This window comes from Haematobia irritans, chromosome 5 (genome assembly GCF_050003625.1).
Source record: "Haematobia irritans isolate KBUSLIRL chromosome 5, ASM5000362v1, whole genome shotgun sequence".
In the NCBI taxonomy this organism is placed as follows: Eukaryota; Metazoa; Arthropoda; class Insecta; order Diptera; family Muscidae; genus Haematobia; species Haematobia irritans.
This window is the reverse complement of record NC_134401.1, coordinates 18,886,226-18,951,285: the sequence shown is the minus strand read 5'-3', so window position 1 is coordinate 18,951,285 and position 65,060 is coordinate 18,886,226. Positions and strand designations below refer to the sequence as shown.

The 65,060-nt window shown below is 31.2% G+C and overlaps 7 protein-coding genes and 2 long non-coding RNA genes across 9 annotated transcripts; 6 read left to right on the top strand and 3 right to left on the bottom strand.

Moving 5' to 3' along the window:
• Positions 1 to 4,904: 4,904 nt before the first annotated feature.
• LOC142239547 (larval cuticle protein 2-like) lies at positions 4,905 to 5,363 on the bottom strand. Its single transcript, XM_075311332.1, has 2 exons — positions 5,352 to 5,363; positions 4,905 to 5,276 (listed from the first exon to the last, which is right to left on the bottom strand). Exons 1-2 carry the CDS (start codon positions 5,361 to 5,363, stop codon positions 4,905 to 4,907), a joined length of 384 nt encoding a protein of 127 aa, XP_075167447.1.
• A 3,650-nt stretch (positions 5,364 to 9,013) lies between these two features.
• Positions 9,014 to 9,513, top strand: LOC142239546 (larval cuticle protein 4-like). Its single transcript, XM_075311331.1, has 2 exons — positions 9,014 to 9,025; positions 9,093 to 9,513. Exons 1-2 carry the CDS (start codon positions 9,014 to 9,016, stop codon positions 9,453 to 9,455), a joined length of 375 nt encoding a protein of 124 aa, XP_075167446.1. The 3' UTR covers positions 9,456 to 9,513.
• Positions 9,514 to 18,096: 8,583 nt separating this feature from the next.
• Positions 18,097 to 18,623, bottom strand: LOC142241073 (larval cuticle protein 4-like). Its single transcript, XM_075312809.1, has 2 exons — positions 18,569 to 18,623; positions 18,097 to 18,508 (listed from the first exon to the last, which is right to left on the bottom strand). Exons 1-2 carry the CDS (start codon positions 18,578 to 18,580, stop codon positions 18,161 to 18,163), a joined length of 360 nt encoding a protein of 119 aa, XP_075168924.1. The 5' UTR covers positions 18,581 to 18,623; the 3' UTR covers positions 18,097 to 18,160.
• Positions 18,624 to 35,210: 16,587 nt separating this feature from the next.
• Positions 35,211 to 35,794, top strand: LOC142239544 (larval cuticle protein 4-like). The gene is made up of 2 exons (XM_075311329.1): positions 35,211 to 35,222; positions 35,284 to 35,794. Exons 1-2 carry the CDS (start codon positions 35,211 to 35,213, stop codon positions 35,692 to 35,694), a joined length of 423 nt encoding a protein of 140 aa, XP_075167444.1. The 3' UTR covers positions 35,695 to 35,794.
• Positions 35,795 to 40,688: 4,894 nt separating this feature from the next.
• On the bottom strand, positions 40,689 to 41,329 carry LOC142239543 (larval cuticle protein 1-like). The gene is made up of 2 exons (XM_075311328.1): positions 41,257 to 41,329; positions 40,689 to 41,189 (listed from the first exon to the last, which is right to left on the bottom strand). The coding sequence occupies exons 1-2, from the start codon at positions 41,266 to 41,268 to the stop codon at positions 40,689 to 40,691; spliced, it is 513 nt and encodes a 170-aa protein (XP_075167443.1). The 5' UTR covers positions 41,269 to 41,329.
• Positions 41,330 to 43,598: 2,269 nt separating this feature from the next.
• On the top strand, positions 43,599 to 44,524 carry LOC142238398 (uncharacterized). The gene is made up of 4 exons (XR_012722716.1): positions 43,599 to 43,651; positions 43,799 to 43,843; positions 44,015 to 44,079; positions 44,474 to 44,524. It is a non-coding gene; the product is annotated as an uncharacterized LOC142238398 (long non-coding RNA).
• A 143-nt stretch (positions 44,525 to 44,667) lies between these two features.
• LOC142238501 (uncharacterized) lies at positions 44,668 to 45,059 on the top strand. Its single transcript, XR_012722742.1, has 2 exons — positions 44,668 to 44,747; positions 44,843 to 45,059. It is a non-coding gene; the product is annotated as an uncharacterized LOC142238501 (long non-coding RNA).
• A 9,205-nt stretch (positions 45,060 to 54,264) lies between these two features.
• On the top strand, positions 54,265 to 54,834 carry LOC142239542 (larval cuticle protein 4-like). The gene is made up of 2 exons (XM_075311327.1): positions 54,265 to 54,276; positions 54,349 to 54,834. The coding sequence occupies exons 1-2, from the start codon at positions 54,265 to 54,267 to the stop codon at positions 54,832 to 54,834; spliced, it is 498 nt and encodes a 165-aa protein (XP_075167442.1).
• A 5,110-nt stretch (positions 54,835 to 59,944) lies between these two features.
• LOC142239540 (larval cuticle protein 2-like) lies at positions 59,945 to 60,659 on the top strand. Its single transcript, XM_075311326.1, has 2 exons — positions 59,945 to 59,956; positions 60,022 to 60,659. Exons 1-2 carry the CDS (start codon positions 59,945 to 59,947, stop codon positions 60,469 to 60,471), a joined length of 462 nt encoding a protein of 153 aa, XP_075167441.1. The 3' UTR covers positions 60,472 to 60,659.
• The last annotated feature ends 4,401 nt before the right edge of the window (positions 60,660 to 65,060 follow it).

The following is a 65,060-nucleotide window of genomic DNA, read 5'->3' as shown; positions in this document are numbered from 1 at the left end:
AAAATTTTCTGAAAATTTCATTTCTATACAATATTTTCTCAAAATGTAATTTCTATAGGAAATTTTCTCAAAATTTCATTTGTACAGGAAATTTTCTCAAAATTTCATTTGTATAGGAAATTTTCTCAAAATTTCATTGTTATAGGAAATTTTGTGAAAATTTCATTTCTATAGGAAATTTTCACAAATATTTATTTGTCTAAGAAATTATCTGAAAATTTCATTTCAATAGAAAATTTTTGAAAATTTCATTTCTATTGACAATTTTCTTAAGATTTAATTACTATAAGAAATTTTGCCAAAATTTAATTTCTGTAGAAAATTGTGTCAAAATTTCATTTATGTAGAACATTTTTTGAAGCTTTCATTTCTATAAGAAATTTTCTAAAAATTTAGTTTTTGTAGGAAATTTTTCAAATTTTCATTTCTATAGGATTTTTTTTTGTATAAAAATTTTCTGAAAATTTCATTTCTTTAGGAAATATTTGAAATGTTTATTTCTATAGGAAATTATATCAAAATTTAAATTCGATAGGACATTTTCTCAAAATTTCATTCTTATAGGAATTTTTATGAAAATTTCTTATATACAGGAAATGTTTGCAAAATTTAATTTTAATAGGCATTTTACTGAAAATTTCATTTGTATAGGAAATTTTCTCAAAATTTAATTTTTATAGGAAATTTTCTCAAAATTTCAATTCTATGGGAAATTTTTCGAAAATTTCGTTTCTATAGGAAATTTTCCGAAAATTTTATGTTGATAGGAAATTTTCTGAAAATTTCAATGTTATAGGAAATTTTCTGAAAATTTAAAATCTATATGAAATTTTCTGAAAACTTCATTTCTATAGGAAATTTTCAAAAATTTTTATTTGTCTAAAAGATTATCTGAAAATTTCATTTCTATAGAAAATTTTCTAAAAATTTCATTTCTATAGGAAATTTTCTGAAAATTTCATTTCTATATAATATTTTCTCAAAATGTAATTTCAACAGGAAATTTTCTCAAAATTTCATTGTTATAGGAAATTTTGTGAAAATTTCATTTCTATAGGAAATTTTCACAAATTTTTATTTGTCTAAAAATTATCTGTTATAGGAAATTTTCTCAAAATTTCATTATTATAGGAAATTTTCTCAAAATTTCATTGTTATAGGAAATTTTCTGAAAACTTCATTTCTATAGGAAATTTTCACAAATTTTTATTTGTCTAAGAAATTATCTGAAAATTTCATTTCTATAGAAAATTTTTGAAGATTTGATTTCAATGGGATATTTTCTGAAAATTTCATTTCTTTAGCAAATCTTAAATTTCATTTATATATGAGATTTTCAGAAAATTTCATTTCTACTGAAAATTTTCGTAAGATTTATTACTATAGGAAATTTTGCCAAAAATTTATTTCTGTAGAAAATTGTGCCAAAATTTCATCTATGTAGAAAATTTTTTTGAGATTTCATTTCTATAAGAAATTTTCAAAAAATTTAATTTTTGTAGGAAATTTTCTCAAAATTTCATTTCTATAGGAAATTTTGTCAAAATTTTATTTGTATAAAATTTTCTGAAAATTTCACTTCTATAGGAAATTTTTGAAAATTTCTATAGGAAATTGTAGTAAAATTTAATTTCGATAGGAAATTTTCAAAAATTTTCGGAAAATTTTATTTCTATAGGAATTTATATTAAAATTTAATTTCGATAGGAAATTTCCAAAAATTTTCAGAAACTTTCATTCGTATTGGAAATTTTCTCAAAATTTCATTCTTATAGAAAATGTTCTGAAAACTTCTTATATATAGAAAATGTTTGCAAAATGTCATTTTAATAGGCATTATAATGGAAATTTCATTTGTATAGGATTTTTCTCAAAATTAAATTTTTATAGAAATTTTCTCAAAATTTCAAATCTATGGGAATTTTTCCCAAAATTTTATGTTGATAGAAAAATTTCTGAAAAATTTCATTTATACATGAAATTTTCTGAAAAAATCATTTCTATATGTAATTTTTTGAAAATTTCATTACTATAGGAAGTTTCCTTAAATTTCATTTATATTTCACATTTTCTCAAAATTTCATTTCTATAGGAAATATTCTGAAAATTTCGTTTCTATAGGAAATTTTCTGAAAATTTCGTTTCTATAGGAAATTTTCTGAAAATTTCATTTCTATAGGAAATTCTCTGAAAATTTCATTTCTATAGGAAATTTTCTGGAAATTTCATTTCTTTAGCAAATCTTAAATTTCATTTATATAGGAAATTTTCAGAAAATTTCATTTCTACTGAAAATTTTCTTAAGATTTAATTACTATAGAAAATTTTGCCAAAAATTTATTTCTGTAGAAAATTGTGCCAAAATTTTATTTATGTTGAATTTTTTTTTTTGAGATTTCATTTCTATAAGAAATTTTCTAAAAATTTAATTTTTGTAGGAAATTTTCTCAAAATTTTATTTCTATAGGAAATTTTGTCAAAATTTTATTTGTATAAAAAATTTTCTGAAAATTTCGCTTCTGTAGGAAATTTTTTAAAATTTCATTTTTATAGGAAATTTTATTAAAATTTAATTTCGATAGGAAATTTTCAAAAATTTTCAGAAAATTTTATTTCTGTAGGAAATTATATTAAAATTTAATTTCGAAAATTTAATTTCAAAAATTTTCAGAAACTTTCATTTGTATTGGAAATTTTCTCAAAATTTCATTCGTATTGGAAATTTTCTCAAAATTTCATTCTTATAGGAAATTTTCTGAAAATTTCTTATATATAGAAAATGTCAGTTTAATAGACATTCTACTGAAAATTTCATTTGTATAGGATTTTTCTCAAAAAATTTTATAGGAAATTTTCTCAAAATTTCAAATCTATGGGAAAATTTCCGAAAATTTAATGTTGATAGGAAATTTTCTGAAAAATTTCATTTCTACATGAAATTTTCTGAAAAAAAACTCATTTCTGCATGAATTTTTCTGAAAATTTCATTTCCACATGAAATTTTCTGAAAATTTAATTTCTACATGAAATTTTCTGAAAACTTCATTCCTATAGGATATTTCTCAAAATTTTATTTGTATAAGAAATTTTCTGAAAATTTAATTTCTATAGGAAATTTTCTGAAAATTTCGTTTCTATAGGAAATTTTCCGAAAATTTCGTTTCTATAGGAAATTCTCTAAAAATTCCGTTTCTACAGAAAATTCTCTGGAAATTTCGTTTCTACAGAAAATTTTCTAAAAATGTAATCTCTATAGGAAATTTTCTCAAAATTTCATTTCTATAGCAAATTTTCTGAAAATTTCGTTTCTTTTGGAAATTTTCTCAAGATTTAATTACTATAGGAAATTTTCTGAAAATTTCTTTTCTATTGGAAATTTTCTGAAAATTTAATTTCTTTAGGAAATTTTCTCAAGATTTAATTTCTACTAGAAATTTTCTCAAAATTTCGTTTCTATAGGAAATTTTCTGAAAATTTCGTTTCTATAGGAAATTTTCTGAAAATTTCGTTTCTTTTGAAAATTTCTCAAGATTTAATTAATATAGGAAATTTTCTGAAAATTTCGTTTCTATTGGAAATTTTCTGAAAATTTCATTTCTATAGGAAATTTTCTCAAAATTTCATTTATATAGGAAATTTTCTGAAAATTTCATTTCTATTGGAAATTCTCTCAAGATTTATTTACTATAGGAAATTTTCTCAAAATTTCATTTCTATATGAAATTTTCTGAAGATTTCATTTCTATATGAAATTTTCTGAAAATGTCTGCTCTGTGGGAGTAGAAAAGTTTCGTTCAATTCCGTCTTAGGGGACCCCCGTTTTCGGGCTAACTTTTTCAAGTTATTAGAAATTTGTTCCATCGAGTTAATTTAAGTTCATATTTATTTATGTTTAAGCTGGGATACGGACATATCTTTAATCTCTAATCTTACAGGTACCATTTCCTCATCCATGTGGGGGGCATACGCTCGTAGGTCTTTGCATCATCATAATGAAATCGGTTTGTTTTTTGAAATATACACCGAAGAATTTCAGAGTTGATGATGTGCATTTAAAGTGTTTTGAGGGGAGGAAATCTTCTTTATACTTTTTTACAAATACAACTAAAACGATCTCTTAGAAAAGTACAAGAAGTATATATAAAAGATAGGATGTGAACAAAATATTTATTGTGGAAGGTGTCTACCTCAACCGTTGTCTCTGGGACAATGTTATTAAAACTGAAAACTGCTAAGTTAGACTGGCAGAAGCTTGAATACCCTCCTATTAATCGACTTCAGAAAATTTCAGGAAACTTAGTAATAGTGATATATCTTTTGGGGACGGGGTTCCAGGTTTTTAATGCACTTTTAAAAAATTTGTGAATATACTTTCTTCCTCCCTACTTTTGGGAAAATCATAATTCCCGGAAAAAAATCTTTTTCTATTGTTCAGCTTAGGAGATCTCTTTTTTCTCCATCTTCGAATATACTTTGTAATAATATTTTAATAATAAATTTGGAACTGTGTATGCGACGCCCCAATCCAGAAAGCCCAAACTAAAGCAGTTCCCTGGTGTTCCAACAGGAAAACCTACCATTAACTTCATACTGTTCATGTGTTTCGGGTCGGTTCTTGTCAACTATTCCATCATTCCTAATCCTACTCTAAATTATGACAATTTCACTCTTATATGTATTTATATGCTCTAGCTTAACTTCCAACTTTGTAAAATCAACATAGTTTCAATTTCATATCAGTTTCATTTCATATCAGGATAGTGATTTTAAGTGGCCTTTCTCTTATTGGCACATTTTATAATCACTCTAAATTTATTATCACAAAAATGTGTTCTTTTTCAAAATACTTTTTTATTTAGATAATTTTTTTGTTTGCATCAATACCTTCGGAATTTTTCAATCATTTAATGATGAGAGTTCTTTTCTTCCTTTGGGGGATGGGCACGAATGTAATCGATGGCCTTAGAGATATATACTGGTACTGGTGGTGGAGTAGGTAAGACAGCACCTTCGGGATGATAACCATGCTCATCGGCTATGTAATCCACTTTAACGTGTTCACCTTCAGGAGTTATATACTCATAGGATCCATGGATATTGCCATGTTCATCACCAGAAGAATGTTGTTGGATATGATTGGAAGTCTCTAAGGCAATATCGAAACCATCTTTACGGACATCCGATTTCCATTGTTTGACTTCTGCGTGGACATCATCAGCATTGCTGTTATGGCCAGCAGCAGCGGCATAAGCTACGATGGCAGCAGCTAAGAGAACCTAATAATGAAGATAGATTTTATTAATGTTTCCAATTTGTTTTTTAAAAGGAAGATATTTTTTTTTTATTCTTACAAATTTGAACATTTTCAGTATTGATCAGTAAACTGGGAAAGTCAGACTGTACCCGATCATCATTTTTACCCGAATTTATATTCCTAAAATTATTGTGTGGGTTTGATTTCAAAGAAATGGGACAAAATAAAATTATGTCTTTAACCTTTTTGGTAAAATATTCTTTCTTTGTTTTGTGTTATAAATTAATGTATTATTATCACTATTGTTCTATTTTTAAGTGCACAATTATTTTTTTTTTACAATTCAAATATTTAGCCGGTTTAATAGAATAATATTTTTGAGTTAAATGACTATGTGCAGATTCTAGGCAATTAAAAGCAAGTACCACTTAATAAACAATGATTGTTCTTTTTTTTCAACATTAAGGTATTTGTTTAAACAATAACATAATCTAATAAGACTGTGGTTACAGTAAAACTTTGATTTTTAATTTAATTTACATTTGGTTTGCGGGTGAGGATGGTAAAATGCTTTATGCAACCGTCACTGAATCCATTTGCCGTGTGCCGCACTCCATCACAGTTGGCGATACCGGCTAAACACCCTTCCTGCCAGACAGCGGGGTATACTCTCCCCCTCGGAACCGCTTTCACATTACTTATAGGTGAACCCCATCGTGGATCATATCCATCTCTTAGTCTGCGTGAGGATGGGAAAATGCTTTATGCACCCGACACTGAATCCATATGCCGTGTGCCGCACTCCATCACAGTTGGCGATACCGGCTAAACACCCTTTCTGCCTGACAGCGGGGTCTACTCTCCACTTCGGAACCGCTTTAGCATTACTTCTAGGTGGACCCCATCGTGGATCATATCCATCTCTTAGTCTGCGTCCAGACCATGGTTGCCACTCGAGCCAAAAATAATATACCAAATTTTTATGAAAATTTTACCAAAAAAACTTCCAAATAGAAAAAAATTTATTTCGCAGTGTTTGTTGAAATTTTTGGTTTTATTAGTTTCGTCAAATTTTTATTTCCATAAAAAGTTTTGTCAAAATTTTATTTCTATAGAATATTTTGACAATTTTTTTTTCTATCGCAAATTTTGTCAAAATTTTATTTCTATAGAAAACTTGGTAAACATTGTATTTCTATAGAAAACTTGGTAAAAATTTTATTTCTATAGAAAATTTTTTCAAAATTTTATTTTTTTACCTGTTGAGTTGTTAGGAGTTTCACAGTGTCTGGTACTCGGTTCTGCAAACATACCCCGAGGCGTATCTACTCCTGTCTCTTCTTCGTATGTCGACTTCGTCGGTGAACGGAGTACCTTAGAGCTTCGTCCAAAGATAGACTCTCTTCTCTCGTCTGCTACATTGGTTGTTGGAGTGTCCATGCGATATGGGTCCCATCCACGGATGCCATTCGAGCCAAAAATAATCTACCGAAACATCGAGAACATTTTACCAAACAAAAAATTTTATTTCTATAGAAAATTTTGTGAAAATTTTATTTCTATAGAAAATTTTGTAAATGTTTTTTTTTTTTTATAGAAAATTTTGTAAAAATTTTATTTCTATAGAAAATTTTGTTAAAATTTTATTTCTATAGAAAATTTTGTCAAAATTTTATTTCTATAGAAAATTTTGTCAAAATTTTATTTCCATAGCAAATTTTGTCACAATTTTATTTCCGTAGAAAATTTTGTCAAAATTTAATTTCTATAGAAAATTTTGTAACATTTTATTTCTATAGAAAATTTTGTCAAAATTTTATTTCCATAGAAAATTTTGTCAACATTTTATTTCTATAGAAAATTTTGTCAAAATTTTTATTTTTCTATAGAAAATTTTGTCAAAATTTTATTTCTATAGAAAATTTCGTTAAAATTTTATTTCTATAGAAAATTTTGTTAAAATTTTATTTCTATAGAAAATTTTGTTAAAATTTTATTTCTATAGAAAATTTTGTCAACATTTTAATTCTATAGAAAATTTTGTCAAAGTTTTATTTCCATTGAAAATTTTGTCAAAATTTTATTTCTATAGAAAATTTTGTCAAAATTTTATTTCTGTAGAAAATTTAGAAAATTTTATTTCTATAGAAAATTTTGTCAAAATTTTAATTCTATAGAAAATTTTGTCAAAATTTTATTTGTATAGAAAATGTTGTCGAAATTTTATTTCTATAGAAAATGTTGTCGAAATTTTATTTCTATAGACATTTATTTCTATAGAAAATTTTGTCAATTTTTTTTCTAGAGAAAATTTTGTCAAAATTTTATTTTATAGAAAATTTTGTCAAAATTTTATTTCTATAGAAAATTTTGTGAAAATTTTATTTCTATAGAAAATTTTGTCAATTTTTTTTTCTATAGAAAATTTTGTCAAAATTTTATTTCTATAGAAAATTTTGTTAAAATTTTATTTCCATAGAAAATTTTGTCATAATTTTATTTCCATAGAAAATTTTGACATAATTTTATTTCCATAGAAAATTTTGTCAAAAATTTATTTCTATAGAACATTTTGTCAAATTTTATCTCTACAGAAAATTTTGTAAAATTTTATCTCTATAGAAAATTTTGACAAAATTTTATTTCTATAGAAAATGTCAAAATTTTATTTCTATAGAAATTTTGTCAAAATTTTATTTCGATAGAAAAATTTGTCAAAATTTTATTTCTAGAGAAATTTTTGTCAAAATTTTATTTCTAGAGAAAATTTTGTCAAACTTTTGTTTCTATTGAAAATTTTGTCAAAATTTTATTTCCATAAAAAATTTTGTCTATATTTGTCTATATTTTATTTCTGTAGAAAATTTTGTCAAAATTTTATTTCTATAGAAAATTTTGGCAAAATTTTATTTCTATAGAAAATTTTGTCAACATTTTATTTCTATAGAAAATTTTGTCAAAATTTCATTTCTATAGAAAATGGTGTCAAAATTTTATTTCTAGAGAAAATTTTGTCTAAATTTTATTTCTAGAGAAAATTTTGTCAAAATTTTATTTTTATAGAAAATTTTTGTCAATTTTTGTAATTTCTATAGAAAGTTTTGTCAAAATTTTCTTTCTATAGAAAATTTTTTCAAAATTTTATTTCTATAGAAAATTTTGTCAAAATTTTATTTCTATAGAAAATTTTGTCAAAATTTTATTTCTACAGAAAATTTTGTCAAAATTTTATTTCTATAGAAAATTTTGTCAAAATTTTATTTCTAAAGAAAATTTGTCAAAAATTTTTATCTCAGCCAGGGTTTAACCGGGCGGGGACAGTTGTGACATTAGCCTGAAAGACCTGTCCCTAAAATTGCACTCCCAGGTATTCAGGTAACATAATGCCACAAATGTCGGCTCGGAATAGACCGTTCCCTAGTTCAAATCAAAGTTCATATTCGTGATTCCATGGGATGATGGAATTTTTTTTTTAACACAATACATTTAGAATTAAATTAAAACCTGATAATTTCAATTAATTTCAATCAGAGTGAGTGCAGATATACCAGATACCAGATGAAATGTGATTAAGATGGTCATTTTACGGTTATCTAATGTTTTTTGAAGTAATAAAATTTAAGAACGAAAAATATGGCATAATTTTATAAACAGGGAATTTGGATAACTTAAAATCAATTCTCTCAGCTACGGAGAATATAAATATGATTGCAAAGCTAAATCAATATTCTATTCTAGTCATCTAGCGATCCAAGCAAAATGTTCAAAATAGTAAGAAATGATATTTTGCATCTAGAAAATAAAAATTTACTTTGATTGTTTGCACTAAAATTTCCAGATACTTATTGCTACCTTAATTGCCCATGTTGCTGCTTCTGGCTCTTCGGCTGATGATGTCCATGCTGAAGTTAAACAATTGAAATCCCATGTTGATGAACATGGTTTCCAATTTGTTTTGGATACCAGTAACTCAATTCACGAAGATTCTGCTGGTGATGAGCAAGGCAATATTCACGGATCCTATGAATTTGTTTCGCCCGAAGGTGAACATGTTAAGGTTACCTATACAGCCGATAAAGATGGATTCCATCCAGATAGTGCCCTTTTACCAACTCCACCACCCATTCCAGATGCCATCTTGAAGTCGATTGAGTATAATAAGGCTCATCCCGAAAAGGAAGAGGTTAAAGGTCACAAATAAATTAGTATTTTAGGCTAATGGATTATTTTAATAAAACAACAATGACTAAAGGAAAGGATGTTATGCCTGTAATGAAGGGGCGATAGGAATGATATATGTTGGAGATATTGAAAAGTTGACAGTGTTACCATTGAAAATTTTTCAAAGGTGTTATTTGCAATGAAATGTACCTAAAGTGAAACGTGGTTTTCTCGTTGGTTGAGTTAAGCTCAGTCGTCTCCTTGGTCTCCGTAAAACTCACTAAATTTTTCCCTCTCGACTCAAATATTAATTAATTAGTTTGAAATTGTTTCGTAATGTACTTGGTGAGGATCTAATGGGAGCAGGCATTTGGGATGTCATGGTTTTGTAGATAATCGGGAAATTATATCTTCGATGACATGAAAAAGGAATTCTCTTCGTACATATTTGGTAGATGATTCGATTCGTCGGTTGCCTGATGATCGGTATTTGATGAAAATTCGGTTCATTGATGATCGGTAGTTTATGAGAAATTCGGTTCGTTGATGATCGGTTGGTGAATGTATATTAATGCTTTAGATGCATGATCGATGTAAACTAGTACGGTCCATTGGCTATTGAGCTGTTGAGAGTTGTTAAGAACTGCGGATGAGACCTTCGATTGTCGATAACTGCTGATGAGACCTTCGGTTGTCGAGAACTGCTGATGAGACCTTCGGTTTTCATATGTTTGCTACAGTAGATTGTTGCAGATGCGTCGTGGTATTAGGCTCGGTATCTGTAGTGATGCGATAGTCTTCCGGGGTGGGTGACAGCTTCGAGTTGATTATCGGTTAGGGTCGATTCTAGTATTAATGACAGTTCGTTGATGAGAATTGGGTTCGTTGATAATCGGTTGTGGACGAGAACGTCGGTTCGTAGATATTCCCTAATAGATGAGAATTCGGTTCGTTGATGAGAAATTCGGTTCGTTGATGATCGGTAATTGATGGAATTTCGATTCGTCAATGATCGGTAGTTGATGGATCATTAATGTTGTAGATGATTGATCGTTGCTGAGTAGTTGGGTTCGCTGACTATTGGAAAGTTGTGTATTTATTGGTTTGTAGTTCATCAGGAACTTGTTTATTCGTTGTTTTGTGGGTGATTGGGAATTACTGATGAGATCTTTGGCTGTAATACGGTTGCCGCAGTTCATTGTGGCAGATGCGGTGTGGTATCAGTTTCGGTATCGGCAGTGGTGCGTTAGTCGTCTGGGGTGGGTAACAGTTTCATGCAAACTGGCGGCCACCGTGGTCCAATTGTTAGCGATCAAACCCCAAATAGTTTTATCAGCTGTATATTATCCCCTCTCAGTGATAATGGTGACAATTCTGAGTAGTACAAAGCTACTTCAAGTGATGGTTCACGGCATTATGGAACGCCGCAGCGTTCATGGTTTCAAACCCAGTTGCGATCAAACACCCACAAGTTTATCAGCCGTGGATTATCCCCTCTCAGTAATACTGGTGAGAACGGCGTTTCACCGCAATGTGAAACGCCGTTCCCTTGGTCCCTTGTTTTGAGTTAAACATAGAATCGGGCAGCAGTTTGTGATAATAAAGAAGTTCACCACGGTGGTAAAACAATGGACTGAGCCTGAAATATTGGACTGACGTTGTACTTATCCTAACCTTACCTATAATGCACACAGCACTATTTGCTAGCCTACGAGCCCGAAGGTCTCATGGTTGAACTCTAGGCCCGAAGGTCTCAGAAGGGAAATATAGGCCCGAAGGTCTCAGTAGGGAACTGTAGGCCCAAAGGTCTCAATGGTTGAACTCTAGGCCCGAAGGTCTCAGTAGGGAACTGTAGGCCCGAAGATCTCAGTGGCTCAACTTTAAGCCAAATGTGGTATCACAATGGACTGAATAGTCTAAGTGAGCCTGATACATCGGGCTGCCACCTAACCTAACCTAACCTAAGGTCTCAATGGCTCAACTTTAAGCCCGAAGGTCTCAATAGTGGCAGTGTAGGTACGAAGGTTTCAATGGTTGAACTGTAGGTCCAAAGGTCACGGTGGGCATTTGTAAGCCTGAAGGCCTCAGTGGCGCGATTATTTGTCCAAAGGCCTCATTGGTGAACTGTAGGCCAGAAGGTTTCAGAGGTTCTCAGAAGGGAACTATAGGCCCGAAGGTCTCAGTAGGGAACTGTAGGCCCAAAGGTCTCCATGGTTGAACTGTAGGCCCGAAGGTCTCAGTAGGGAACTGTAGGCCCGAAGATCTCAGTGGCTCAACTTTAAGCCCAATGTTGTATCACAATGGACTGAATAGTCTAAGTGAGCCCGATACATCGGGCTGCCACCTAACCTAACCTAAGGTCTCAATAGTGGCAGTGTAGGCACGAAGGTTTCAATGGTTGAACTGTAGGTCCGAAGGTCTCGGTGGGCATTTGTAAGCCTGAAGGCCTCAGTGGCGTGACTATTGGTCCAAAGGTCTCAATGGTGAACTTTAAATCCGGTGGAACTGTAGGCCCGAAGGTCGCAGTGTAACTGTAAATCCGAAGGTCTTAGTGGTGCAACGGTAAGCTCGAAGGTCTCAATGGAGACTGTAGGCCCGAAGGTCGCAGTGTGGAACTGTAGTCCCGTAGATCTCAGTGGGGAATTGTAAATCCGAAGGTCTTAGTGGTGCAACAGTAAGCTCGAAGGTCTCAATGGAGACTGTAGGCCCGAAGGTTTCAGTGTGGAACTGTAGTCCCGTAGATCTCAGTGGGGAACTGTAAATCCGAAGGTCTTAGTGGTGCAACGGTAAGCTCGAAGGTCTCAATGGAGACTGCAGGTCCGAAGGTCTCAGTGGGGAACTGTAGTCCGTAGATCTCAGTGGGGAACTGTAAATTCGAAGGTCTTAGTGGTGCAACGGTAAGCTCGAAGGTCTCAATGGAGACTGTTGGCCCGAAGGTCGCAGTGTGGAACTGTAAATCCGAAGGTCTTAGTGGTGCAACGGTAAGCTCGAAGGTCCCAATGGAGAATGTAGGCCCGAAGGTCTCAGTGGGGAACTGTAGTCCCGTAGATCTCAGTGGGGAACTGCAAATCCGAAGGTCTTAGTGGAGCAACGGTAAGCTCGAAGGTCTCAATGGAGACTGTAGGTCCGAAGGTCTCAGTGGGGAACTGTAGTCCCGTAGATCTCAGTGGGGAACTGTAAATTCGAAGGTCTTAGTGGTGCAACGGTAAGCTCGAAGGTCTCAATGGAGACTGTTGGCCCGAAGGTCGCAGTGTGGAACTGTAGTCCGGTAGATCTCAGTTGGGAACTGTAAATCCGAAGGTCTTAGTATTGCAACGGAAAGCTCGAAGGTCTCAATGGAGAATGTAGGCCCGAAGGTCGCAGTGTGGAACTGTAGTCCTGTAGATCTCAGTGGGGAACTGTAAATCCGAAGGTCTTAGTGGTGCAACGGTAAGCTCGAAGGTCTCAATGAAGGCTGTAGGCCCGAAGGTCTCAGTGGGGAACTGTAGTCCCGTAGATCTCAGTGGGGAACTATAAATCCGAAGGTCTAGTGGTGCAACGGTAAGCTCGAAGGTCTCAATGGAGGCTGTAGGCCCGAAGGTCTCAGTGGGGAACTGTAGTCCCGTAGATCTCAGTGGGGAACTATAAACCCGAAGGTCTTAGTGGTGCAACGGTAAGCTCGAAGGTCTCAATGGAGAATGTAGGCCCGAAGGTCTCAATAGTGCAACGGTGGACCCACAGGTCTCAGTGATGGAACTGTAAAACCGAAGACCTCTGTGGTGCAACTGGAAGATCTCAACTGTAGCAGTGGAAGCTTCAGTGATGAAACTGTAAGCCCGAAAGTCTCTGAAGGAACTGTAGTTCCAATGGTATCAGTGGTACTATTTATTTCTCGCTTAAGAATAAATTCATTAGACGTCGCGAAAATTATAACCTAAGTACGAACAGAACGATGTGCATTGAGTCGCTCGTAGAACGATTAGCATCTATCTGTACACCGTAAATACTTTATTGTCCAATGCCACAGTCCGTACACTAATAGAAAAAATTACGTTCCATAGTCGTGAACGGACGGTGACAAAATGAAACGGAAACGTTCACAAAAAATCAAAACGGAATGTTCACAATTTCGTCCACGGGAGTTCACGATTTCATGAGCGGCATTCGTTTTTCTTTGGCCTGAAATGTCTTAAAATAATCGTTAGACGCAACTCCCTCGGTGGTGCAATGTGCTAAGGCGACTGTTAACCCGTATGGTGCAGAAAACACAGGTTCGAGTCACGCCAGCGGAAATCTTTTTTTTTTAATTTTGTTTATAAAGTCGTAACCATAACGTTTTCAGATCATGAACGCTGGTTGTTGTTTTGACAACGCATGGTGTCATTTTATCGTTGTTAGATTGACACCGCCTGTTCTCAGTTTTACACCACATATGTGTTGATTCACTTTCATGAACGAATCGTTTTGAAATGAGCACGCCGTGCATGATTTTTCCTATTAGTGTAGTCTATCCGAGTCTGTCTTTGGTTGCCAAAGATCCACCATATAAACCAATGGACTAGTTGAGAAGTTTATATAGCTACACACCGCTAGTCGTTGCCGAGTTCCATTGCGTATATTGCACAAAGTTTAGGCGTTGCTAAGACCAAATTCAAAACGATTCCCCCTATTCTCGAGATATTTTTCAAAATTCTTCCCAATATATTCTGGTTAAATCTAATAAAGTAGCTGTTCTCTGAATGCACGGATTTACTGCCAATGAATTGGAATAGATTTTAATGTAGCTACTCGCCGCTAGTCTTTACTGACTTCTATTGCGTTTTTTACACAAATCTAAAACGTGCTAAAAACAAAATCAAAACGAATCCCTCTATTCTCTAGACTGTTTTGAAAATCATTCCAAAAATATTCATCCAAATGAGTAAATTTATGCAAAAATCCGTACAACGAAGACTGAATGAATGACTGGTCTTGTTTTTATCAAAGATGTTGTCAAAAAAAGAAAACAAAAAGTTCGCTTGACTTTGGCATTTAAATATGTTTTGATTCCAAAATTTATTCTTAAAATTTTTTTCTTCACACTTAACGCGTGAGATTTCAGTATGTTTAGTTTGAAATGCAATATGGTTTATTTGAATGTGTTACTGAAAAAAGGCAATAACTATTAAACCAATTTAGTCAATGACTTTTAGTAAGGCTTTGGGTGGTGGTGGCGGCTGGCTTAATTTGCAAATCAAATTTGACAAATATTAATGATATTTTAATTTTATAGTTTAAATGCAAAGTAATTGGTGTGGATAGATAGTAGGAGTGGATAGCAAACGTAGCTTACGGTATGGTCGCTCGGGGCAAATATTTTACAGAAATCAAAAACAGAATTCGTCGCCATTGTCGAAGCAGCATAAAGTCATGATTGATGAGATTATTTTTCAAAAAAATAAATCCAGATATTTGGATATAATTACTTTAGGAGACAGATTAGGTTGAAAAGGGGATTTAGGTTGCCTGTCTTATTTTGCAAAATTTAGCAGAAATTTTCTATAGAAAAAAAATTGCAAATTTTTTTTCAAAAATTTTCTTTAAAAATAAAATTTTGACAAAATTTTCTATGGAAATATAATTTAGACAACATTTTATTTCTATAGAAAATTTTCTTTAAATTTCATTTCTGTATAATATTTTCTCTAAATTTTATTTCTGTAGAAAATTTTATTTTTATTAAAAATTTATGCAAAATTTTATTTCAATAGAAAACTTTTGCAATGTTTTATTTCTATAGAAAATATAGTCAAAATTTTATTTCTAATGAAAATTTTGTTAAAATCTTATTTCTATAAAAAATTTTGTTAAAATTTTATTTCTATAAAAAATTTTTGTTGTTTTTTGTTGTATTTTTTTATTTCAGCTTAAAACCATACATTGACTAAACTACAAGTGTAGCTTAACCAACAGAGGAAAAGAATGTCAAATTTATTTAAGCAAAGCCCTATAGCCTGCAAGATGCTTGGATGGACGCACGTTTCGGAATTACCACATTCCTCATCAGCATCCTCTACTTGCAGCAAAACTATCAACCAATTATCAGAATAAATTCAGGCAGTTCATTAAACCCAACAATGAACCACACTTGAACCTTCCGAAAAAAAAGGTTTTGTACGATAGCCGGCTTATGCCGAAATAAATTCGAAACAAAATTTTGTTAAAATTTTATTGCTATAAAAATTTAGTCAAAATTTTATTTTTATAGAAAATTTTGTCAACATTTTATTTATATAAAAAATTTTGTAATTTTTTTTATTTCTGTAGAAAATTTTCTCAATTTTTTTATTTCTGTAGAAAATTTTTGCAAAATTTTATTTCTAGCGAATATTTTGTCCAAATTTTGTTTCTGTATATGGTTAGACTATTCAGTCCATTGTGGTACCACAGTGGTGAACTTCTCTTATCACTGAGTGCTGCCCGATTCCATGTTAAGCTCAATGACAAGGGACCTCCTTTTTATAGCCGAGTCCGAACGGCGTTCCACATTGTAGTGAAACCACTTATCGAAGCTTTGAAATACTCAGAAATGTCACCAGCATTACTGAGGTGGGATAATCCACCACTGAAAAACTTTTTGGTGTTCGGTCGAAGCAGGAATCGAACCCACGACCTTGTGTATGCAAGGCGGGAATGCTAACCATTGCACAACGGTGGCTCCCTTATTTCCATTTATTTTTATTTCTATAGAAAATGTTTTCAAAATTTTATTTCTATAGCAAATTTTGTCAAAATTTTATTTCTATAGGAAATTTTGTCCTAATTTTATTTCTGTAGGAAATTTTGTCAAAATTTTATTTCTATAGAAAATTTGTCAAAATTTTATTTCTATAGAAAATTTTGTCAAAATTTTATTTCTATAGAAAATTTTTGCAAAATATTATTTCTATAGAAAATTTTGTCAAAATTTTATTTTGATAGAAAATTTTACCAAAACTTTATTTCTATAAACAATTTTATCAAAATTTTATTTCTATAGAAAATTTTGTCAAAATTTTATTTCCATAGAAAATTTTGTCAAAATTTTATTTCTATAGAAAATTTTTGCAAAATTTTATTTCTATAAAAAATTTTATTATATTTTATTTCTATAGAAAATTTTGTCAAACTTTTATTTCTATAGAAAATTTTTGCAAAATTGTATTTCTATAGAAAATTTTTGCAATGTTTTATTTGTAAAGAAAATTTTGTCAAAATTTTATTTCTATAGAAAATTTTTGCAAAATTTTATTTCTATAGAAAATGTTGTCAAAATTTTATTTCTATAGAAAATTTTGTCAAAATGTTATTTCTATAGAAAACGTTGTCCAAATTCTATTTCTATAGAAAAATTTTGCAAAATTTTATTCCAATGGAAAATTTATGCTAATTGTTATTTAAATAGACAATTTTTGCGAAGTTTTATTTCTAAAGAAAATTTTGTCAACATTTTATTTCTATAGAAAATTTTGTCAAAATTTTATTTCTATAGAAAATGTTTGCAAAATTTTATTTCTATAGACAATTTTTGCAAAATTTTATTTCTATAAAAATTTTTTATCAAAATTTTATTTCTATAAACATTTTGTCAAAATTTTTTATAGAAAATACAAATAAAATGTTCTGTGGACATACCATTTTGCAAAATCTTCTATAGGAATAAAGCAAATTTCTATAGATATACAATTTTGCAAAAAACTTTTATACAAATAAAATTTTGCAAAAGTTTTCTATAGAAATAAAATTTTTCAAAAATATTCTATTGAAATAAAATTTTGGCAAGATTTTCTATTGAATAAAAATTTTGCAAAAATTTCCTATAGGAATACAATTGTGCAAACATTTTCTATAGAAATATAATTTTGCAAAAATTTTCTATATAAATTAAATTTTGCTAAAGTTTCCTATAGATATCAAATTTTGCATAAATTTTCTATAGAAAAGAAATAAAAGTTGGCAAAATTTTTCTATAAAAATAAAAGTTGGCAAAATTTTTCTATAGAAATAAAAGTTGGCAAAAATTTTCTATAGAAATAAAATTTTGACAAAATTTTCTATAGAAATATAATTTTGCAAAAATTTTCTGTAGAAAAAAAATTTTGCAAAAATTTTCTATATAAATTAAATTTTGCTAAAGTTTTCTGTAGATACAAAATTTTGCATAAATTTTCTATAGAAATAAAATTTTGCAAAATTTTCCATAAAAAAGAAAATTACGACAAAAATTTGAACAAAAACTTCAAAGTAAGATTTTTTTTAAATTTGGTCAATAGTTGGCAAAATTTTCCGAAAATTTTGGTAGATTATTTTTGGAACGAGTGGCAACCGTGGTTAATATCCGACAAAGAGATTTATTTAAAAATGCAACACCAAAAAGAACAGTTGGGCTTTTCTCTCATATCATATAGGACGGTTAGATGAAATTTAATTTTGGCAACAAGAGAGCTATTGTTTATAGCCAAGTCCAAATGCTGGGTCGCAAGCGAGAGGAGTTCATGACACCCGCAGAGTATCTCCACCATTAAGTATTATAATTTGGTCAAAAGAAATTAAAATCTTCGTATACCTCATTAATGCACTGCAGACTATTAAGGTCATTGGATTCCTGTAAACTATCATAGAGTCGAATTCTTGCGACTTTTGGCTCTCCCTACTTGATTATATAAAAAACAATTTTCGGTTAATTGCGTTTTCCCAAAAAGCAGTTTATTCAGTATAACATTCAATCCTCCTTATAGAACCTATTATTTACTTATGGCTCTCTTCCTTGGAAGGATGAGCTTTGATGTATTCAATGGACTTGAGAATGGCAGCTGGAATTTCATGGGGTTTAGGCAAAACATCACTTTCAGGATGATAGCCATGTTCATCAGCTGTATAGGTAACCTTAATGTGTTCACCTTCGGGTGTTATGTATTCGTAGAATCCATGAATGTTACCATGTTCATCACCGGAAGCTTGCTCATTGATGTGATTGGAAGTTTCCAAATTCCAATCAAAACCATCATGACGGACATCGTTTTTCAAGGATTTCACTTCAGCATGGACATCACCATCATCAGCAAAGGCACAAGCGATCAAGGCAAGCAAGACAATCTAAAACGAAATCGGAAAGGATTAAAATGGTACTCTGGTCCAATGGAAATTTTAACTCACATATTTGAACATGTTTGTTTTTTTACGGGGTTTCGAGTTAGACCCTGTTGGTAAACTGTATCGATTCTTAGCATCTCAGGGATTATTTATACTAACCTCCGGCAGAGAATATAGGCTAGAATTTTAATTGCCACCAAGACATAGGTATACCTAATTATCATGGTAATATTTTTCCAGTATTGGTTTATTGTCATTTCGGGAGAGCTATATGTAATTCGTAATTATTCCCTAGAATTCCAATCATTATTAGATAACAGGAATAAATTCATTTGAATTTTCGATTAAATTTGATAGCATTCGTTTGTTGATATTTTGTGATTACGATGCAATTCTTTTGCGAGCCAGTTTAAGGTGAGATCGTCTGACTTGATTAAACCACATAATATTTAAGTCTGTGCTATATCGAAGTTTAGTGAACTTTTTCAAGGCAAAACATTTACTTTGTCAAATAATAACGGTGCTGTTATGATATAATACCAGATTTAAATATCATAATAATGTCTAAAATAATTCTTATTTATTCTAATGTGTAATTGGAAGGTTATATATATCGGGAGATCGGTCTATATGGCGAGATACGCACAATGTTTGACACACCTATTAGGTCCCCAAAATTTTTTTCTAAATTTCCAATTTCAATCAAATAGGTTAAAAATCGGGAAATCGGCCTATAAGGGTGCCATAATAAAACATGGACGGGTACACTCCATATTTGGGGGCCTAAACTTCCTCTAGTTTTTTAATTTTTAAAATCCGATAAAAATGGCAGTATCCAAAAGCAATGATAAAACGTTTGTGGTGTAGCGACCATTTATTTGATGCTTAATCGAATTTTAAATGTTTAAACGAAATTAGCTTGCACCAACAAGGAAAATTGCTACTTCTACAAAATGGAAGATCTTCCCCACAATGATTTTTCATAGTATGAAATAACACCAAAATTAAAATTTTTAAAAACATTGAATTTATAGATTTTTTTAATTTTTATTGCTATTTAATGCCTTTGTAATCCCAAAATTGTAAAATTATATTTCTTAAGAAAATTTTTTCAACATTTTATTTCTTTAGAAAATTTTGCCAAAATTTTATTTCTATAGAAAATTTTTTCAAAATTTTATTTCTATAGAAACTTTTGTCGAAATTTTAATTCTATAGAAAATTTTGTCAAAATTTGTTTTCAATAGTTTTTTTCAAAATTTTAATTCTTTAGAAAGAAAACTTTGTCATAGAAAATTTTCGCAAAATTTTATTTCTATAGAAATTTTTTCAACATTTTTTTCTATAGGACATTTTGTCAAAATTTTATTTCTATAGAAAATTTCATCAAAATTTTATTTCCATAGAAAATTTTTTCAAATTTTTTATCTCTATAGAAAATTTTGTCAACATTTTATTTTTATAGAAAATTTTGTCAAAATTTTATGTATATAGAAAATTTTGTCAAAAATTTATTTCTATAGAAAATTTTGTCAAAATTTTATTTCTATAGAAAATTTTGTCAATATTTTATTTCTATAGAAAATTTTTTCAATATTTGATTTCTATAGAAAATGTTGTCAAAATTTTATTTCTATAAAAATTTGGCAAAAATTTTATTTGTATAGAAAATTGTGTCAAAATTTTATTTGTATAGAAAATTTTGTCAAATTTTTTATTTCTATAGAAAATTTTGTCAAAATTTTATTTCTATAGAAAATTTTGTCAAAATTTTATTTCTATAGAAAATTTTGTCAAAATTTTATTCTATAGAAAATTTTCTCAAAATTGTATGTCTATAGAAAATTTTGTTGAAATTTTATTTTTATAGAAAGTTTTGTCAAAATTTTATTTCTATAGAAAATTTTGTCAAATTTTTAATCTATAGAAAATTTTGTCAAATTTTTTTTCTATAGAAACGTTTGTCAATATTTTATTTTTATGGAAAATTTTGTCAAAATTTTATTTCTATAGAAAATTTTGTCAAAATTTTATTTCTATAGAAAATTTTGTCAAAATTTTATATCTATAAAAATTTAGCAAAAATTTTTATTTCTATAGAAAATTTTGTCAAAATTTTATTTCTATAGAAAATTTTGTCAAAATTTTATTTCTATAGAAAATTTTGTCAAAATTTTACTTCTATAGAAAATTTTGTCAAAATTTTATTTCTATAGAAAATTTTGTCAAAATTTTATTTCTATAGAAAATTTTGTCAAAATTTTATTTCTATAGAAAATTTTGTCAATATTTTATTTTTATAGAAAGTTTTATTAAAATTTTATTCTATAGAAAATTTTCTCAAAATTTTATGTCTACAGAAAATTTTGTCGAAATTTTATTTCAATAGAAAATTTTGTCAAAATAACATAAATAATACAGAAATAAAAATTTTGTCAAATTTTTATTTCTATAAAAAATGTCAAAATTATATTTCTATAGAAAATTTTGTCAAAATTTTATTTCTATAGAAAATTTTTTCAAATTTTTATTTCTATAGAAAATTTTGTCAAATTTTTATTTCTATAGAAACGTTTGTCAATATTTTATTTTTATTGAAAATTTTGTCAAAATTTTATTTCTATAGTAAATGTTGTCAAAATTTTATTACTATAAAAATTTCACAAAAATTTTATTTCTATAAAAATTTCGCAAAAAAATTATTTCTATAGAAAATTGTGTCAACGTTTTATTTCTATAGAAAATTTGGCAAAATTTTATTTTTGTAGAAAATTTTATCAAATTTTTTATTTCTACAGAAATTCTGTCAAAATTTTATTTCTATATAGAAACTTTTGTCGAAATTTAAATTCTAGAGAAAATTTTGTTAAAATTTTATTTCAATAGTTTTTTTTTCAAAATTTTAGTTCTATAGAATACTTTGTCATAGAAAATTCTGCCAAAATGTTATTTCTATAGAATTTTTTTTTCAAAATTTTTTAAAATTTTTGTCTGTAGAAGATTTTGTCAAAATTTTATTTCCATAGAAAATGTTGTCAAATTTTTTATTTCTATAGAAAATTGTGTCAAAATTTTATTTCATAGAAAATGTCAAATATTTATTTCTATAGAAAATTTTATCAAAATTTTATTTCTGTAGAATGTTTTGCAAAATATACCAAAACATCAAGAATTCTACCAATCTACCATTGGTGGTAGAATTCTACCAACTGTGGTAACCGTGATTGGGGGACTGTGAAACGCTTTAGTGCATTCGGGAGGACCTAACGTAACCTAGAGTGGTCTAGTGATATATCCTACAAAGACTGATAAAGAATTTAAAATTCTAATGTCCTTTTCTTTAGATGGCATTGAAATGTCCTCTGTTGAGTGTGCAAATATCTCGGAGTTATTGAAAAATTTATAGAAATTTATTTATAGAAAATTTTACCAAAATTTTTTTTCTATAGAAAATTTTGTCAAAATTTCATATATTTTTGTCAAAATTTCATATACTTTTATCAAAATTTTATATATTTTATATAGAAAATTTTGTAAAAATTTTATTTCCATAGAGAATTTTGTCAAAATTTAATTTTTATAGAAACTTTTACCAAAATTTTATTTCTATAAAAATTTCGCAAATATTTTATTTCTATAGAAAAATGTGTCAAAATTTTATTTCTATAGAAAATGTTGTCAAAATTTTTATTTCTATAGAAAATTTTGTCAAAATTTTCTTTCTATAGAAAATTTTGTCAAAATTTTATTTCAATAGAACATTTTGTCAATATTTGATTTCTATAGACAATTTTGTCAAAATTTTATTTTTATAGAACATTTTACCAAAGTTTTATTTCTATAGAAAATTTTGTTAAAATTTTATGTCAACAGAAAAGTTTGTCAAAATTTTATTTCTATAGAAAATTTTGTCAAAATTTTATTCTACAGAAAATTTTGTCAAAATTTTATTTCTATAGAAAATTTTGTCAAAATTTTATTTCTATAGAAAATTTTGTCAAAATTTTATTTCTATAGAAAATTTTGTCAAAATTTTATTTCTATAGAAAATTTTGTCAAGATTTTATTTCTATAGAAAATTTTGTCAAAATTGTATTTCTATAGAAAATTTTGTCAATATTTTATTTCTATAGAAAATTTTGTCGAAATTTTATTTCTATATAAAATTTTGTCAAAATTTTATTTATATAGAAAATTTTGTCAAAATGTAATTATATAGAAAATTTTGTCAAAAATTTATTTATATAGAACATTTTATCAAAATTTTATTTCTATAGAATGTTTTGCACAATATACCAAAACATTGAGAATTCTACCAATCTACCATTGGTGGTAACCGTGATTGGGGGACTGTGAAACGCTTTAGTGCATTTCGGACGACCTAACGTATCCTAGAGTGGTCTAGTGATATATCCTACAAAGACTGATAAAGAATTTAAAATTCGAATGTCCTTTTCTTTAGATGGCATTGAAATTTCCTCTGTTTAGTGTGCAAATATCTCGGAGTTATTGGGAGCGTAATCAAAAATTCTGACTTTTTTTAAATGTTTGAGAATTTAACAATTGCAAATGACTTCTAAAGTGAAGCATTGTCCATCGATAGCCACTACTTTTTCCCATGCTTCAATTGAGTTCGATACAAAGCTCCTCTAATCGTTTCATTCGTTTGAATCACTCATAGTACACCACAAGCAGCTGGTCCAGTGTTGCCAGGTGATTTTGGAATCTTCAAGATGCCAAATCCTCATAATAAGTCTTAGACAATATTTGAAGCCAATATTTATCTTAAATCTAAAGATTCAGTATTTCTGTTAATTTAAGGGCGATTTCTTTAAATCAAAAATGTGCTTCTTTACTTTAAGGAAAATTTGCCTTAGCTCAAAGACATGCGGCTTCAACAAAGGGACGCAAGTTTCAAAAATTTGTGTCCTTAGTTTAATAAAAAACAAAATTTGAAGCTAAGATTATAAATTTTATAAGAATATAAATTCTATTTCATTATTTTTAAGAAATTTGTTTTTAATTTTTTGTAAATTGCGCATAATCTTTAATATTACGTAAATATTTTTTTCAGTAAAAGACGACATATTGAGAGCCAAAAAGATATGATCTTTATCCTGTGGCCAAATGACACATACTGAAAGTTAAAGTTATGGAATAAGGTATGTATTTTCAATATTTTCCGAACTACGCCATCTGTAAATCCCGCATTAGTAATTTGTGCATCCTATAGTATTATAAAATGCTGAACACGTTTTTGGAATACATGTAAAATTATATTACATTCCGTTTACAAAAGTTGCTCAAAGGAATAAACCAAAATTGTTTGTTTTCTTTAAATAAAGTTTCTTTAAATCGTCTTGTGTATGCCTAATAATCTAGTCTATAAATAGAATTGTTTGACGGTAGGCATTGATGGCTATAGCGATAATTCTGTGTTGATGGATACACTCAAAAAAAAAGTTTACTTGGATGCAAAGATTTTGACCTTAATTTTGCGAGCTATCTGGCTTTAAATCTAAGATTCATAAAATTAAAATTAAGATACAGATCTCATTTATCGAATTTTCATTCTATTCACATACAAACAAATGCCAGTTTAAAAATCCAAATTATGACGGATACTTCGAAGTAAAAAAATTTGTTTAATTCCAAAAAAACTTTAAACTAAAGATGTTAAATCCTCAAAATAAGTCTTAGCCTATATTTGAAGCGTTCTTATCTTAAATCTAAAGATTCAACATTTCAGTTAATTTAAGGACTTTCTTTAAATCAAAAATATGTTTCATTACTTTAAGGAAAATTTGTCTTAGGTTAGGTTAGGCTAGGTTGTAGAGGATGACATCAATTTACTTGAATTGATGCCCACATAGACCAGTATAGGTCCACTGTGATCCCTCGATGTGATATTTCCATCTTTCTCCTTCCGATGCGGTCCACTTTATCCCAGAAACTTCTACCTGCTCGTTCTCTTTGAAAGAAATCTCAGAATAACCAACTAGAGGCCCTGATGAATACAAGTATGTTCCTTAAGCCGCACTCCCGGAGATCAGTGAGAGCCTGAAAGAAAAAGGAGCCCAGTATCTTGTTTCTTCTAAAGGATAAAGCTGGGCACTGACACAGGAAGTGGTACGAGTCCTCCGTAACTTCCGGGTCCAGGCACCATCTACAGATATCATCGTCTTTAAGTCCTATTCTTACCATGTGTTTCCCAAGTGTGTTATGTTATGTCCTGTTATGATACCAATCAATGGCCGTAATTCCTCTCTGTTCATCGACAACAAAATTTCACAGTTCCTACGTTTCTTTTCATCCCATATCAACTTGGTTTGCTTGCAACCAAGCGAAGAGATCCAGCGTCTTCGCCATTGCTCATCATATTTTCTTTCAGGCTCTCACTGATCTGAGCCCAGTATCTTGTTTCTTCTAAAGGATAAAGCTGGGCACTGACACAGGAAGTGGTACGAGTCCTCCGTAACTTCCGGGTCCAGGCACCATCTACAGATATCATCGTCTTCAAGTCCTATTCTTACCATGTGTTTCCCAAGTGTGTTATGTTATGTCATGTTATGATACCAATCAATGGCCGTAATTCCTCTCGACAACAAAATTTCACAGTTTCTACGTTTCTTTTCATCCCATATCAACTTGGTTTGCTCGCAACCAACCGAAGAGACCCAGCGTCTTCGCCATTGCTCATCATATTTAACCTCTATCCTGTAATGATAAGAAGATAGTGGAGGAAAAACGTCCGCTAGGACGTTGTTCGTTCCACGAGCACCCTCCTTAGCCAGCACATCCGCTTTCTCATTTCCTATTATCCCATAGTGCCCAGGTACCCAGCACAGAGTTATATAATGCTATTCAGTGAGAACCTGGAGTTCTCGACGACAGCGGCTGACTAGCCTAGACCTTATGTCAGCACTGCACAATGCCTTTATAGCTGCCTGACTGTCGATGAAGAAGCTGATATCGCTTCTGAATAACGGCCTCATTAACAGCGACTCAGCAGCCTTTGTGATCGCAGAAATCTCAACCTGAAAAATACTGCAATTCCTATCCAGCGTGTAAAACTCCCTTATTCCTAGTTCACTACAATAAATTCCGCTGCCCGTTCCTTCCTCCATCTTTGATCCGTCCGTATACATCATCCGCACATCCGCTTTCTCATTTCCTATTATCCCATAGTGCCCAGGTACCCAGCACAGAGTTATATTATGCTGTTCAGTGAGAACCTTGAGTTCTCGACGACAGCGGTTGACTACCCTAGACCTTATGTCAGCACTGCACAATGCCTTTATAGCTGCCTGACTGTCGATGAAGAAGGTGATATCGCTTCTGAATAACGGCCTCATCAACAGCGACTCAGCAGCCTTTGTGATCGCAGAAATCTCAGCCTGAAAAATACTGCAATCCCTATCCAGCGTGTAAGACTCCCTTATTCCTAGTTCACTACAATAGATTCCGCTGCCCGTTCCTTCCTCCATCTTTGATTCAGGGTTCCGAAGGGTATCCTCCTGTCTTCCCACTCCTCCATACTTGGTATGTCGGTTTGTGATGATAAACATGCTCCGTGACCATATGGTCCGTCTCTCTATACTGCCCGGCCAGAATTTCAGTATACCTGCAGGCTGTCCTCTCCAGCGTGTTCAAGCTCTTAAGTCTCAGAAGTGTCAGTTCAGCCGTCTTCCTTACGTGTAAATCGAGTGGAATAAATCCCGTCAGTACCTCCAAAGCGGCAGTGGCTATGGTCCTCATGGCACCTGTCATATAGATGAGTACAGTCCTATTTACCCTATTTATTCTCGATATATGATTTTGGTGTCTCACGATTGTCCACCAAACATGACAGCCATATGTGGCCACAGGTCTTACAACCGCGGTATAAAGCCAGCCAAAAAGAGAAGGCCTCATTCCCCATCTCTGCCCGACCAATTTTTGACACGAGTATAGTGCCGTATAGGCCCTCTTAATGCGATCGGCAGTATTCTCCATCCAGTTCAGTTTGGAGTCCAAAATAACTCCTAGGTACCTCTCTGATTTCGAGAGCGTCAACTTTATGCCTTGGAATTCAGAAGACTTGTACCCGATAACCTTTCTCCGCCTGGTGAACAGTACCCTGGTAAGACGGAGACGGAGTACCTTAACCGTATCCTAGAGTCCACTCCGAGAGATACTGCAAAGACTCGCTCAGCACATCCGAAATAGAATCGAGGAATTTTCCCGATACCATTATCACAATGTCATCCGCGTATGCCACTACCTTGATACCCTTACTTGTCAGCCCAAAACAATACCTCGTTCACCACCAATAGCCACAGCAAAGGTGATATAACCCCTCCCTGTGGCAATCCTCTAGTGGTCCTAACCCTACTTGTGGAGCTCGCTAGCTGGGCCACCATGTCCCTGCTTAGCAACATCAACTCGATCCACTTTATAACGAATTTCTCAACACCATTCCTCTCTAATGCATGTACCACTTTATCAATTTTTGTAATAATTAAAAGCACCTTCAATGTCCAGAAACGCCGCCAATGTATAGTCGCCATATGTCATGGATCTCTCTATGTGATGCACCACTGAGTGCAGGGCAGATTCTACAGATCTGCCCTTAATATAGGCATGCTGACAGATTGATAGTTTCGTATCTAACTGGTTCCTTATATTTGCCTTAGTTTAAAGACATGCAACTTATTTTGTCTTAGTTTAAAGACATGCAACTTTGGCAAAGGGACGCAAATTTTCAAAATGTGTATCGTAAATTTAATGAAAAAAATTTTTGAAGCAAAGATTATAAACTTTCTTTTAATTAAAATTTCATTAATTGAAAAAAATTTGTCCTTAATAGTGTGTAAATTATGCATCCTAAAATTGAGGTTGCGTAATCTTTAATATCACGTAAATATTTTTTTCAGTGTACATGGGACCAGTGTATTTGCTTACCAACCAAAATTTCAGGCATACACAAAATTCTGTAGGTTATAAAAATAATTCTTATAGTCTATACAACCATGCCAGATTTGAGTTCTTGAAAATTTGAAAATAGCAATTTTCGTCCCATTTTACTTTAATTTATTCATTATTATACCCTCCATCATAGGATGGGGGTATATTAACTTTGTCATTCCGTTTGTAACACATCGAAATATTGATCTAAGACCCCATAAAGTATATATATTCTGGGTCGTGGTGAAATTCTGAGTCGATCTAAGCATGTCCGTCCGTCCGTCCGTCTGTTGAAATCACGCTAACTTCCGAACGAAACAAGCTATCGACTTGAAACTTGGCACAAGTAGTTGTTATTGATGTAGGTCGGATGGTATTGAAAATGGGCCATATCGGTCAACTTTTACGTATAGCCCCCATATAAAGGGACCCTCAGATTTGGCTTGTGGAGCCTCTAAGAGAAGCATATTTCATCCGATTCTGCTGAAATTTGGTACATGGTGTTGGTAGATGGTCTCTAACAATCATGCAAAAAGTGGTCCACATCGGTCCATAATTATATATAGCCCCCATATAAACCGATACCCAGATTTGGCTTGCGGAGCCTCAAAGAGAAGCAAATTTCATCCGATCCGGCTGAAATTTGGTACATGATGTTGGTATATGGTCTCTAACAACCATGCAAAAATTGGTCCACATCGGTCCATAATTATATATGGACTCCATATAAACCGATCTCCAGATTTGGTTTGCGAAGCCTCAAAGAGAAGCAAATTGCATCCGATCCGGCTGAAATGTGGTACATGGTATTGGTATATGGTCTCTAACAATTGTGCAAAAATTGGTCCACATCGGTTCATAATTATATATAGCCCCCATATAAGCCGATCCCCAGATTTGGCTTGCGAAGTTTCCAAGAGAAGCAAATTTCATCCAATCCGGTTATAATTTTGAACATGGTGTTAGTATATGATCTTTAACAACCGTGCCAGAATTGGTCCATACCGGTCCATAATTATATATAACCCCCATATAAAACGTTCTCCAGATTTGACCTCCGGATCCTCTTGGAGGAGTAAAATTCATCCGATCCGGTTCAAATTAGGAACGTGGTGTTAGTATATGGTCGCTAACAACCATACAACAATTGGTCCAATCACTCAAAAATTGGTCCATATGGGTTCATAATCATGGTTGCCACTAGAGCCAAAAATAATCTACCAAATTTTTATTTATATAGAAAATTTTGTCAAAATTTTATTTCTATAGAAAATTTTGTCAAAATTTTATTTCTAGAGAAAATTTTGTTAAAATTTTATTCGGTTCATAATAAAATTTTCATCATTGTCAAAATTTTATTTCTATAGAAAATTTTGTTCAAATTTTATTCGGTTCATAATCATGGTTGCCACTCGAGCCAAAAATAATCTACCAAGATTTTATTTCTATAGAATATTTTGACAAAAGTCTATTTCTATAGAAAATTTTATTAAAATTTTATTTCTGTAGAAATTTTTATCAAAATTTTCTTTCTATAGAAAATTTTGTCAAAATTTTTATTTCTATAGAAAATTTTATTTCTATAGAAAATTTTGTTAAAATTTTATTTCTGTAGAAAATTTTGTCAAAATTTTATGTCTACTTTGTCAAACTGAATTATATACGTATAGGATCGATTTTTGTTGATTTAATATATACCACGTATGGACTTACATACAATTTAGAAGATGGTGTTAGGAGGTTTTAAGATACCTTGCCATCGGCAAGCGTTACCGCAACTTAAGTAATTCGATTGTGGATGGCAGTGTTTAGAAGAAGTTTCTACGCAATCCATGATGGAGGGTACATAAGCTTCGGCCTGGCCGAACTTACGGCCGTATATACTTGTTTTTTTTTTTTAGTTTTTTACTTCCTTTAGCTGACATAGAATAAAATTAAACAGAAACAGATACTTAAGAAAAACTTCTTAAAAATTATATTAAAAAATAGAAAACCAGCTACCCTCCATAAAAGAAATTAATTTGTACACGTTATGCAATAGGAAATAAAATTTTTTAATTACCTTACCCACGGTCCATAAAGTCAATACTCAACTGAAACTTTTAGTCATTAAAGTCATCAGTCACCTAATTTAGTTAAAAGTGAAGATAGACATTTAATGGTTTGCTGCTCACATCCGTTGCTACTAATTAACCTCCCAAAATAAAAATGAAATAAATTCATTGACCAGTTTTGTGACTTGTTATACATTCATCATTACCTTAAGAGAATGAAAGTGAAAAGAAAAAACAATATTTCACTGACCTCTTTTATAGAGATTTTAGTTATAAATATTCTTGAAATAGAGCTGGTAATTATATTGAATTTTTTCACATTTAAAATTTGTCTTATAGACAAAAAAACGGCATAATTTCTAGCATAATGAGGGAATGATGAATCCATAAATTATGCCATGATCAGCTATATCTGTCCAAATTATAAAAATGATTTTATCTGATTTTATTTAATTTATATGGGAATTTTAACTGATTCGATCTTATGTGCCTGATTTTTTAGTCTATTATAATTTATAGAATGACAGATGATAATAATTGGAAATTTAACACCTATTCATTACTTTTCATCGTATACCCCTTTATCTTTTTTTATACATATTTTTTCCTAACGTATTTGATTTATATGTAAATTTATACAACATGCATTCATTGAAATTTACACCGCCCAATGATAACATTATTATTTATTAATTTGTATATGATTTTGAATATGAATTAAAAATTTGACTAATAGCCATATAATGACGTCATTGAAATTTTAACTATGGCTAAATTTGAACTGGAAATGAATGGGTGTGTCTTGGCCACCATAAAACATTTTTTTTCTAATCACTTTAAAGTTAACCGCTAACCGTGATATTTTGTTTAGCAGTGTGAATCAAATTATCAAAATGTCAATGTTAATATTAAGCTTGAATTTATATCGATGTTGGTTATTTTTCAGATAAACGGAAAGAGTTTTTAATGATAAGTAGCCAGACAATTTGTCGCTATTATAAAAAAATTTTTCGTTCCACTATGACATGGCAAAGAGGAGAAAATTTTTGTTATCTCTAAATGGTGATTCACTGTGTGAGGGATACCATTCACAAGAAGTTTTTTTCCATTAAAATGGAAACGTAAGTTCGGTCGGGCCGAATCTTAAAAACCCACCGCCATGAATCAAATATAATAGTTTCCGCCGAAAACTATTAGTCGTAGCGGGTTACTTGATAATATATAGAATTTCAGGGGGTTTGATGATAGATATTCTCCCAAGCAGATCAGTTCACCAGCGTTGCCACCATGAATTTTTATTTTGGAACAACATTTTTTTCAAAATTTGACCAAAATTCGTACCAGCGGACCCTTTTTCCAAATTAAATTAATATCATTTAATAGCTAAAATTTTCCAAAATTTTGCTCCATCCGCAAATTGTGTCAAATTTAATTTCTATAGAAAATTTTGTCAAAATTTCATTTCTATAGAAAATTTTGTCAAAATTTCATTTCTATAGAAAATTTTGTCAAAATTTGGTTTTTATAGTAAATTTTCTGTAGAAAATTTTGTCAAAATTTTATTTCTATAGAAAATTTTGTCAAAATTTTATTTCTATAGAAAATTTTCTGTGGAAAATTTTGTCAAAATTTTATTTCTATAGAAAATTTTGTCAAAATTGTATTTCTACAGAAAAATTTTGTCAAAATTTAATTTCTATAGAAAATTGTGTCAAAATTTGATTTCTATAGAAAAATTTGTCAAAATTTGATTTCTATAGAAAATTTTGTTAAAATTTTATTTCTATAGAAAATTTTGTCTAAATTTTATTTCTACAGAAAAATTTTGTCAAAATTTTATTTCTACAGAAAAATTTTGTCAAAATTTTATTTCTATAGAAAATTGTGTCAAAATTTGATTTCTATAGAAAAATTTGTCACAATTTTATTTCTATAGAAAATTTTGTCAAAATTTTATTTCTATAGAAAATTTTGTCAAAATTTGATTTCTATAGAAAATTTTGTCAAAATTTGATTTCTATAGAAAATTTTGTCAAAATTTGATTTCTATAGAAAATTTTGTCAAAATTTTATTTCTATCGAAAATTTTGTCAAAATTTTATTTCTATAGAAAATTTTGTCAAAATTTTATTTCTATAGAAAATTTTGTCAAAATTTTATTTCTATAGAAAATTTTGTCAAAATTTTATTTCTATAGAAAATTTTGTCAAAATTTTATTTCTATAGAAAATTTTGTCAAAATTTTATTTCTATAGAAAATTTTATCCAAATTTTATTTCTACAGAAAATTTTGTCAAAATTTGATTTCTATAGAATACTAGCGTAACCCGGCCCGCTTCGCTGCGCCTTCCGAAGGGTATTTGTAGGAACATTTTGCGTCAACTTAGTCAACCATATCCTTCATGCTGAGAACAACTTCGAAAAGATTTGAATTCTTTCAAACAAATCGGACTACTTGCTTTTTCGTTTATAGGTACAAATACGGCGGATACGCATATGTAAAACGGTTCGTCTTCAAAAATGTCGGGGAGAGGGTGTACCCTTTCCTCCAAAAATGTAAATAATGTTCTGTATTCAAGTAGACAATCTTCTATATTTCTTGTGAATTTTAAGTGTGGTTTGTCAAGGAAAGGTATCCTTCTCCTCAACATATCTGAAAATTAAGCACTATATTATAATAACATACAAAGAATTACTGTTTCCCATCCAATAAATCGGAAAAAGCAAAAGTAGTAAAAATTTTTACCACATTAACATTTGCTAAAATGTTGGAAAATTATGCACCCTCTACGTTGGCTGCCAATTTCATGTAAATTTCAGCCTGTGCAAAAATCATAAAATTATGTACCGAGTTCCCGTTTACGGACAACCCTCTACTTTCAATTTAAGAAAGAAAAAAAACGGACAAAAGGGAATCCTCTCCCCACCTTCGCTCCACTCCGACCTGATATCGGACTATCACGTACCCTATATTAATTTCACAACTAATCAATGGTCCCTATAAATTCTATCGAAGTAAATCTACAAAGTTTATTTCAATTTTCCCCTTCCCCAACCAGATATCGAAAAATCATATACTAATTTAAAAATCATGTATAAATTTAATCACCTCCTCCCACGTTCCCTGTAAATTTCAAGTAGATCGGCGATGTTTAAATTTTGCTCTATTGTTTTAAAGGGACGTCACTTTCCCCGATACAATATCGACAAACACCGTAGTGAATAGCACTGAAAATGAAAATTCTTGAAACATTCCTTCAAGTGTGGGGCAAGGAAGGTTGCCTCTTCGTTCATAACCTTCCCCCACTGCCTATGTAAATTTCAAGAAAACTTATTAATTGTTGTTGTTTTTTTGCAGTTTTAGAGGAGGACCTCCTCCCCGACTAAATATCGGAAAGTGATGTAGCGTATCTTTTGTAAACGTCCCAGAAAATGTCAAGCAAATTATAAGCCTAAAGGGGCGGCCTCTCTTCCGTCCAAATATCACAAAATCAGGTATCAACTATTAATATCGTAACCTCTCCCCAGTCCTCTGCAAATTTCAAGTAACTCGGTAAAGTTTAATTGTTTCTCTATATGTAGTTACTTAAGAGAAGCGGATATCTCCCCATGTCCTTTTATTTTTATTAAAAAATTAGGAACCTGATATAAATATCATAACCTCACTAATTTTTCCGTAAAATTTCAGTCGGGGGAGTTTAGTTTTGTTTTCACGGTACTTTAAAAAAAAAAAGTCGGGCAAAGGGGTGGTCCCCCTTCCCGTCCAAATATCGAAAAATAATAATAAGTTAGAGAGCACAATAGGCCGAATATTGGCTTAAAGGGTGATACGGTCAAAATTTGGTCAATATAAACTTGACGTATTTCTTTCAATTTTGCATTTAAAAAACCTGAACATCCCTCATTTTGAAGGTGTGTGTGTAGAATGTTGCTCCTATTTTGATTTTGGAATTCACTCTTCAGTTGTCAAAATGCCGTCCAAGCAAGAAGAGCAGCGTATCAAAATTTTGCTCGCGCATCGCGAAAATCCGAGCTACTCGCACGCCAAGCTGGCAAAATCGCTAAAAGTTGCCAAATCAACCGTTACAAATGTAATTAAAGTGTTTGGGGAACGTTTGTCGACATCCAGGAAGTCTGGATCGGGGGGAAATCGAAAACCGGAAGCCGCTGAGACGACAAAGAGAGTTGCCGGTAGTTTCAACCGAAACCCTAACATCTCTCTCCGAGATGCCGCAAATAAGCTGGGTGTATAGTCTACAACCGTGCATCGAGCCAAAAAACGAGCCGGACTATCGACTTACAAGAAGGTAGTGACTCCAAATCGCGATGATAAACAAAATACGGCGGCCAAAGCGCGATCCCGGAGGTTGTACACGACGATGCTGACGAAGTTTGACTGCGTGGTAATGGGCGACGAAACCTACGTCAAAGCCGACTACAAGCAGCTTCCGGGACAGGAGTTTTATACGGCAAAAGGAAGGGGAAAGGTAGCAGATATTTTCAAGCACATAAAACTGTCAAAGTTCGCAAAGAAATATCTGGTTTGACAAGCCATCTGTACCTGTGGCTTGAAAAGCAGCATTTTCATAGCTTCCGGGACTGTCAACCAAGAAATTTACGTGAAAGAGTGTTTGAATAAACGCCTGCTGCCTTTCCTGAAGAAACACCGTTGTTCCGTACTGTTTTGGCCGGATTTGGCATCTTGCCATTACGGTAAAAAGGCCATGGAGTGGTACGCCGCCAACAACGTGCAGGTGGTTCCCAAGGACAAGAACCCTCCCAACACGCCAGAGCTCCGCCCAATTGAGAAATACTGGGCTATTGTCAAGCGGAACCTAAAGAGGACCAAAAAAACTGCTAGGAACGAGCAGCAGTTCAAGGCAAACTGGCTTTCTGCGGCGAAGAAGGTGGACAAGGTGGCTGTACAAAATCTGATGGCAGGTGTCAAGCGTGAGGCCCGGCAATTCGGATTTGGAAAAGCGAAAGCCTAACTGAATATTTTTCCTGAATTTTATACTAATTGAACTTGAAAAAGAAATTTAATTTGATTTTTTAAATAAACGATTTCACCGATTTACACGCGTTTTCCCTTGACCAAATTTTGACCGTATCACCCTTTAGGTGTATGTATACCGACATGAGGCAATACAATCTGAATCCTCGTTTCAACCTAACCTAAACTTGTTTTATAGGCTTCTTTTAAAATGTTTTCCTTATGATTTCAATAGAGCATATATGGGGAAATATTCAGTGATTTTGCATGATTTATTCATTTATTCAATATTCATTCCCATGCCGAATTCAGTTTATATATGAATTAGGTCCAGTTTGTCAAATGATATTATGATAATTCTAATTTGGTGCACCAAAACAAATATCAAATGCAGTTTTTTTTTTATTTTTGTGTTAATATAATAGGTGCTAAATTAATTGTCATATCATGGTGCATATAGAAACGCTGAAAACTAAAAAAAAAAAAACAAAACAAGCTATTGTATTAGAATGATTTACAAAAACTAAACATAATTCATAATTTTTAAATACATACAAAAAAATCTAGTTTTTACGATATTAGTTTAGAGATGATAATTAAATGCAAAAATCATATAAAAACTAATGAATTGAAAGAGATCATCATCAGTCATCGAGTGTCATAGAAACATCAAACTCAAATTCATAATTTTTGTGGATCTATTCTAAAAAAAATGTTCAAATTTGTAAGTTACTCAACAACATCCTAAAAGGATTCGAAAAACACTTACTTGCTATTTTCTTTAGGTCGTCGTCTTGTGCTCGTTAATCGTTGCTGCCTCAGCAGTTTCGTCATTTGGAAGACATGGTGGCCACCACAATTCCGCCACTAGTGATGATGCCCATGCTGAAGTAACTCACTATGTATCTGATGTTCGTCCCGATGGCTTTGACTATACCTTTGATACCACCAATGCCATTCATGCTTCCGCTTCTGGAGATGAACATGGTGATATCAAGGGTGATTTTAGTTGGATATCTCCCGAAGGTGAACATGTTGCTGTCCAATATGTGGCCGATGAAAATGGTTATCAGCCCAGCAGTGATGTTTTGCCTACACCTCATCCCATTCCCAAAGCCATCTTAAGGGCTATTGAATATATTCGTACTCATCCTCCTAAAGAGGAAAGCTCCCACGGTTTCGGCAGACGTTTCTAAGCGCATGTCTTCGAGATAATTGTTATCATACTGTTTGAGTATTGTATATAAAAACTTATTATAGTTAATAAAAAAAATGTATTTACCATGAAAGTAAAAATTTTTCGTATCATTGAGGTATTATTCAGATTGTTGTGCACTCTAAATTGTTCCAATGTACCTGTTTTTATTCCAGGAACTACGTGTCCTTAACGAATTCCCTAGTGTGTTTCCAGTTTCTGTTTCCAAGCTGGGTCAGTTTCCGAATCACCTCTTCATTGATATGGTAAACTCTTTGCATAGGAAAAGCAGGGCAAGGACAAAGAATGTGTTCCATATTCAAAACACGCCCTACATGCACTAGTCTCTGGTGCTCCCATTTGGCACAGAAGTGTTCTCCATTTTAGGTGCCCAGTCATCATTCTTCCGGTAAATAGTAAATAAAGTTACACCATGGATTGCGTAAAAGGTGCTACCACAAAGTTCTATAACACCCACCGGATTACTTGGATTGCTTATTTAAACCCACTGAGACCTTTAAGCCTACAGTTCTTAGGCTTTCGTCCCACAGTTACACCACTAAGACATATGCAGATGGAGTTACTACACTGAGACCTTCCAGTTTATAGTTCCAAATTGAGAACTTCGGGCTTCCGTATCTGAGGCATATGAACCTACAGTTCCGCCATTGTGACTTTTAGGTCTACACTTCTCCCAATGATATCTTTTGGCCTACAGTTACATCACTGAGATCTTCAAGAAAACAGTTGCATCACATTTAGGTCTACAGTTCCGCCACTGTGCCCTTTAGTTTGGGTTAGGTATAGTAGGAGCACGTTATTTCTGGTTGACTTGGAATATTTGTGACACCATCCTATGCTGAAGTAACTCCGATTCTATGTTTAGCTCAACCTCCTCCTTTTTTATAACCTAGCCCGAACGGCGTTTCAGGTTTGGCCGAGAACCCATTATGTTTTGTGTGCAAGACTGGCACGTTGACCATTGCACCATAGTGGCTCCCTGGGCCTTCGGACCTACAGTTGTTCCATTGATATCTTTAGGACTACAGTTTTCCCACTGGTGTCGTCGGACTTACAGTTCCGTCACTGAGACTTTTACACACAATTTTGGTTCACATTTTTCCCAAGGCAGGCAAGTTAATCATTGCACCACAGTGTCTCCCTGAGCACAGATTTCCCCACTGAAACCGTCGAACCCATAGTTGGTTCAATCACTGAGGTCTTCAGACACAGTTCCCACACTGAGATCTTTTCGTTTACAGTTTTCTCACTGATACCATTTGGGCTAAAATTCCATCTCTGGGATCTACAGTACACAGTTTCTCCACATAGGCTTTCCATTGATAAGTTAAACATTGCACCACAGTGGCTCCCTGAGCACAGATTTTCCCACAGAAGCCGTCGAACCCATAGTTCGTTCAATCACTGAGGTCTTCAGACACAGCTTCCACTCTGAGACTTTTTCGCTTACAGTTTTATCACTCATACCATTTAGCCCACAATTCCATCTCTGGGATCTATAGTACACAGTTTTCCTACGGAGGCTTTCGGGCATACATTTGCTCCATTGATAACTTTAGACCAACAGTTATCCTTTTGGCCTACAGTTTTGCCACTGATGGCGTCTGGCTTATAGTTCTATCTTATAGTTCTATCACTGAGATTTTCACACACATCTTTGGGCTAACGGTTCTCCCGCGGAGATCGTCGACACCACATATTTACCGCTAAATCCTCTGGCGTACAGTTCTCACACTGAAACTTTCGGACCTACAGTTTCCCCCACTGAGACGTTATGTTCCACTACCGAGACCTTGTGGCAAAACCCCACCATTAAGACCTTAAAATCCAGCAACACCACGGGATATAGTTCCATAACCGAGATATTCGGACCTAAAGATCCACCACTGCGAATTTCCGCTCTACAGTTTCATCACTGTGACATTTGGACATACATTTCCACCACTGAGCCCTTCGCACACAGCTTTCCTGCAGATGCCAACGGGCTTACAGTTATACTGTTGAAACCTTCGGTTCTGCGATTTGAAGGCTTACAGCTCTCTCACTGAGGTTCTGCGATTTGCAGGCTTACAGCTCTCTAACTGAGGTTGTAGTTCCACCACTGATTCATTCAGGCCTACAATTACATCACGAAGCCCTCCAGCTATACCACTGATACCTCCCTGGTTACAGACCCTACAGGTCTCTTCAACCGTATCCCTACAGGTCTCTTCAACCGTATCCCTACAGGTCTCTTCAACCGTAGATTAACTAACAAGGTAGGTTACATGAAGTAGTGAAGGTAACACTGTATCACAAGCCAACCAGATTTCCAAACAAATCCTGGACGAAGTCCACTAATCCCGAGCTAAAAGCTGAGGCCAGTCTACTTCTACAAGTTACTCCCGACGCAGCAACACCACAGGCCTACAGTTCCATCGCTTAGACCTTCGGACGTACAGTTCCACCACTGAGCCCTTTAAATACAGATTTCCCACTAAGACCATCGGTCCTACAGTTCCCCCTCTGAGATTTTAGGAGCTACAGTTCTCCCACTAAATACGTTACGTGCTGCAGTTTCATCACTGAACCCTTCATGCCTACAGTCACACAACTGTGGCTTTTGAAGATACAGATACACCACTTAGACTTTCCATGCTACAGTCCACTTTTCGCTTCAGGTACCTCTGAGACTTTTGAACCTACAGTTCTGTAATTGCGAAATGTGTAAATACAGTTCCACCACTGAAACCTTCCAATCTAGCCATTCAGCACAGTTTTCCCACTGAGGCCGTCTGGCCTACTGCTCCAGCACTGAGACATTCAGACACAACTCTCTCCCTGAGACCTTTGAACGTACAATTCCTGAGACCTTTATGCCTACAGTTTCCCCACTGAGACCTTTATGCCTACAGTTTTCCCACTGATACCTTCAGGCTTAGTATTGCCACATAACTGTGACGTGTGAAACTACAGTTCCAGCATTGAAACCTTTAGGTCTACATTTCCTCCACTGAGACTTTCAGGGCTGCAGTTCCACCACTGAGTCCCTGAAATCTGCAGTTATACCACTCAGTTCTTTGAACGAACAGTTACACCATTGAGACCTTCCAGGTTACAGTCCCCCACTTAACCCTTCACGCCAAAAGTTGCATCTCTGAGACCTTTGAACCTACAGTTCCACCACTGCATATTTCATGCTTACGGTAGCGAAACTGAGAAATGTACACCTCCAATTCCATCACTGAACCCTTCGGGACTACATTTCAACCACTCAGCGCTTAGGTTACATATTTCCCACTAAGGTCATCGGGCCTACAGTTCCGCCGCTGAAACCTTCGGTCCGGTAGTTCCGCCTGTGAAATTTTCGGGCTTACAACTCTCCCATAAAGGTTGCACTTCCACCACTGAGTCATTCAGACCAACAGTTAAACCATTCAGACCTTTAAACCTCCAGTTATACCAGTTAGTTTCACCGCTGAATATTTCGGGCTTAGGGTTGCGTAACTGAGAATTGTACACCTACATTTCCACCACAGAAACCTTCGACCACCACTCATCGTTTACGTCACAGTTTTCCAAAGAAGGTCATCGGGTCTAGAGTTCCACCGCCGAGATTTTCGGCATTACAGTTCTCCCACTGAGGTTCCAATTCTCACACTGAACCATTCAGTCGTACAGTTACCTCACTTAGACCTGTGAACTTGCAGACCTGCCTTAGACCTTCCTCGTTACAGACCCTCCACTTATTCCTGTTGCACCTCAGAGACCTTTTATCCTACCTTCTGAACCGTAGATTAACTAAATCCGAGGCTATTTCCACTAATCCCGAACCAGAAGCTGAGATCAATCCACTTCTACGAATCACCTTCGATGCAGTAACACCCACGGTCTACAGTTTTATCATTAAGGTCTTCGTGCGTGTAGTTCCAGAACTGAAACTTTCGGTCCAATAATCCCATCTCTAAAACCTTTGGACCTACAGTTCCTCTACCCAGCCCTTAGGACATAGTTCTCCCTCTAAGACCATTGGGTCGAAAGTTCCATCGCTTAAACCTTTATTTTTTTCAGTTATACCTTCAAGATTCGACCTTTCAGCTCCCCCAATGAGATTTTCGGGCTTACGGTTCCATAATTGAGACGGGTGAACCTACAGTTTCGCCATTCATTGGCCCTTCGGGGCTACAGTTGCACCACTGAGACCTTCTGGTATAAAGTTTACACACTGCGACTTTTATGTATACAGTTATCTCACAGATATCTTCTGACCTACAGAACTTTAGCTTACGGTTCCGTAACATAGACGTGTGAACCTACAGCTCGGCCATTGAAACCTTTAGACCTACAGTTCTGTCACTGAGGCTTTCGGGGCTACAGATGCATTCCTGAGGCCTTAAGGCCTACAGTTCCACCACTAATACATTCGGGAATAATTTTTCCATTATGTTAGGTGGCAGCCCGATGTATCAGGCTCACTTAGACTATTCAGTCCATTGTGATATCACATTGGTGAACTTCTCTCTTATCACTGAGTGCTGCACGATTCCATGTGAAGCTCAATGACAAGGGACCTCTTTTTTATAGCCGACTCCGAACGGCGTTCCACATTGCAGTGAAACCACTTAGAGAAGCTTTGAAACCCTCTGAAATGTCACCAGCATTACTGAGGTGGGTGGTAATCCACCGCTGAAAAACTTTTTGGTGTTCGGTCGAAGCAGGAATCGAACCCACGACCTTGTGTATGTAAGGCGGGCATGCTAACCATTGCACCACGGTGGCACCCAGTTTTTCCATTAAGACCTTGGGCACAGTTTGCCCATTTAGGCCGTCAGTCCTACTACTTATCCCTTCAGTCCTATAATTATACATCTGACACCGAAACCGTTGATTTTACCATAAATAAATAATTCCCTTTAATATATAAAACAAAAATATTTATTTTTTTAACATAACAAATTCGTTTAGAGCAATCATAACCTCCCTTAAAAATCTCTCTTAGAAACGTTTGCCAAATTTATTTTGTGAAAATTTCTTTGCTGGTTTTTGAGCATAAGATTTTGCGGGAGAAGAATGCTGAGCAGATTCATCATAGCTGGGATGTGTACGAATATATTCTAAAGCTTTTAGGATGGCTTCTGGAATTGGTGGTGGAGTGGGTAACATATCACCTTGGGGTTGATAACCATTTTCATCGGCAATATATTGAAGAGAAAGATGTTCACCTTCGGGAGAGATCCAACTGAAGTCACCTTTAATTTCACCATGAGCTTCACCAGTGGCGGAAGCTTGAATACCATTGGTGGTATCGAAAGCATATTGGAAACCATCTTCCCGAACATTAGATGAGTAGGAGTTTATTTGAGCATGGACATCATCACTGGAAGCTGAAGAGGGGCGGGAAGCTGAGTGGGAAGAAGATGGGCGACTGTTGAACGATTTATGGCTATTGGATTTAGAAATAGCCGCTGCAGAGGCCACCAAGGCACAAATAACAATCTTTAAAAAGAAAATCGAAATTCTTTTAATGTCCTCTTTTTAGCATTAGTCCATGGTAAATACTTACGAATTTCAACATAATGCCGAATGTTTGACTTATCTTGGATATTTTGCAACTGATTTAAAATCTTAAGATGTGCTCTGATTTTATGTGATTTGATTTAGGCTTGCAAACTATTCCTAATCTATCTCTACTCGGCTACCTGCAGTAAGAATACCCCTAAATGGAATGTCTGAAGTCCAACTAGATTTCCAATGCTTTACCATATGAGGAGCATTTGGTAACTGGCCTTTGATTTATTTGCCCTAACTACAAAATTGATTAATTGGAGCTCTTGAAAGTTGTTTGTTTATGTAAATTAGTTAGTTGAATTAATTTAGTTGGGATGTATATATCTTATACGTGACATAAAACTCGAAAGATTTGGCAAAAGTTTTTGCCTTTCTGATTCGCGAAGCTAGCAAAATTTGCAGGTACCAATTTTTGCACTGATGAAGAAGCACATTGGTTTGGATTTGAAGAAAATGTGGAAAACCATGGGCAATGAATTTGAGGTTTTAATGAGGAACGGGTCGATGATTTTTGCTATGGTGAGGAAAATTGTTAATAAAACGCACATTAAAGTTTTGATGCTTTAAGAACCTCCACTCGATGGAAATAACGACAGGGTAACGGTAGCTATTTGTTAAAAAAAAGTGATTTAATTTACAACACCGACGTTGACTTTGAATAATTATTTGGGAAATTTTCACCGAAAAAAATTTCACGAAAAGTTTTCCAACTAAAGTCTTTAAAAAAGTTTTAAAAAATTTTCAATTTAATTGCTTCAACAAAATTTTTAATTGAAATAAAAATCAATCACAAAAATAATGAATTAAATTTTTTAATTAATATTATCGTTTATGTGATTGAAAAAAAAAATTAACCAAATTTTTCCAATAGAAGTCTTAATTGAGTTTTTACAAATATTCAATTAAAAATTTAATTGATTCAACAAATTTTTTTAATTGAAACAAAAATCAATCATAAAAATTATCAATTAGTTTTTTAATTGGATCAATTAGTTTTTTAATTGGATCAATTAATTTTTTAATTAATTTTTTAATTGCTACAATCATTTCTGTGATAGAAGATGTTTCAATTAAAAAATTTTAAATCGGAGTAAAAGATTGGCCACTGTGGTCATATGAGTGTAAATCGGGCGAAAGCTATATATGGGAGCTATATCTAAATCTGAACCGATTTCAACCAAATTTGGCACGCAAAATTTCAAATAAATCGGAGTAAAAAATTGGCCTCTTTGGTCATATGAGTGTAAATCGGACGAAAGCTATATATGGGAGATATATCTAAATCAGAACCGATTTCAAACAAATTTGGCACGCATAGCTATAATGCTAATTCTACTCCCTGCACAGAAAAAAAAATGTCTCGTAAATTTAAGAAGACAAATTCTAAGTAGCAATCGTTTAGTTCATGGCCTACAAAATACGATGGAAATTTCCTTAAAAAATTTCTTAACTGGTAGTTAAAAATTCGTTTGTCATGCTATAAAACTACTTGTGAAATGAAAAGTATTTTCTAAATAATAAGTGCCATTTACTATAATATTTTTTTGTATGAGAAAATATTTTTTTACGAAAAATGAACTTGAAAGTGGATAGCAATTTCTTACTGACAATTCCTATAGTCAATAATTGTTAGTAAAAAATTACCCAATGAAATATTTTTAGTTCACATGTAATTAAATTTATTGATATTTTCGTCAAAAATGGTAGATAACATTTCATGAAAATTTTGCAAATTTTAAGTTAAACGTTTCATCGTTCATAAACTGGTGTGCCTTTACGAATATTATTCTTAGAGTAAATTGTCAGCAGATGCGATGAACTAATGCATAGTACAGAGATCTTTATCGGCATCGTGGAATGTGATTAATGTAAAGATGATGTTACTTGAATTTTGTTGTGTATACATGAGCGTGGGGTTGTTTTTATTTTTGTTCATTTAGTGGTTTTTGTGTGTGTGTGTTTGTTATTCGCGGATGGTTTATTTGGCTGGATGAGGTGTTGTATTCAATAAAGGCACATGTATTTTTGTTGTTGTAGGAATGTTTTGGCTTTGCTTGGTTTTGTTTGGTATGCTTCAGTTGTGTAGTTGGCGTTGGCGTGGATTGTTGCATCTTTTAAGCAGGTATGCAACAAGGGAATATAAAGGCATGGAATATTTTGGATTTTTGAGACATATATTGGTGTTTGTTTATTAAACCTTTTAAATGAAAGTTATTAATATTTTATTGGTAGTTTAGAAAAAAGTTATTAAGAATATTTAGGAAAATATGTATGTTGAAATTAAAAGTGTATTGAAATTTTTATTATTCAATATAAAAAATTAATATTCAATTCCAGATGAATTTGGAAAGCGTTTGTTATATCTCAGCGTATAGTTTAGTCATAAATTGGTAAGTATATATTTTTTTAAATGGCTTTCTTTTAAAAAGAATATTTTTTATGTATATTATTATTTGTTAATTATTTTTTTGGAAACCAGTTTAATGTTTTTCTTTCACGAAAATTTTGCAAATTTTAAAAACAACATTTAATTTCAGAGCAACTCCAGATGGATTCGAACAAATTTAAAAAATAGAGAATTGGTAAGTTTTCTTTTAGAAATTGGCTTTATTTCATCTAGAATATTTACGTTTTTGTGACCTTTTTATCATCAAAATTACAGCTTTTTAATACCTTATTTTAGTATTTCTTCAATCAAATTTTTTGGAAACCAATGTAATATTTTTAATGTAAAAACAAATATTTAATTTCAGAATAACCCCTTAAAAATTTGGACAAATTTTTAGTACTCCTTTGCCTGTAATTTAATAGTGAATTGGTAAGGATTCTTTAACTTTCTTTCAACCCTGGACAGTCATACATATTTTTTGTACATTAACTTCATCCTTCGTCAAGACGCTATAATTTTCATCGTGAGCGAAAAAGTGAACCAAACTTGAATTTTTGTTCTTATTCAATTTGGTTTTACGTAGTATAAAACAAAAGTTCTTAAAACGGTCGAATTAGTATAACTTAAATTTACCATTTCCCAATAGACTAAAATGCATTTTAAATCGAAAATTAAATTACGTGTCGTCATTTTGACGAATGATGACTGTCTAGGGCTATCAAGAATATTTGGTTTTTTATGCATATTATTATTTTTTCATTAGATTTTTTGAAAACCTATTTAATAATTTTATTTAATGTAAAAAATAAATATTTAATTTCAGAGTAACCCAAATAAATTTGGACAACTTATTATATTTCCCCTCAGCGTACAATTTAATAGATAATTGGTAAGTTTTATATTAAAACTTTGGATTTCTTTCAACTAGAATATTTATTTTATTATATCCTTCGCAACGATAACAACACAGTTTTATGAGTTTATTTAGAATACTTCATTATTTCTCTAATTGTTTCAGGTACAAATTTTATGAGATACGTTTTCCAAAGGAAAGTTGAATTCCTTACACCATTTGATAAAATGCCCCCATAAATATGGTAAATTACAAGCTAAAATGAAGAATTAAAAATTATATTTCATTACATGGTGTTAATTTTTAACAATTTTCATTATTGTTTCCATTTTTTTCCAGCAAGATATGTGAAATAATTACCTACGATGAATAAAAAAGCATAAGTCAAAATGTCCAAACAGCGGGTTCAAATGAACTACTCTCTGTTCCACGTGGTCATAATTTTTATTCACAAAAAACATTGTATTAAGAACTTTCATCATAAGTTTTTATAATAAAGTACTTTTGCTTAAAGAAAGTTTAATTTTAATGTATCAAAATTTTCATAATATTAAAACGGTTTGTTGTTCCTTTAATTATTTAATTTATCTGTACTGTGGAATGATTGATTTAAAAATAGTTTAGTCGTCGACATTTTAAAGAGACTGTTAATCAATTTTTATTATCGGTTTTCCCACAAAAAAGCAAGTAAACCAAAATAATACTGACTTTTTAACTTGGTAGGGGTATACAAATCGTATGGTGTTGTAAAAATGAACTAAACTACAATGTTATAGATGAACTAAAATTTAAGAGAATTATAAACTAAACAAGTTGAAAAAAAATCTTAAGGGCTAAATCATGGTCAATATTACTACAGTTTAGTTCATTTTGCAATGGAAAAGGGTTCACTGTTTTTTCAGTGTGTGCAAACTTTCAATTAAATCGGAGTAAATGATTGGCCTCTGTGGTCATATGAGTGTAAATCGGGCGAACGATATACATATATGGGAGCTATATCTAAATCTGAACCGATTTCAATAAAATTTGGCACACTTGACTACACTACTAATTGTACTCCTAGTGCAAAATTTCAACTAAAAAGGAGGTAAAACTCTGGCTTCTGGGACCGTATTAGTCCATAAAGATATATATGGGAGCAATATATAAATCTGAACCGATTTCAATAAAATTTGGCACACTTGACTATAGTACTAATTGTTCTTCTTGTGCAAAATTTTAAGCAAATTAGGGTAAAACTCTGGCTTCCGAACGAAACAAGCTATCGACTGGAAACTTGGCACAAGTAGTTGCTATTGATGTAGGTCGGATGGTATTGCAAATGGGCCATATCGGTCCACTTTTACGTATAGCCCCCATATAAACGGACCCCCAAATTTGGCTTGCGGATCCTCTAAGAGAAGCAATTTTCATATGATCCGGCTGAAATTTGGTACATGGTGTTAGTGTATGGTCTCTAACAACCATGCAAAAATTGGTCAACATCGGTCCATAATTATATATAGCCCCCATATAAACCGATCCCTCGATTTGGCTTGCGGAGCCTCTAAGAGAAGCACATTTCATCCGATCCGGCTGAAATTTGGTTCAAGGTGTTAATATATGGTCTCTAACAACCATGCAAAAATTGGTCCACATCGGTCCATAATTATATACGAGGGCGGTTCCGAAACTTCTTAGCCTATCAATGAAAGAGAATAGTTAGTTTTTCAAAAATATTTTTATGTTTCTATATAATCTCCTGAAACTTCAATACACTTAGTCCAACGCTTTTCTAGCAATTCTATCCCTTGATTAAAATAGTTTTCCTCAAGGTCTTCAAAATTGTGGTTTACAACTGTAATTGCATTCTTCATTTGAGGTAAAACGCTTGACAGCAAGGATTTTTTTTTAGATTTGGGAACAAGTAAAAGTCACTGGGAGCTAAATCAGGAGAATAAGGTTGGAGGTCAAGCAACTCATACTATAATTCGTTGATTTTAGCCATTGCTAAAACACTCTTGGGCGCTGGTGCGTTGTCTTGATGAAAAATTATTTTTTTGTGTTGTAGGCCAGGACGTTTTTCTCGAATTTGTACATTTAATTGATCCAAAAGGTTGCAATAGTACTCAGAATTTATTGTTTTACCCTTTTGCAGGTATTCAATCAATAAAATACCTTTAGGTTAGGTTAGGTTATGTGGCAGCCGGATGTATCAGGCTCACTTAAACTATTCAGTCCATTGTGATACCACAGTGGTGAACTTCTCTCTTTATCACTGAGTGCTGCCCGATTCCATGTTAAGCTCAATGACAAGCGACCTCCTTTTTATAGCCGAGTCCGAACGGCGTTCCACATTCCAGTGAAAGCACTTAGAGAAATACCTTTGAAGTAGAGGTGTGCACGTGAGTAATAGTTTACTCACGCTCACGCACACTCACGACAGAAAAATCATTCTCACGCACACTCACGCACGATATTTTTTGGTAGGACTCACGCTCACGCACACTCACGAAAAGAAAATTTGTATTCACGCACACTCACGCACGAAAACGTCGTGACTCACAAAAAATACCGTGACTCACGAAAAATACCGTGAATCACGAAAAATATCGTGACTCACGAATAATTTTATGATTAATTTACCTTACCGAAGTGTCTGAAAACATGAGCATTATTAAATCGAGAGTGTTATTAAACTCTTAACATCTCAGGTGTCACTAGAATTGTAATTGATTTTAACTCTTAAGCGTTTTATGGTGGTGAGCAGGAATATTGTCGTGAGTGTAATTCATTACTCACGCACACTCACGAAGATATTATTTTCGTGACTCACGCTCACGCACGACATTTTGGTTTGTTCATCACGCTCACGCACACTCACGCTGTTGTCATGAGCGTGACTCACGACTCACGCACGAATCACGAAAATTTTCGTGAGTCACGACAATTTCGTGTCACGTGCACACCTCTACTTTGAAGTCCCAAAAAACCGTTGCCATAACCTTACCAGCCGATTGAATTGTTTTTGTCTTCTTTGGGGCACTTCCTCCAGCTTCAGTCCATTGTTCGGATTGTTCTTTTGTCTCTGGAGTATAGTGATGTATCCATGTCCCATCAACAGTTATGAAACGACGCTTAAAATCCATTTTATTTCGCATAAAATGATCCAAACAAGCTTGAGAAATGTTCATTAGTATGCGTTTTTGATCGACTATTAACAAATGCGGCACCCATCTTGCAGAAAGCTTTTTCATCTGTAGTTCTTCATGCAAAATTAAATGGACTCGATCATTTGAGATGCCCATAATATTAGCAATTTCACGAACTTTTATTCGTCGATCATATAATACCATATCATGCACTTTGGCTACAATTTCTGTTCTTGTTGCTGTTTTTGGACGTCCACTACGTGGTTCATCTTCAATGCTTGTACGACCACGTTTAAATTCAGCAACCCAATTTTTTACTGTTACATATGAAGGAACACTTTCACCTAACACATTCACCATATCATTATGAATTTCTTGTCCCGATAAACCGTTTTTATGTAAATATTTAATGACAGCACACATTTCTAATTTTTCCACCGTAAAAAAATTGCGGATGCGTCTTTTTTGAACAGAGATGGAAGTTTCCAAAACACATAACTTGTTTCTGTTTATACCGCGCTTTTTGTGCTAGGCTAAGAAGTTTTCGAACTGCCCTCGTATTATACCCTGGCCACTATGTGGTTTAGGGTATAAAAAAAAGAAAACAAATATTTAGTTTCGTTCCACTGTGCAACGACGTTCATTCACATGCTTTAATTAAAGAAGCTTCAGCCGGTTAACATTAATGGGATTTTACGATTGTATATGGATTAGATTATGTTTAGGTTGGTTGATATAAATTACGTTTAAGGTTTATATTTTTTTCTGATTATTCATAAGGAGACAAATTAATCAGTGTGAAATATTAGAACTCTACACTAAAAAAAAAATTTAGCCTAATAGGAATAAATTGCAAAATTTGTCCAAAAAGTCTTATTTATTACACGATCTTACCCAAATTTTGCACAAGGTAACCTTCTGTGATATCAACCAAACCTGTCAAAAATCATCTAAATCGGTTCAGATTTATATATAGCTCCCATATATGTTTCGCACAATTTTTTGAAAAAGGTTCCCCATAACAGGTTGCCTGATAAGTCCCCGGTCTGACACATAGATGGCGTCGCTAGTATTAAATGCATATTATTTTTTTTATATAGTACCAACCTTCAAATGATTCGTGTTAAAATTTGACTTCTATAAGTCAATTAGTTTGTGAGATAGAGCGTCTTTTGTGAAGTAACTTTTGTTATTGTGAAAAAAATGGAAAAAAGGAATTTCGTGTTTTGATAAAATACTGTTTTTTGAAGGGAAAAAATACGGTGGAAGCAAAAACTTGGCTTGATAATGAGTTTCCGGACTCTGCCCCAGGGAAATCAACATAAGTGATTGGTATCCCAAATTCAAGAGTGGTGAAATGAGCACGGAGGACGGTGAACGCAGTGGACGCCCGAAAGAGATGGTTACCGACGAAAACATCAAAAAAAATTCACAAAATGATTTTAAATGAGCGTAAAATGAAGTTGATCGAGATAGCAGAGGCCTAAAAGATATCAAAGGAACGTGTTGGTCATATCATTCATGAACATTTGGATATGCGGAAGCTCTGTTCAAAATGGGTGCCGTGCGAGCTCACATTTGACCAAAAACAACAACGTGTTGATGATTCTGAGCGGTGTTTGCAGCTGTTAACTCGTAATACACCCGAGTTTTTCCGTCGATATGTGACAATGGATGAAAAATGGCTCCATCACTACACTTCTGTGTCCAATCGACAGTCGGCTGAGTGGACAGTGACCGGTGAACAGTCTCCGAAGCGTGGAAAGACTCAAAAGTCCGCTGGCAAAGTAATGTCCTCTGTTTTATGGGATGCGTATGGAATAATTTTTATCGATTATCTTGAGAAGGGAAAAACCATCAACAGTGACTATTATATGGCGTTATTGGAGCGTTTGAAGGTCGAAATCGCGGCAAAACGGCCCCATATGAAGAAGAAACAAGTATATACGGCCGTAAGTTCGGCCAGGCCGAATCTTATGTACCCTCCACCATGGATTGCGTAGAAACTTCTACGAAAGACTGTCATCCACAATCGAATTACTTGGGTTGCGGTAACACTTGCCGATGGCAAGGTATCTTAAAACTTCCTAACACAGTAATATATACAACATAGTCCATATGTGGTATATATTAAACTAAAAAGGCCGATTAAATACGTATATAATTAAGTTTAAAGTTTATATAGAAATAAAATTTTGACAAAAAAAATTTTGACAACATTTTCTATAGAAGTAAAATTTGGAAAAAATTTTCTATAGAAATAAAATTTGGAAAAAAATTTCTATAGAAACAAAATTGTGACAACATTTTCTATAGAAGTAAAATTTGAAAAAAAATTTCTATAGAAATAAAATTTGAAAAAAAATTTCTATAGAAATAAAATTTGGAAAAAAATTTCTATAGAAATAAAATTTTGACAAAATTTTCTATAGAAATAAAATTTTGACGAAATTTTCTATAGAAATAAAATTTTAACAAAATTTTCTATAGAAATAAAATCTTGACAAAATTTTCTATAGAAATAACATTTTGACAATGTTTTCTATAAAAATAAAATTTTGGTAGATTATTTTTGGCTCGAGTGACAACCATGATTATGAACCGATATGGACCAATTTTTGTGTGATTGGGGATCGGCTATGTATAACTATAGACCGATACGGACCAATTTTGGCATGGTTATTAGCGGCTTTATACTAACACCACGATGCAAATTTCAACCGGATCGGATGAATTTTGCTCCTCCAAGAGGCTCCGGAGATAAAATCTGGGGAACGATTTATATGGGGGCTATATATAATTATAGGCCGATATGGACCAATTCTTGCATGGTTGTTAGAGACCATATACTAACACCATGTTCCAAATTTCAACCGGATCGGATGAATTTTGCTCCTCCAAGAGGCTCCGGAGATAAAATCTGGGGAACGATTTATATGGGGGCTATATATAATTATGGGCCGATATGGACTAATTCTTGCGTGTTTCTTAGAGACCACATTCTAACACCATGTTCCAAATTTCAACCGGATCGGATGAATTTTGCTCCTCCAAGAGGCTCCGGAGGAGAAATCTGGGGATCGATTTATATGGGGGCTATATATAATTATGAACCGATGTGGACCAATTTTTGCATGGTTGTTAGAGACCATATACTAACACCATGTTCCAAATTTCAACCGGATCGGATGAAATTTGCTTCTGTTAGAGCAATCGCAAGCCACATTTGGGGGTCCGTTTATATGGGGGCTATACGTAAAAGTGGACCGATATGGCCCATTTGCAATACCATCCGACCTACATCAATATCAACTACTTGTGCCAAGTTTCAAGTCGATAGCTTGTTTCGTTCGGAAGTTAGCGTGATTTCAACAGACGGACGGATGGACGGACATGGAGCACACAAAAAAAATTTTTCTGATTCAATCACCAAATTAATTGATCCAATTAATTTTTTAATTGAAATGTCTTCAATCACGAAAATGATAGTATCAATCACAGTTTTAATTGGGCATAGAAAAAATTCTTGATTAAAAAATTAATTGATTTTTTCAGCAAATTTCAATTAATTTTTTAATTGATTCAATTAAAAATTTAATTGATGTTGATTGCAAAACTCAATTAATTTATCAATTAAAAAAGGTAACTATTTTTAATTACTTTCTGAATTGGCTTAGAGTTTTTATTTGGATTAACAAATGATTGTTTGAAATACATTTTTAATTAAAAATTAAAAAAAAAAATCAGCACTTTTTTTAACTGAATTAGTCTTCCGAATTTGATTAAAAAGTTAATTTTATCAATTATTTTTTTAATTAAAAATTTTAAAATTTTCCATCATTGACTTAATTAATTTAATGTTTCTATCATGATTAAAAAGTTAATTGTATCAATTAATTTATTAATTGAAAAAATTTTCAACTTCAATTAACTTTTTAATTGGAAATATTTTGGTGATATTTTTTTCTGTGAGTCTTAGAGCAATATTTCGATGTGTTACAAACGGAATGACAAAGTTAATATACCCCCCATCCTATGGTGGAGGGTATAAAACAGTGTTGTTCCACCAAGGCAACGCACCGTGCCACAAGTCATTGAGAACGATGACAAAAATTCATGAATTGGGCTTCGAATTGCTTCCCCACCCACCGTATTCTCCAGATCTGGCCCCCAGCGACTTTTTCTTGTTCTCAGACCTCAAAAGGATGTTCGCAGGGAAAAAATTTGGCTGTAATGAAGAGGTGATCGCCGAAACTGAGACCTATTTTGAGGCAAAACCGAAGGAGTACTACCAAAATGGTATCAAAAAATTGGAAGGTCGTTACAATCGTTGTATCGCTCTTGAAGGGAACTATGTTGAATAATAAAAACGAATTTTGACAATAAAAAAAAATTGTGTTTTTCTTTGTTAGACCGGGGACTTATCAGCCACGCTGTTCATAGCAATATTTTTGACAATAGTGGCCTCATGACAGCACTGCGAAATCTATTTATAAACCAAATTGATTTAAATTGAAGTAAATTATCATCATCACCTAAATTTGCTTAAATATATACATTTTTTTACACTCGAAAGCAAAGAAACCCAGGGGTTCGTTGCTTTCGAATGAAATGTCCCAAATATCAAGGATTTTTTGGTGTTTCTTTTTTTTGTTTCAAAATATTATGGAAAGTGTTCAAAATAAACTTTTAAGTTTACCAAGTTTACCATAGCATTTGTTATGAAGAATACAACTTTCCAAGTGCATTTCATCATTAGCACACTCGAGTGCATTCAACACCCGTCATGCAATTTTTATTGCACGACAAGCTGTCAAATATGTAGAATTGCTACAGTGATTTATGCAATGTAAAGTTTCTTTTAAGGAAAACTACACGTGCAAAATGAAATTCTGTTGACATGAGATATCACAAAAGTTTATTCACATTTCAAGAAAAAATTTGCATTTGGATAATTTGGGAGGAAACGGATTTGAATGGAGAGACAGAAAATATGAAAGCAATTGAAATTCTTTTGAAATTATGCATGGCAATTGGTTGGTAATTACATAATTTTGTTTGCAAAATTATATATAGCAGAGAAATTGAATATGCGATACTAAGAAAAATTCGCATTCGTATTTTAAAGACATGAAATATTTGGCCTCATGATAATATCTTTTGCGGTGTTGAACACGTTAATATTGTAAACTTTAATGCATTTATTTTAACCCTTAAATGCGCACTGTATCTTTTAAGATACAACCAGAAAAAAATCTTACGTCTTAAAATTTTGATCGAATTCTATGAAATCAAGTTTGTTGCATTTAAAACATCTTAACGCTGCTGTAAAAAATATGTTTCTCCGGAAAATCTATAGTACGAGTACTTCTGGGTAAACTGAAAACGAAATTGGAAGAAAATTGAAATGAAATTTTGTCCGAAAAAGGAATGTTGGTAAAAAAAAATTGTGTAGTGTAAAAATATCTCGATTCTCTATGCTCTACTACCTCTTCGAAGTAATTTCATGCAACTGGTTGGTAATTATATAATTTTTAGCAACATTTTTTGTGTCAGAGAAACCGAGTCTTCTATGCTAAGCAAGATTCACATTCGTATTTTGGGGACATGAAATCTTTGGCCTCACGATAGTTTATTTTTCGCTGTGGAATAAATTAATATTGTAAACTTTAATGCATTTATTGCATTTTAACCCTTAAACGTGCACTGTATCTTTTAAGATACAACCACAAAAAAATTCTTACGTCTTAAAGTTTTGATCGAATTTTACGAAACTAAGTTTGTAGCATTTAAAACATCTTAACGCTGCTGTGAAAAATATGTTTCTCCAGAAAATCTATAGTACTTCTGTGTAAATTGAAATTGGAAAAAATTGAAATGAAATTTTGTCCGATTATTCAAAAATCTACAAATTAGAGAATAATTATTAATTTTTTACCAAAAATAAAAAGAATGTTGGTAAAAAAATTTGTGTAGTGTAAAAATATCTCCATTCTCTATGTTCTACTACATCTTCGATGTAATTTCATGTAACTTAATTTTATTTGGTTCCCAAACATTTATGTCATTTTATCAACAATGTATTGAATTGATCAACCATATTGTAAACTATTATATCAACTGTCAAAATCATCAACCTTTATCATCTTAATATGGGTCAGCAACATTGAGACTAAATTTAATGTATAAATCACCTAGAAACAATATATCCATCATTTATGTTAACTTTATCTTCGCCTATGATTATCATTGAAATTAGATTAACGCATATGGCTAAAAACCAATTAACCTATCACCTATTAGACCACATAGTAAACCTACAGATCTTTTTATGATACTCCACCCTTCTTGAGTTTATGCTGGTATTCATTCATTGCCAGCAAAGGTGATTTAAAGTGGCGTTTTGAGATTTTTTTTTTTTTTTGAAAAAAAAAACATTTTAAAGAAATCTAGTTTGATGACTTCTTATGGGCAAAATATGCTAAAGGCAAGAATGTAAAACACAAGACAAAAAAAAATCGAAAAACAAACAAAATTATATAAAAACTCCAACTAATGGTAACAACTTAATCAGTCTTCATTTGAAAATCACATTTGACAAAGAAGAAAATTTCGATCTAAAAAATAATCATGTTCAAGTTTGTAAGTAAAGAATATAAAAACAAATACAAATAAAAAAACTTATTAAAATTATTATTTTTCCCACACTTTAAGGTCCTTATATGCACCCTAATTGTAGCTGCCTCTGCAGTCTCAAAATTCGGTGCGGCCAAGTCAGTCAAAAGTTCCTTTGGTGGCCATGCTAAGACACGTAGTGCTCCCTCCAGTGATGATGCTAATGCTGAGGTGACTCACTTTGCCACAGATGTCCGTGCCGATGGTTTCCAATATGCTTTTGATACTACGAATGCTATACATGCTGCCGCTTCTGGTGATGCCAATGGTGATATAAGAGGTGATTTTGCCTGGCTATCGCCTGAAGGCGAACAGATCGTTCTTCAATATGTAGCCGATGAAAATGGTTATCAACCCAGTGGTGATGTTTTACCAACTCCTCATCCTATACCTGAAGCTATTTTAAAATCATTGGAATACATTCGTACACATCCCCATCAAGAGGAATCACAACAATCATTTGGCCATCAATCATCTAGAAGCTTTAGCCAAAAGTCAAGTAATAACTTTCGCAAGCGATTTTAAATCGGAAATCAATTAGAAATTCTAGCTAATTTTTTGTTTAGTGTTTAAGTATGACAAATTTTGTTACTATAGTGTTTAGTATTTTTTTTGTTTGTTAAAATAAAATAATTTTATTTCCCACAAAAATTAAATTCCTTTTCAATAAAAGTTAAATTTTCAGAAATTTTCCATAGAAATTAAATTTTTAGAAAATTTCTTATTGCTAGGAAATTTTTCAAAAACTACTTGTAAATAACAAATTTTCCGAAAAATTCCTAAAACTAAAAAAATATTACGCAAATCTTCCTAGAGATAAGAAATTTTCAAAAAAAATCCTACAGATAAGATTCTTTTAGGAAAATTTACATATATATACAAGACATAACATATAAACAAGAAATTTTCAGAAAATTTTCTATAAACAAGACATTTTTAGAAAATTTTTATAAAAATACGAAATTTTCAAAAAATTTCGTATAGATAAGAAATTTGAAGGAAATTTTCTATAGAAGTAAAATTTTATAGAAAATTTCCAATGGAAAAAAAATTTTCAGAAAATTTTCATATTTTTAAAAAATTTCCGGCATATATGAAATTTTCGCAAAATTTCTTATAGATACAAAATTTTCACAAAATTTCTTATAGATACAAAAAATTTGAAAAATTTCCTTTTGATAAGATTTTTTTAGGAAATTTTTCTATAAACAAGACATTTTCAGAAAATTTTAGAAAAATACGACATTTTCAAAAAATTTCGTATAGATAAGAAATTTGAAGGAAATTTTCTATAGAAGTAACATTTTATAGAAAATTTCCAATAGAAAAAAAATTTCAGAAAATTTTCATATTTTTCAAAAATTTCCAGCATATATGAAATTTTCACAAAATTTCTTATAGATACAAAATTTCTTATAGATAAGACATTTTCAAAAAATTTCGTATAGATAAGAAATTTGAAGGAAATTTTCTATAGAAGTAATATTTTATAGAAAATTTCCAATAGAAAAAATTTTCATATTTTTCAAAAATTTCCGGCATATATGAAATTTTCACAAAATTTCTTATAGATACAAAATGTTCACAAAATTTCTTATGGATACAAAAATTGGGAAAATTTCATTTTGATAAGATTTTCTCAGAAATTTTCCTCTACCAAGAAATATTACGAAAATCTTCCTAGAGATAAGAAATTTTCAGAAAAATTCCTACAGATAAGATTTTTTTAGGAAAATTTTCTATAAACAAGACATTTTCAGAAAATTTTATAAAAATAAGAAATTTTCAAAAAAATTCGTATAGATAAGAAATTTGAAGGAAATTTTCTATAGATAATAGAAAAAAATTTCAGAAAATTTTCATATTTTTCAAAAATTTCCGGCATATATGAAATTTTCACAAAATTTCTTATAGATACAAAATGTTCACAAAATTTCTTATAGATACAAAAAATTGTGAAAATTTCCTTTTGATAAGATTTGCTCAGAAATTTTCCTCTACCAAGAAATATTACGAAAATCTTCCTAGAGATTAGAAATTTTCAGAAAAATTCCTACAGATAAGGTTTTTTTTAGGAAAATTTTCTATAAACAAGACATTTTCAGAAATTTTTATAAAAATAAGAAATTTTCAAAAAATTTGTATAGATAAGAAATTTGAAGGAAATTTTCTATAGAAGTAAAATTATATAGAAAATTTCCAATAGAAACAAATTTCCTATAGACAACAGTTTTCAGAAAATTTCCTACAGATAAGAAATTTTCATAAAATTTCCTGCAGATAAGAAATTTTCATAAAATCTCGTATAAATACGATAATTTCCGAAAATTTCCCATAGATAAGAATTTTCTGGAAAAATTCCAATTAATTGGAATATTTCGGAAATGTTTTCTATAGGAAATTTTTTAAGTTTTCGGAAAATTTCCTTATTTTTCTATAGGAAATTTTTTAAGTTTTAAGAAAATTTCCTATAGCTAACAAATTTTTAGAAAATTTCCTATAGATAAGAAATTTTTAGAAAATTTACTATAGATAAGAATCTTCAGAAAACTTCTCAAGAAATTAAATTTTCTGAAAATGTCCTACAGAAATGAAAATTTCAGAAAATTCCCTATAGAAATGAAATTTTCAGAAAATATAAGAAATTTTTGGAAAGTTTCCTATAGATAAGAAATTTTCCTAAAATTTCCTATAGATAAGAACTTTCAAAAAATTTCCTACAGATAAGAAATTTTCAGAAAATCTAGTATAAAAAAGAAATTTTCCGAAAATTTACTATAGATAAAAATTTTCTGGAAAGATTACAATTAATTCGAATATTTTGAAAAATTTCCTATAGAAATAAAATTTTTAGAAAATTTCCTATAGCTAAGAAATTTGTAAAAAAAAAATCCTAAAGATAAGAACTTTTTAGAAGACTTCTTAAGAAATTAAATTTTCAGAAATATATTTAAGAAAGTAAATTTTCAGAAAATTTCCTAGAAATTAAAAATTTCCTATAGATAAAAAATTTTTAGAAAATTTACTATAGATAAGAAATTTCAGAAAACTTCTTAAGAAATTAAATTTTCTGAAAATTTCCTATATCTAAGAAATTTTCTGAAAATTTCCTATAGCTAAGAAATTTTCTGAAAATTTCCTATAGCTAAGAAATTTTTAGAAAATTTCCTATAGCTAAGAAATTTTTAGGAAATTTCCTATAGAAATGAAAATTTCAGAAAATTCCCTATAGAAATTAAATTTTCAGAAAAGGTAAGACATTTTTGGAAAGTTTCCTATAGATAAAAATTTTTCCCACAATTTCCTATAGATAAGAACTTTCAGAAAATTTCCTACAGATAAGAAATTTTCAGAAAATCTGGTATAAACAAGAAATTTTCCGAAAATGTCCTATAGTTAAAAATTTTCTGGTAAGATTCCGATTGATTCGAATATTTCGGAAAATTTCCTATAGAAATAAAATTTTCAAAATATTTCCAATAGTTAAGAATAAAACAAATCCTATAGATAAGAACTTTTTAGAAAATTTACTATATAGATAAGAAATTTCAGAAATCTTCTTAAGAAATGAAATTTTCAGAAAATTATTTATTTTTCAGAAAATTTCCTATAGAAAATAATTTTTTAAAAGAATTTTCTAGAAATTAAAATTTCCTATAGATAAGAAATTTTTAGAAAATTTACTATAGATGAGAAATTTTCTGAAAATTTCCTATCGATAAGAAAATGAAATATTCAGAAAATTTCTTAAGAAATTAAATTTTCAGAAAATTTTCTATACAATCAAAAAAAAGTGAACTCACTATTTCAATAAAGCCAATTTAACTATATTTTAGTTCATGAACTTATTATATTTGTTGAAAGTTTCATTTACTCTAATAATTTTTTGCGTACGTTAGTTAAATGAACTAAAAGACGGGAAAAAATAATACACAAGTCGAGGATAGAGATTTACTAAATTCGTATTTGTCATAAAATAGTTCAGTATTTCTTCAAATTTGTAAATTTTACTACAAAAGTGTCCATTATGAACTTCGTATATCACTAAAGACATTCTTGCAATTTTGAACTCCAATTTTTTCCTTCAAACTACAAAATTTTCTTTAAAAAGTGAATAAAATTATTTATGTCTAATAAATTTTCTTGAATTTGTCGAAAAATATTTAATCATTTTTGTGAAATCGGCACTATGCTAGCGCTCGTAATACTGTTTAGTTAAAAATTTTTAAAAATATTCAAAATTTTCTAAAATTAATCAAAAGTTTTCTTCCTGGTGGGTTCACTTTTTTTCCAGTGTAGAAACTAAATTTTCAAAAATTTGGCTAGAAATGAAAATTTTCATATAAATAATAAATTTTTCAAAAACTTCCTTTAGAAATGAAAATTTCCAAAAATTTCTATAGAAATTAAATATTCAGAAATTTTCCTATTGAAATAAAAATTTCATAAAAATTTTTAGAAAAATGAAATGGAAAAGTTCCTTCTCATAGGAAACGTTTTTGAGAAAATTTCCCATACAAATAAAATTTTATAGAAAATTGCCTATAGAAATGTGAATTTCAGAAATTTCCTATAGAAATGAAATTTTCCGAACATTTCGTATAGATATGACTCACGGTCGAATATATTTATTTTGTTGGAGAGTTAGTGGGCCAAAACCCTTTTCTCGGAAAAAGATTAATTTCGCTGGTTGGGGACTTAAGACTAACGAAAGTTAAATTCACTGGCGATAGGAATTTGTTTCAAGATTATTAACTTGGCACATGAGGCTAGTCTTCCAAAGTTCAACTTGTTGGGGATCCTCTTCAGCGGTATAATCTTTGGAGATGAAATTAAACTGGTATCGATAAAAACAAAAACAATATTTTCTTAAGGACGACCATCCAAGAAATCCAAGGTACAGCTCCGTATTTTTAATCCATAATGGTGATGGTATAGTAACTCTGTGGGTTCAGTTTAGGGTGACATTAACGTTTTCAGGATTACAAAAAAAAAAAAAAAAATATTATGATTCTCACATGTATGTTAGTTTTTGTTTCCTTTTCCTTGATAATTTCCACTTGGACATGTTTTCCACCACAATATCTGTAATTGGATTTTTGTTTCATTTATTGTGGTTATTTTTTTCCCTCTATTCCAATTAAAATTCAACTAACTTCTGCGTATATTGCTTGAATGCAAGCAATCAATGTTAGATCTCGGAAGTTAAATTAAATCGGGTTGTTTTATTTGCATTTTGTTTATGGTTCCCATAAATTTGGGTTAGCCATGGTGTGAGGAATAAAATAAAAAACAAAACATAAATGTGATGGTTGTGTGGGATGTTGGATTTCTATGGCTCACCTTAATTTTTTTACCTGACTTGTTTATAGAATAAACCATAATTTATGAAATAATGCTAAAATTTAAAATTGCTACAGAAATGTCAAAATGCAATCATATAACTAAAATTGGTCAGAGCTAGTTGATATGGCTGGATAGTCACCAAAGTATCCATCTAGAAATTCATTCTATTCCAGTAATTTAAAGCTGACATCAAATAGGCTTACTCTCATATATAAATACGAGAAATAAATTAGAAATATTATTAGTATTTGGGATTATCTAGTATATGGAATACAAAACCAATAAAGAAATGTTTAAATTTGTAAGTAGCCAAAGTAACCACAAGGATATCTTGCCTCAAGGATTAATCGCAATATTTCTCTTCAGATCGTTTTATGTGCTCTTGTAGCTGCAGCTTCGGCTCTCTCCAAATTCGGCTCTTCAGCCTATGGTAGCCACGGCGGTCATAGCAGCGGTGGTCACAGCTCTGAGGAGGCCCACGCTGAAATTAAGTCCTTCAACTCTGATGTCCGTCCTGATGGCTTCCACTATGCCTATGACACCAGCAATGATATTAAATCTGCCGCCGCTGGTGATGCTTATGGCAATGTGCATGGTGATTTTGGTTGGATATCTCCCGAAGGAGTTCATGTTGCTCTTCAATATACAGCCGATGAGAATGGTTATCAACCCAGTGGTGATCTCTTGCCTACACCACCACCAATTCCAGCTGCCATATTAAAGGCTATTGAGTATATACGCACTCATCCCCCTAAGGAGGAGAGCACCAGTCATCATGGTTCCAAGAGTAATAACAATAGAAATAGACATTACTAAATCATGAAAAGCTATGGGGTACTTTTACGATCCTTTCGTAACGAAATGAAAGGATATCTTTAGAATACCCATTGTAGCTAAGAATCTATTACATGGCAAAAGTATTAAACATATCTCATGAAAAAGAAATTTTGGCATTCCAAAATTTGGCATGCAGAAAATTTAAATAAAAAGCTAATGCAAATGAATTATATCGATAGACATATTACTAAGTCCACAATCTTCAGCCCACGTATTCACCGTTAAGATAGATGTTAAAGAATCTGTGGGAGATAGTTCCGCAACAATCTCGGGCGCTGTATCACTTTGGGTATTTTAATGAGAATCAAAGGCAAATGAATAAGAGCTAGAACCCTAAGTAAAGTAAGCTTAGAGAGCCCAAAGCCCGTAGATGCTATATGGGCTGAGTTGCCCAAAATTTTTGGAAAATTTTACAAAAAAGATTACTACGCAAAAAAAATTATTTTTATTATGTTAAAATTTTATTTCTATATAAATTTTGTCAAAATTTGATTTCTATAGAAAACTTTGTCAAAATTTTATTTCTATATAAATTTTGACAAAATTTTATTTCTATAGAAAATTTTATCAAAATTTATTTCTATAGAAAATTTTGTCAAAATTTTATTTCTATACTACATTTTGTGAAAATTTTATTTTAATTGAAAATACTGTCAAAAATTTTATTTTCATAGAAAATTTTGTCAAAAATTTTATTTAGAAAATTTTGTGAAAATTTTGTTTCTATAGAATTTTTGCCAATATTTCCTATATATAGGAATATTTGTCAAAATTTCATATCTATAGGAAATTTTTTAAAAATTTCATATCTATAGAAAATTGTGTCAAAATTTTATATCTATAGGAAAAAATTATTTATATTATGTTAAAATTTTATTTCTATATAAATTTTGTCAAAATTTTACTTCTATAGAAAACTTTGTCAAAATTTTATTTCTATATAAATTTTGGCAAAATTTTATTTCTATAGAAAATTTTATCAAAATTTATTTCTATAGAAAATTTTGTCAAAATTTTATTTCTATAGTACATTTTGTGAAAATTTTATTTTAATTGAAAATACTGTCAAAAATTTTATTTTCATAGAGAATTTTGTCAAAAATTTTATTTAGAAAATTTTGTGAAAATTTTGTTTCTATAGAATTTTTGCCAATATTTCCTATATATAGGAATATTTGTCAAAATTTTATTTCTATATAAATTTTGTCAAAATTTTATTTCTATAGAAAACTTTGTCAAAATTTTATTTCTATATAAATTTTGACAAAATTTTATTTCTATAGAAAATTTTATCAAAATTTATTTCTATAGAAAATTTTGTCAAAATTATATTTCTATAGTACATTTTGTGAAAATTTTATTTTAATTGAAAATATTGTCAAAAATTTTATTTTCATAGAAAGTTTTGTCAAAAATTTTATTTCTTTAGAAAATTTTGTGAAAATTTTGTTTCTATAGAATATTTGCCAATATTTCCTATTTATAGGAATATTTGTCAAAATTTCATATCTATAGGAAATTTTTTAAAAATTTCATATCTATAGAAAATTATGTCAAAATTTTATATCTATAGGAAATTTTATCAAAATTTCATTTCTATAGGAAATTTTATCAAAATTTTATTTCTATAGGAAATTTTGTCAAAATTTCATATCTTAGAAAATGTTGTCAACATTTTATTTCTATAGAAAAATTTCTTAAAGACATGATTGTATATTTGTTTAGGCAAAGCCGACTATCAAAAACATTTTTTCGGAAGATTCAAGTGTAATTCACTATGGGTTTAGCGAATTATCCGAATTTGTTCAGATAAGTGGTTGATAGTTTTGCTGCAAGTAGAGGATGCTGATGAGGAATGTGGTAATTCCGAAACGGCCGTCCATTCACCCGTCATGCAGTTAAGGTACTCTTGTAGTTAAGGCAACGCATAGTTTTAAGCTGAAATCAAAATAACATTCAAATTTCATTACTATAAAACTTTTCAAAATTGTATTTCTATAGAAAATTTTGTCAAAATTTTATTTCTATAGAAAATATTGTCAAAGTTTTATTTATATTTGTCAAAATTTCATACCTATTGAAAATTTTGCCAAAATTTTATTTCTACAGAAAATATTGTCAAAGTTTTATTTGTATAGAAAATTTTGTCAAAATTTTATTTCTATTGAAAATATTGTCAAATTTTATTTTTACAGAAAATTTTGTCAAAATTTTATTTCTATAGAAAATTTTGTCAAAATTTTATTTCTTTAGAAAATTTTGTCAGCCAACTGCACTCAAATCGATTTGATGGTGGCAAAGGAAAAGAGATATGTTTGTAGGAATTTATTTCGGCATAGCCGGCTATCATGTAAAACCTTTTTTTCGGAAGGTTCAAGTGTGGGTTATTGTTGGGTTTAATGAACTGCCTGAATTTATTCTGATAATTGTTTGATAGTTTTGCTGCAAGTAGAGGATGCTGATGAGGAATGTGGTAATTCCGAAACGTGCGTCCATCCACCCATCTTGCAGTCTATAGGGCTTTGCCCAAATAAATTTAACAAACATTCTTTTCCTCTGTTGGTTAAGCTACACTTGTAGTTTAGTACATGCATGGTTTTACGCTGAAATCAAAAACAACAACAAAATTTTATTTTTATAAAAATTTTTACAAAATTTTATTTTTTCGAAAATATTGTCAAAATTTTATTTCTATAGAAAATTTTGTCAAAATTTTATTTCTATAGCAAATTTTGTCAAAATTTTATTTCAACGCAAAGTTTTAAGCTGAAATCAAAATAACATTAAAATTTTATTTCTATAAAACTTGTCAAAATTTTACTTCTATAGAAAATTCTCTCAAAATTTTATTTTTTTTTATAGAAAATTGTGTCAAATATCTATGCAAACAGAAAATTTTGACAAAATTTTATTTGTGTAGAAAATTTTGTCAAAATTTTATTTCTATAGAAAATATTGCCAAAATTTTATTTTTATGGAAAATGTTGCCAAAATTGTAGTTATAAAGAAATTTTTGCCTATATTTTAATTTTATAGAAAATTTTGTGAAAATTTTATTTCTGTAGAAAATTTTGTCAACATTTCTTATTTATAGGAAATTTTATTTCTATAGAAAATTTTGTCAAAATTTTATTTCTATAGAAAATTTTTGTCAAAATTGTATTTCAACGCAAAGTTTTAAGCTGAAATCAATATAACATTAAAATTTTATTTCTATAAAACTTGTCAAAATTTTACTTCTATAGAAAATTCTCTCAAAATTTTATTTTTTTTATAGAAAATTGTGTCAAATATCTTTTCAAACATAAAATTTTGACACAATTTTATTTGTGTAGAAAATTTTGTCAAAATTTCATATCTACAGAAAATTTGGTCAAAATTTTATTTTATTTCTATAGAAAATTTTGACAAAATTTTATTTCTGTAGGAAATTTTGTCAAAATTTTATTTTTATAGAAAATGTTGTCAAATTGTATTTCTATAGAAAATTTTGCCTAAATTTTCATTTTATAGAAAATTTTATTTCTGTAGAATATTTTGTCATACTTTCTTATTTATAGGAAATTTTGTCAAAATTTCGTATTTATAGGACATTTTTTCAAAATTGAATTTCTATAGAAAATTTTGTCAAAATTGTATTTCTATAGAAAATGTTGTCAACATTTTATCTTTATAAAAATTCAACATTTTGTCAAAATGTCATGTCTCTAAAAAATTTTGCCTAAATTTTATTTCTATAGAAAATTTTGTCGAAATTTTGTTTCTATAGAAAATTTTATTTTATAGAAATTTTGTCAATATTGTATGTCTCTAGAAAATGTTGCCAACATTTTATTTTTATAGAAATTTTTTCAAAATTTTATGTCTCTAGAAAATTTTATCAAAATTCGATTTCTAGAATATTTTTTCAAAAATTTTATTTCTATAAAAAATTTGTCAAAATTTTATTTCTATAGAAAATTTTGTAAAATTTGATTTTTATAGAAAATTTAGTAAAATTTTCATATGTATAGAAAATTTTGTAAAATTTTCATATGTATAGAAAATTTTGTCAAAATGTTACTTCTATAGAAAAATTTGTTAAAATTATTATTACTGAAGTCTAATTGTAATGTATTGAAGGTATTTTCTATAAGTACCCCACGAATCTTATCCTCATTCGTTCTAAGCTTTAGGAAGATGAAATAGACAGATTTCAAGTCACTCAGTATTCATCTTATTTTGCGCTCAAACTCGTTTGTTTCCTCGTAAACCCCTATTTTAATAACTCAATATTCTTAATTAATTTCCCCGCAATCCGTTTTCAATTAAATTATATTTAATTTAATTTAATTTAATTTAATTTAATTTAATTAAATTTAATTTAATTTAATTTAATTTAATTTAATTAAATTTAATTTAATTTAATTTAATTTAATTTAATTTAATTTAATTTAATTTAATTTAATTTAATTTAATTTAATTTAATTTAATTTAATTTAATTTAATTTAATTTAATTTAATTTAATTTAATTTAATTTAATTTAATTTAATTTAATTTAATTTAATTTAATTTAATTTAATTTAAT